The sequence below is a fragment of the Phodopus roborovskii genome, unplaced genomic scaffold (genome assembly GCF_943737965.1).
Source record: "Phodopus roborovskii unplaced genomic scaffold, PHOROB, whole genome shotgun sequence".
NCBI lineage: Eukaryota > Metazoa > Chordata > Mammalia > Rodentia > Cricetidae > Phodopus > Phodopus roborovskii.
This window is the reverse complement of record NW_026126649.1, coordinates 659158-731246: the sequence shown is the minus strand read 5'-3', so window position 1 is coordinate 731246 and position 72089 is coordinate 659158. Positions and strand designations below refer to the sequence as shown.

Here is a 72089-nt window from a genome sequence, read left to right as displayed (position 1 = left end):
CATGTGGAGCAGAGAAAAAGGTATATTCTTTTGTCTTTGGATGTAATGTTCTATAGATGTCTGTTAACCCCAGTTGAGACATTACTTCTGTTAATTCTTTTTTTTCTTCGTTGAGTTTCTGATTTGTGGTCCTGTCTAGTGTTGAGAGTGGTATATTGTAGTCTCCCACTATAAGTGTGTCAGGTTTTATATGAGCTTAGAGTTTTAGTAGTGTTTCTTTTACGAATGTTGGTTACTTTGTATTAGGGGCATAGATGTTCAGAACTGAGACTTTGTGTTGATGGATTTCTCCTGCGATGAATATGAAATGACTATCTTCATCTCTTTTTACTAATTTTGGTTTGATGTTAGATATTAGGATTGCTACTCCTGCTTGCTTCATATTTCCATTTGATTGGAAAATCTTTTGCCAACCCTTAACCCTGAGGTAATGTCTATCTTTGAAGCTTAGATATGTTTCTTGTATGCAGCAGAAGAATGGATTCTCTCTTCGTATCCATTCTGTTAGCCTGTGTCATTTTATAGGTGAATTAAGACCATTAATGTTGATGGTGAGTAAGGACCATTGATTGTTGATGCTTGTTTGATTTAGGTTTGTTGTTGGCAGTGGTATTGTGAATATATTAGTTGTGCTTCACCCTAGGTTTCTGGTGTAGTTGGATTATCTGTTGCCTACAATTTTGTGGGTTGGAGTTTTCCTTCCAATACTTTCTATAGGGCTGGATTTGTAGATAAGTATTGGGAAAATCTGGTTTTGTCATTAAATATCTTGTTCTCTCCATCTATAGTGATTAAGAATTTTGTTGGATATAGAAGCCTAGGCTGCCATCTGTGTTCTCTCAATACTTTTAGAACATCTATCCAGGACCTTCTGTCCTTGAGGGTTTCCATGGAGAAGTCAGGTGTAATTTTGATAGGTCTGCCTTTATATGTTTCCTGTCCTTTTTCCTTTGCTGCTCTTAATATTCTTTCTTTATTCTGTATGCTAGGTGTCTTCATTTTTATATGTCAAGGGGTCTTTTTTCTTTGGTCCAGCCTATTTGGGGTTCGGTATGCCATTATGGGTTGTAAAAAAAAATCTGGCACTAGGGAAATAACCAGGTAGTCACAAGCATGATCCCAACCAAGAATCTCAGCAATAGTGGAGAGGCTACCTTAAATGCTCTTCCCCTAGAGCCTTCATCCAGTAGTTGATAAAAGTAGAAGCAGAGATTCACAGCTAAGCACTGAGCTGCACACTGGGATTCATTTGTAGGGAGGGGGGAGTGATGTACAAAGGGATCAAAACATGTTGGAAAAACCCACAGAAACAACTGGCCTGAGCAAGTGGGAGCTCATGGACCATGATCTATCAGCTGAAGAACCAGCATAAGACCAAAACTAGCCCCTGAACATGGCTGTCAGTTGAGGTACCTGGGTAGTCTGTGGGGCCTCTGGCAGTCGAACTACTATGTATCCCTAATGCACAAATTTGCTTTCTGGAGCCCATTCCATATGGAGGGATACTCTATCAGCCTAGGTACCCTAGAAGAGGGCCAAGGTCCTGACCCATATGATGAAACAGAATTTGATAGCCCCCCATGGATGGTTTCACCCTCCCTGGGGTGCACAAACTGGATGAAATAGGGGTGTGTGGAAAGCAGTTGAGGATGGGAGGGAGTGGAAACTGGGATTGACATGGAAAACAAGCTTGTTTCTAATTTATTTAAAAAGAGAAAACAGTAGGTCTACTCTTGATGCCACTTCCTTCCATAACTAAGGACAATGAGAGACAAGCAGATATCAAAAGGCACAGTCCCATCAGGATGAACTTGCAGGCCACAAGTCCATGAAAAGTGCAAATTATGGATAGTTTTATTCTTATTGAACTAGAGTAAATGTCATAACCTCAAAATGTGTCAAAGTGTATAATCTTTATTTTATGGTATAATAAGGTTTCTTCCCAGATCTGGAATAATAAAAAACACAGAGGCAGATATTGGGGCTCAATCTAAAGATCAGAAAAGCAAAGCTTAGACCAATGAGGGGAGTCTCTTTCCTAAGAGTGACTGCAGATGTCAATGCTCACATGACTTCACCACCATCTTAGATAAAGATGATCACATGGGTTAACCCCACCAAGCTGATATTAGGTCACCAATATATTTTATGTTAGGATTGATTTTTGAATCATAATTCTTGTCCTGTCCTAAAAACAAGGTATATGAAAGGTCAGATTTAAAACAATTCTGGTTTACTGAGGTAAATTGTTTACCATGTGAAAACTTGGTTATGCCTTCCATAGATTATACTTATGTTCTGTGTCTCAGGACCAAAGCTGAACATCAGAGACTGATATATATATATATATATATATATATATATATATATATATATATGTCGTAATGCCTAAACAGTCTGAGAAATGTTTTCTCCTTACCTAAGGGCTAATTAGGCTTACAAAGCCCAATTTAGAATGTTTCTCACATTCTCACTTGCGTTAACATTGGTTACCTGTAGTGAATGTGGTAAATTACTAAGACATACAAATTAACCTTTAATTACCTCATAAATGGTCAATTTCATTCACATGTTCAGATGTAGCATACGTTCAGCCTAAACATTATTCTTCTAATTTAGATATACCTAACAGTTTAGACCTCAGAATATGGCATTTTAATAATAAAAAAAAAATGCTTTTTTGTGATAGAGTCAGGACAGCTCCAGCACCACCCCTACCTCTTCCAACAATGACGGCCACAGAAGAACTTCTATTTAGAGCTATCATAAATGTATCAAAGACCATACCAATTATAAACAGTTTTGCTCTTTATATGTTGCCAAGTTGATTCCCAGTCTTTGATTGGGCACCACGGTGGGGATTGATTAATCTGCTTTGTCAAGAAGAGGTCACTCCCCAAATTCCTACCCCACAGGAATGAATGTCAGATTTTCTTGGCTCAGCAGCTGAAGACTGTGACTTCTTTTTCCAACTGATTGTGGAGGAATCTGAGAGAGTTTCCCTAGGTAGCTGGAAAGCTCTCTCACTTCTTCAAGTATTAAGTCTTCTTAGAATTTGTGGGGTTTCACCACTAGGGTAATGATAATCTTATGAGATCACAGTTTTCTCTGATGCCCACAAGGCTACAACCACCTTGATACCACTTTGGATCATCTGATAAATTTCATGTTAAAGACACAGACATGTCTGCCTTTTTCACAGGCTTCATAATACAGGATTAAGAGGATTCAGATATAATTTCCGAGGTTCAGAATGTTAGTATTGATAAATGCAGTTTAGTTTCAGTAGTCCTTAAATTTAGGTGCATTGTTCTGGTCACTGATGGGAGATGCCATTATGTATATGTTTCTCATACTGGTTAATGACTAAAGCACTATTGCCCTATAGGAAAGGAAGATAGGAGGTACTAGGAGAGAAGGAGGAAAGAGGAAGTGGTTAAGAGTCAGCATGGAGAGACCTGGGAGACCAGATGCCTGCCTCACTCCCTGGTAAGGAGACCACGTGGTAATACATAGAAATGTGTTAATAATTAAGATAGAGCTAGCCTATTAGAAACAAGTAACTGGCCAACAGCATAATATCAAATACAGAGTTTCAGTGCATTAATTGGGGCTGACGCGGCAGCAGGGAAAGACTCAGAGGCTGGCAAAGACTCCGCGGGGGGCAGAAAAATCATACTTCTTACAGGTCACAACTTTTAGAGAGAGGGTAGCAGTACAAAGTGTTTGGAAGCTTACAGGTGTGATCAGTTCTCTTGTTCTTCACTCACTCAACCACTTCAAGTCAGTCGATTTCCTCTGGTTGTTTCAAAAGAAATAGGTAAAGACACTACATACTAATCAAAGTTAAAGGCCACCAAGATAAACAAAATCAGCAACAATAGGTCCTACTTACCAAAATGAAATCTTGGCTAGATATTTATTTTAAACAGATTGATAAACTCTGGGAAAAATGCATAATCATGAAAATTCTACCCACAAAACAAACAAACAAACACAAAACAGGAACAACAAAACCCTTCATGAGATAGTTTTGGCACAAAAATCTACTGGCTATACATAGAAGAGTTCTTCCCTATTATCCTCAAATTATTCCAGAAATTAGAAACAAAGTATTATTGAGTAACTTATTTTATATGCCTAAAATTGCACTGATTCTTAAATCACAGGAAAGGACATTATAAATAGTGGCATAAAATAATCACTAAATGATTGCAAAATGAATCCCAGTATATTCCAAAATATTTTATCATGATGAAATAGGCTTTTGTACCAGACACTTGAAATGGCCTAGTATAAAAAAATCAAACAGTATAATTGACCATATAAATCAAAAATGACCAAAATGCACAAATGCATAAAACTCATGATCCTATGATTAAATGAAGGAAAAGCAATTTTCAATATTCAATTCTCCATCATGAAAAACATCATGGAGAAATGGCCACAAAATTGCACAACTAAATATAATAATGGCATTTTAAATAAGTCAATAATCAACACCTACATAAATGGAGAGGAACTGAAACAATTCCCTAAAATCTTTATCAACACAAGGGTTTTAACTTTCCCTATACCTATTAACAATATTAAATCTAGTATTAACTAAATCAATATGACAACTGACAATAAAAAATGGGACAAATTGAAAAGAGGAATCTTTACTTGTAAAATATATCATAATATACAAAATTTAGCTAACCAAATCAACAGAGAAATTCTTATAGCTAATAAAGACTTTCAGCATATTAACTTGACAAAAATCTAAGGAGTGATAACTCTGAATACAATGTATTACCTGAAAGGAAAAATCCATTTTTAGCAATAAAATAATAATAAAACCTGACTCAAGAATCAGTAGTCCTCCTATATACAAATGAGAGACAGAGTGGAAAAGAAATCAGAAAAAAAAAAAAAAACTTTGACAATAGCCTCAAATAATATAAAATAATTTTGGGTAACTAACAAAACAATTGGACTTGTATGAAAAAAACACTGTCTGCTTTCTCTTTCTGTGGCCTGCCTTTCATGGCACTGTTCAGAGCCTCAGGCCCTGCTCAGAGCCTTCATATGGCTAGGTCCTAGGCTTGCACTGACAAGCGAATCTGAGTGGAGTGTCCTGTCCAGAGTTGGCCAATGTCCTGAACCTGTCTACACTCACAGAAGAAGCCTGATATCTAGTGCCCTGCTTGGAGCTTCCTAAATACTGGGGATTGTTCTTGGTAGACAAATCCATTTAGAGTCTGCCTGAGTACTAGTTTCACCTGAACACATGGAAGGGAGTGAGGGTCTATTTTTGAACCACCTTCCAGGGCCATGGTTGGAGCCTCCTGAGACAGGGAGACTGAACACACACGGGGAATATGTCCTGGGAGACCAGCCCATAGTAGTCTGACAGCATCCTGCTCCTTCCTAACCCAGCTGTAGAAGCCTGTCTTCCAGCCCCCTGGTCCTAGCCTCTAGAGGACTGGGGCTCTGCACAGGATCAGAGTATACAGCACCATGGTCCAAACTACACCCACTGGAAGAGGAGAGCCAAAGGAGTATTGGCCCTGCTCAGACTCACCTGAAGACAACTTTTGTCCCATACACATAAGGAGAGGTAGAGATACCACCATTGTGTGTGTGGGGGGGGGGTAAATATCAGTATAAGAAGACAGTAAGCAAGAGAAAGATGAATGTGATGCTCCCAGAGTCTAGGGACTCCACACCAGAAAGACTGGAACATTCCAACACAGATGAAGGAGAAGAGAATGACCCAAAAACAACTACATGAAGACAACAGAGACCCTAAAAGACAAAATGACAAAGTAGTTTAAAGAAATGGGACACTTCAACACACCACTCTCACCACCAGACAGGACAACCAGTCAGAAACTTAACAAAGAAACAAAAGAACTAACAAAATTTATGACCTAATTGGGTCTAACAGACAACTATAGAATATTCATTCCAAACACAAAAGAATATAACTTTTTCCCTGCTTCACATGGAACCTTCTCTAAAATTGACCACATACTAGGTGGCATAACAAACCTCAACAGATACAAGAGAATTGGAATAGTCACTAGTATCTTATCAGACAACCAGACTTTACAGTTGGAATTCCACAACAAAACAAATCACAGAAACCCTACAAACCCATGGAAACCGAACAATTCGAATTGCAACTTACCTGGGTCAAAGAACAAATAAAGAAATAAATTAAGGACTTCCTAAAATTCAAAGAGAATGAGGACACAGCGTACCCGAACTAATGGGACACCTTGAAATCAGTGTTACCAGGGAAGTTCTTTGCACTAAGTGCCCAAATGAAGAAAACAGAAGATAATCACATTAGAGTATTAACAGTACAACTGAAAGCATTAGAAGAAAAAGAAGCAAACTCACCACGGAGGAATAGAAGGCAGGAAGTAATCAATTTGATGGTTGAAATCAATAAAATAGATCCCAGGATAACAATACAAAAAAATCAGTGCAACAAAGTTGGATTTCTGAGAAAATCAACAAAACAAACCATTATCAAAAGTAAGAAAAAGCAGACAGAGAACATAAATATTAACAAAATCAGAATCAAAAAGGGAGACAAAACAAAAAACACAGAGGAAATCCAGACAATTTCTATGTCATACTTTGAAAATCTACTCCACAAAATTTGAAAATTCAAATGAAATGGTCAAATAAATGGATAATTATCACTTACCCAAATTAAATCAAGAAATGAAAAACAACATAAGTAAACCTATACCCCCTAACAAAATAGAAGAAATCGTCAAAGATTTCAAACCAAAAAAAACTCAGGGCCAGATGGCTTCAGTGCAAAATTCTACCAGAAGTCCAAGGAATAGCTAATACCAATACTCTTCAAATTTTTCTACAGAAGAGAAATAGTTGGTTCATTATCAAACTCTTTTTATGTGGCCACAATCACCTTGATTCCTAAGCCACACAAAGACACAACTAAGACAGTAATCTACAAACCACTATCCCTGATGAAATTGATGCAAAAATACTCAGCAAAATACTGGCAAACAAAATCCAGGAATACATCAGAGAAATCACATACCATGACAAAGTATTCTTCAGTCCTGTGTGGAAGGGATGTTTTAACATAAGAAAATCAATTAATATGATACCACCATATAAAAAAACTGAAAAACAAAAACCGCATGATCATCTCCCTAGATGCTGAAAAAAAGTCACTTTAATAAAACTCAACACCCTTCCATAATAAAGGTTTTGGAGAGCTCAGGGATAACAGCAACATATCCAAACATAATAAGAGCAATATACAGTTAAACAAAAGTCAACATCAAACTGATGGAGAGAAGCTTTAGGTGATTCCTGTAAAATCAGGAACAAGGCAAGGCACCCCTCTGTTACAAGTATGTTTTTCCTGCTGGCCTGGACCCACCATGGCGCTTGCCACAAATAACAAACAAAAACTCTTTATTAGATATAATTCTTTTGGCCTCTTACTTGATTCTTATTGGCTAGCTTGGTCTTAAGTATTTACCCATTTCTAGTAATCTCAGTATTTCCATGTGGTCTCATCTTACCAGAGAATGGGGCTGGCATCTGTTCTTCCTATTCTCTACATGCTGACTCCCTACTGCTTCCTCAAATCCTTCTTGTCTCATAGTCCCACCTATCTTTCTTTCCTATTGGCCAACAGTGCTTTCTTCATTAACCACTATGAGAAACATATTAACAGAATGATATCTCCCATCATCCCTTCTTCTCCATTTTGGTTAATTTTGAAACTTAAGGTGATTGCTCTAAAATCAGGAACAAGACAAGGCTGCCCTCTCTCACCATATCTCTTCAATATCATAATTGAAGTTCTAACTAAAGCTATAAGCAATAAAAGGAGATCATGAGGATCCAAATTGGAAAGGAAGAAGTCAAACTGTCTCTATTTGTAGATGATATGATAGCTTACATAAGCGACCCAATAAACTCTACTAGGGAATTCCTACAGCTGATAAACATGTTGTAGCAAATAACCCTATTAAAAATGGGTACAGAACTGAAGAAAGAATTCTCAATAGAGGAAATCAAAAAGGCTGAAAGACACTTAAGAAAGTGCACAACATTCTTAGCTATCAGGTAAATGCAAATCAAAACAATTTTGAGATTCCATCTTACTTCTGCCAGAATGGCTGAAATTAGAAACACCAATGACGAGTCATGCTGGAGAGGTTGTGGAGAAAGTGGAACACTCCTCCACTGCTGGTGGGAGTGCAAACTCGTACAGCCATATTTTAGATCAGTATGGCGTTTCCTCTGGAATATGGTTATTAGTTTACCACAGGACCCAGCAATCCCCCTCTTAGGCATATACCCAAATTATCCGCATCCATGCAACAAAGACATGTGCTCAAATATGTTCATAGCAGCATTATTTGTAATAGCAAGAACCTGGAAGCAACCTAGTTGCCCCTCAATGGAAGAATGGATAAAGGATATGTGGCACATCTGCACAATGTATTAGTATTCTGTGAGAAAAGAAATAATGGAATCTTGAAACTCGCATGCAAGTGGATGGCACTTGAAGGAACAATCCTGAATGAGGAAACCCAGTCACAGAAAGAGGAACATGGTATGTACTCGCTCATATATGGATTTTAGACCTAGAGCAAAGGATCACCAGATGCTCTCCTGTCTAAGTCCCACCCGCAAGAGGAGCATTCCCCGACTCTTCCTCAAACCTCCTTCCACAGGTCACTTCTGCCATGTCTCCACCCACCAATGCGCATGGTCAGTGCCACAGAATGATACAAAGTGAATATCTCACTACAATTCCCCTTTTAGTCTAAAGAAAAGATTTAGGCTTGATACAAAACTATATACAAAACAGTGAATAACAAGGGTCCCCTAAGAAAAGAAAAATGTAGAACAAATGACCTACATATCTAGTGCTAGGGTGAAGGCATAACGGAGTTTACAATAGAATTGTCCTAAGCTGGAAAACGTATGTGTATTGCCTAATATATCTAACTAGGAAGAGAGAATAATAGTTGTAATGGTTTAATCTTCAACCTCATCAAGACCTGAGAAGGAAAATAACAATACTAGGGTAGACAGGAAGTGCGAATGGGCAACTTCCAAAAGGTGCAACAAGGAAAGAAATAGCAAGCTACCTGGACCGTTATTCTGGGTCTCACAGCAACGTTGGTACACACAGTTTTAGCTAAGGACAAGAGAATGTGACAGACCGCAAAAACAGCAGGGAGGTAGAATGGCTGTATTACCATGACTTGGCAAAATCCAGCAGTCTTCTATATTTGTCTCCTGCAAGCACATAGGACTGCATGTCCAAATCAGTGGTCGGTCAGGCAGGGGGAGTTCTTTGTCCAGCAGGCCTTTAGCTGAGGGGAGAATGAACTCCAGCAGCAGGAACAAGAGTTCCCAACATATTTTAGGGAAATTGCACTATGCTGTCAGGAGCAACAGTGTCTCATGTCAACGGAGTACTAATATTAAAACATTTAAATGCCATGTTCTTCATGTCTGTGAAGTGATTGAAGATTAAACATCTATACCTGACTAATCTGATAGGTACAAAAAATTGAGTGAAGATAATCTGTAACACTCAGGAACATAGTTGAAAAACTGATTGAAACTTCCCTGAGTAGAGCAGGAACAATACCTAAACAATATACCTATGTACATATACATAAATATAAATCCCTAAAATAGAGGTAAATTAGAAATATCAAGGGCAGCATGATAAATATCCCAAATTGTATCAATATACAAAGTGTCTTGAATACAAGAAAGGTATACATACATAAAATATGGCAAGAATAAATTAGAATAAATTGTATCAATATATGAAATGTCTTGAACATAAGTAAAAGTATGCATACATAGACTATGGTAAAAATAACGTGCATAAAACATCATAAGTGGAAATATTTCACACAATATAACAAAATATAAACTTAGTTTTACATATCTTACCATATATAAGAATATATAACAACGTAAGCTATAAAATACTATTACCCCACTCTTACTCATATTCACAAGAAAATAGGCTAATCTACCTATATCCCATCTAAACCATACCTTTCCCAAACATACACTATTCCTGTCTAAAAGATAAACCCGAGTGTAAGCATCACCTTCCATACCCAACACTAAATAACTAAAACCAACACAAAGAAGTTGACTATTATCCCACAATTCCAAAGGTAGAGAAAGGGGGTGTTGTTATCTTAAGGTTACTTCCTGCTGAAATGGGATGATGATTGACCCATGGGATCCTTTAGGAAGAAAATTTTTAGCAACCAAATTTCTCAACAGATCTGGCTGTGACATATGTAGCTAGTCACTGTGTGGCAGAAAAGGCTGGACTGTAGTTCTATTTGAAATTCTGGCCAGGGTGTTATAAGAAGGTGCACAATTACAGCTAACTATTCATGAGTTGTCTCAAGCAAAACACTCTCAAACTGGTTTTAGGTTGATGTCTGTAGTCCAAATGCATCAGGTTGAGTTAAGCGGAAACAATTATTTGGGGAACGTTCTTTTTTCCAGAGAGTTCAAAGACTGCTGTTAGGAATTGTTATTATTCCTTGTGGAAAACTTAAACATCAATATTAAAGTAAAATTTTCAAGTTTTAAGGTATGCATAAGGGAAAGGCAAAAATAAGCATTAAAATGTATGCGAGAAAATTAGGATTTCAGAGAGAAAATTTGCGTTTATACTTATGGAATGAGTCCCCAGATTTATTTTATTCTGCCTTATACCCACTGGCATCTTGATTTAAGGCAGAAACCATGAATTCAATCTTAACAACATGCTTGAATTTAGAGAAGGAAAGCCAAACACAAGTACAAAGCCAGCATTGGTTTACATGAATTGGGACCTCAGGAATACTAGATAGTTAAGAGAATTATATTTCTGTATAGAAGTAGTTTACTAGAATTAAATATTTTTACCATATATCAGATTCTGCTTCATTAAGTGATTGTTTCTGCAGAGCTGTCTTCACTTCATTTTCAGTATTTTTTTTTTCTGTTTGAAGATAGGTTTTCTCTATTTTCCTTTAAGAACAACAGGACACTTGCCCTACCTTTGAAAGTTCTCTGCACAGCTTCTGGGACCTAATTTGTTGGATGAGTTGTCATTTCTCTTCACTAGGATGTTTCTCTTGTTCAACTCTGATCTTCATTAACTTAGATGGTATCCAAAGATTTTCTTCTCCTGTAGATACAAATGCAAAACCCCTACCAAAATGTAACACATATCCTGTTTCCATTCTGACGTCAATACATCTTTGAAGTACATTGATTTAGTTCAGAAGTTTTTCCTATTGTCCAATGTCTTTATGCAGATGTTTTTCCTTTTTCATCATCATTAAAAAAGTTCAATATTAATAAAGCATATGTAATCTTTGTTTGGGTGTCACAGCTCCTCTGGCCTGTTTATGGAGCATTTCTTTTAAACTACAATTGGATTTCTCAACCACTACTTGTCTTATAGGATTGTGTGGTATACCGGTTATGTGCTTTATGTTATAATACTCAAAAAACTGTTTCAATTTGCTGGAGACATATGCTGGAGCATTGTCAGGTTTTATTTGCGCAGGTATGCCCATAATGGGCATTACCTCCAATAGGTGTGTGATATCAGAATCGGCCTTTTCAGAGCTCAGAGCAGTGGACCATTGAAATCCTGAAAATGAATCTATAGTGTGATGTACATATTTTAATTTTCCAAATTATGCAAAATGAAACACATCCATTTGCCATATTTCATTCCTATTTATACTTTTAGGGTTACTGCCTGGTGGTAAAGGCGTTTGGTTATAGAATGAGCAAGTAGGACATTTCCTTACTGTTTCATTGGCTTGTTGCCAAGTGATAGAAAAATCCTTTTTTAAACCTTTGCTGTTCACGTGGTGTTTCTTATGAAACTCTGAGGCTTCTAGCACACTTCCTATCAATAACCGATCAATTTCATCATTGCCTTGTGCTAGAGGACCTGGGAGAGCTGTACGGGATCTGATGTGATGAGAGAGAGAGAGAGAGAGAGAGAGAGAGAGTCCTTTCTCATAGTATCTTGTAACTGTATAATCAATGAAGTTAATTCTGTATTGTCAGGAATAAATTATGTAGTCTCAATGTCTAAAACGACTCTTTCTGCGTATTGATGGTCAGTATCTATATTTCGGGGTTCTGTAAAATCCATATGTACCATGATAATATCATACAATTCTTCCTTTTGTACAGAATTGTAAGGGCATTGAACCACTTTGCTAATTTTTCCTGATTTATATCCTGCCTTCTCTGATTTGTTTGCATCAGTGTAGAATTATGAACTCTAGAATAGGTGTTTTTCTTACAATGTGTGGAAGGATCCAAATCGATTTCTTTATGAATTTGATTCTCCCACTTTTGGGATAATTGTTGCTAATCATTCCCAAAAAGTTAGTGCAAGTTCTCTGCAAATATTCATTATCTTTCCATAAGGAGGAAATGTTCTCATTAGTTAAACGTACTATAATTTCTGCTGGGCCCCCTCCTGTTAGCTGACAAAGTCTTAATTTACCATTTATAATCAAGTCAGAGATCTTTTCTATATATGTTTTAGTTTTTTTTTTCTGTTAAGTAGTAGGAATATCCATTCTAATATGATATCTTCTCTCTGCATCAAAATCCCTGAAGTATACTCTCTAGATGGTAATATAACCAGAATACAGACTAGGTTTGGATCCACACGGTTCACATGTGCTTCTAGTATCCTCTTTTCTACCCATTCTAATTCCTTTTTAGCTTCAGCTGATAGTATTTGTGGAGTACTCAAGTCCTTGTCTCCTTTTCAGGCCATTTTCAAGTTTTTCAAATCATGCCCTTTCATTCCAATAATGGTTTGCAGTTGAGACATCTCTCCTAGTAATTTTTGAAGATCATTAAAAGTCTGGTAGCGATCTCTTCTGATCCTGATCTGTACTTTTGTGGTCTAATTTCCTGTAGACCTATTTTACGTCTAAGTAGTTGATGGACTCTCTGTTTTGTATATTTTTCAGGTGCAATTTGTAATCCCTAGCGAGGTAAAACTTCCTTTACTTACTCAAACATTTTTTCTAATAATTCTCCTTTAGAGTCAGCTAATAATATATCATTCATGTAATGATAGATTATGGATTGTGGAAACTGTTTACGAATAATTTCTGGCGGTTTTTGTACAAAATATTGGCACAAGGTGAGGCTATTTGGCATTCCCTGTGGCAAAACCTTCCATTGATATCTCTTCACCGGTTCAGAATTATTGTAGTTATGTACCATGAAGGGAAATTTCTCTTTATCTTGTTCTTGTAAAGGAACAGTGAAGAATCAATTCTTGAAATCAATAACTATAATAGGCCATTATTTAGGTATTAAAGAAGGCAAAGGCATTCCAGGCTAGAGATACCATGGCTAGCTTGCCATTATCTTCATTATCCTCAGATATGGTACAGATTCTATCTTTTAGTTTTTCCATCTGATGTTCAATTTTTTTTAACCTTATTAGTAGATTCATCAAACCAGGAATGAGCTGTTTCTTCTAGTAGGTTAATGCATTGCTTTGTTTCCATTTGGTTATTGAGGCATCAGGCAAGAAACAAATTCTGTTTTCTACTTGGTCATTTTCTATTCCATGTTTTGCACTCTACCATTCAGTTCTCTATTGCCATCTTCAATATTCTGAACCTATTCCTCTAAGCATTTTTGTTTTGCATTCTAATTTTAAGCTCTCCATTGTCATTTTCAATATTCTGAACCATTCCTCCTAAGGATTCTATGATTTGTGTTCCAATTTCCTTTGTCATTTTCAGTATTCTGAACTTTTTTTCTAAACATTTTATGTTTTGTGTTCTATTTCCATCTTTCCATTATCATTTTCTATATTCTGAACCTTTTTGTCTAAACATTCTATGTTTTGCAATCTAATTTTAACTTTTCCATAGTCATTTTCATTATACTGTGTTCTGTTTTCTTATCTATTGTCATTTTTCATATTTTGAAACCTTGTTACTAAGTCTCTTATTGTTTGTACAAGATCCTCTTTCTTTGGTCTAATCTCAAACCATTTCTTTAAAAATATCATAACAATGATGAAACCCATTGCTTTACAAAAAATGTATATATTGGTTAAGTCATGATTTTCTTCTGTTAAAATTCCTTCTACATAAGAAGTAAAAGAATTCCTAAAGTCCTGCATTGTAAGTTCTTCTGCCATGGGTATGGAACAATTGATTTCAAATATTATATCAACTTAAAATGTGCAGTATTTTGCAATTACCCTAGGTGTAATTCTGCTGTCCTGGAACTTGATGGTTTTATTTGTAGATCTCAAATTGTGGTTATTATGCCTGGAGGTGTCCCACCATATAGCATCTGGTAGCAGACGATCCCGATCCTTCTGAACTTACTCCTTGTAGAATAGCTCCTAACAAAGTATGAGAAATGAAATTTATGTAAACGAATGAGTGAAAGAAGCCTTGTGAAAATTGCTGGGATAGCAGGTCTAAGAATTGTGGCTGGTGCTGCTGTGCTGTGGGAGCCAGGCGGCTCTGCATGAAAGCAAAGTATTAAAAAGGGCAAAAGACAAGCAGCAGTGAGTGCCTAATCAGGGCCACTTTGGAGGTAAAGGAGTTGTAGGGCAGAGGCAAACTGTACAAGTGCTTGGTAAAGTGAGGGGTGTCTGCCACATGGGTGAAAACCAGTTCCGGTGAAAATCTGGATCCTTCTTCTGACACCAGATATTGATGTTTAATAAGGATCAGGAGAAACAAATAGTCCTAATAGATGCTTATTCAGGGAGAAATAACTCACAAATAGACAGATGAACACCAGCAGGTTCTTGGTCCCAAGGATGCCTCCAGATGTTCTCCTGTCCTTGTGTTGCAAGCAAGAGGGCTCTTGAGCTCCCTCTTGAGTCTTAGTTCTGCCAGGTCAAGTCTGGCCCTGTCTCCCCCCCTTAATGGGAGTGGTCTATGTCACAGGTGCAGTCAAGGTGAATATCTCACTACTTGGGGGACATTATTGTACTTGCAAAAAGAGGAAGATTGGGGTAAATATGTTAGCTCTTATCTGTGAAGTCAAATGCATGAAGGTTTCATGCCCTAACCTAGCTAGATTTTTTAACACTTGGCCCTGGGAAAATACTGAGCCATAGTTCTCTTGGCAATCTCTGTTCCTCTATTCTCTTTTCTCATATTATCCAAATGCTTCCGAAAGCCTATGCTGACGTTTTAAATAAAAAAAATACAAATGAGAAACTATCCCTTGAGATGTGGTCACCAACCATGAGCTAATCTCCAGGTAAACCAGCACTTTTCAAGTCATTCATGTCATTCACAGAAGAACAAATAGAATCGATGAAAACTTTCCCAACAAATCATCATATGGCTGTAAATGTGTAATTGAGAATAGGTTTAAAACTTTCATAAAGAAAGTCTTTTGATAAGAAAAAGTCAAAATGTTCAATATTTCAAAGATTCTGAGAGCTAGGCAACAAATATTAAACACTATCTGATCATAAAGATTTATTAATCTGTTCATAGAAAATAGGTGGTGAGCGATGGTTAGCCTCGAATGATTTTCTTATTTACTGTTAGCTTTGAATAAGTTGTAGGGTACTGTACCTCACAACGTTGATGTCATTTGTTCTATCTGAATTCGATTCAATGAACACAAACTCTGAGAAACTTTTCTTTATCCTGGATAAAAAGCCTTGCCTGAAAGCCGCAAAATACACTCTGATTCAAATTGCCTCTCTGTTTGTTTCTGTTTGTCTCCATTGAATTCTTACCCACCTTGTATTCTAGACCCCTTGTTCCAGGGAACCCCATATCCTGCTGGAAAAAGTATATCTTCAGTCAGGAATGTTGCTACCTTCTCTGGGACTATTTTAATGTTCTGGAGAGTTTGAACTATCTGCGGCTGCTGTAGAATAATATTTTAGTGTGTATTACATTTGTTTATGTTGCATATGTTTAATTGTATCAGGGTGTGATTTTTTTTTCTGTCTAAAACATCTTGTGTTCTAAAAAAAGAGCTGTACTTTATATAATTGCAAATGAAGTTGAGAATGGTCTTTAAAAGATATTAAAAGAATTATGTTGAAATTTTGAAGCACAATGCTTTTAATCTGTAGGTTGCTTTGAGAAAAAATGTCTATTTTTAGATGTTAATGCTAGTGATCAATGAGCATGGAAAATCTGCCGTTTTCTAATTTCTCCTAAATTTCCTCAGCAAAGACTTGACATTTTTAACAAAGAAGCCTTCCACTCATTTTGATAGTTAGCCCGTGATATTTTATTTTATATTATTTGAGGCAATTTTCAAAGTTATTTTCAATGATATTTTTCCCTGTCTGCCTCTCATTTCCCACAGGAGACCATTGATTCTTGAGTAAGGTTTTTATCATTATCTTATTACAGAAAAATAAGTACTTTTCTCAGGTAATGAATCTTAGCCAGAGTATCCACTCCTTAGATTTTTTAAAGCTAATTTGGTGAATGTGTTTATTAGCTATAGCAATTTCCCCATGGAATTGTTTACCTAACTTCTACAGATAAAGATTCTTTTTACATGATGGGGTATTGGATTTTGAAGAACTCTTTTCTTGAATTTATCATGGCATCATGTGATTTATAACTTTTGTTGTTTGGCCATTTGGAATTTACTTGGTCCATTACATATTTTTTTTTTTAATTTTTTTATGTTAGGTCATCCCAAGGTTTCTGGTTCAAAGCCTAGTTCTTCATGATAAAATATCTTTGAATATCCTGTGATTTAGTTTGCAATCTTCCTCCCTCCTTCCCTCCCTCTCATCCACCCTCACTCCTTCTTTCCCTTTGTCTTTTCCTCTCTCCCACCATCACAAGCACTGCAAACACACTCCCTTCCCATGCCCCCTCACCCCACATGTAGGGTGAAGCCCTCCAAGAGGTTTCATCTACATCTGTCAAGTCATATAGAGTAGGGACTAGGACTTCTCTCCTGCCTCAAGGTTAAGGGAATATCCCTCAATGGGTGATGTGCCCCCAAAGTCCTTTTTCGCACCAGGATTACATCCTTGTTCCACTGTCTGAGGTCCATTAGACTTTTCAGTGCTTCTACCTGAGACCCGTGTTCAAGTGGTCTGAAACCGTCCCATGCTGGATTCAGAGCTATCAGTCTAGGAGCCCATTAGCTCCTCCCTATTCAGGTCAGCTGTGTTTGTGTTTCTGCAGCATGGTCTTGTCTTCCTCTTTGCATATGTATTCTAGTTCGGCTCAGTGCTTACTGTGGGTGTTTGCTTCTGATTCCATCACATACTTGATGAGTGTTCCAAGATGGTGAATGAGTTAGCTGTCGATCTCATTATCAAGAAATGACATTTATGATGGGAGATGTCATTCTGTATATGTTTCTCATAGTGGTTAATGAATAAAGCACTGTTGGCCAATAGGAAAGGAAGACAGGAGGGACTAGGAGACAAGGAGGAAGTAGGAAGGAGGATTCAGGATGGAGAATCTGGAGAGAATAGAACCGCCAGCTGCCTCTTGCTGGTATGACCACGTGGGAATATATAGAAATGGGTGAATAATTAAGACAGGGCTAGCCGATAAGAAACAAGTACCTGACCAACAAATTTATATTCAATACAGAGTCTCAATGTGTTATTTGGGGTTGACGCTGTGGCAGGACATAACCAGGCGGCGGGCAGAAAAACCTTACTCATTACACATTTATGGCAGACTTTCAATTGTTGCTTAAATTGTTAGTCTTGTAAGGCTCTAGACATTTTTCTATGTCCAGTGATCTCTCCAAACCAATAATGCATCCCAATTTAATCTTCTCTCTGTTTCTCTCTGTGTTTCTCTCTCTCTCTCTCTCTCTCTCTCTCTCTCTCTCTCTCTCTCTTTGTGTGTGTGTGTGTGTGTCACTTTTCACTTGTCTATTCCTTCCCTTACTCAGTCTTCCTATTCCCATGTCCTTTCCTCTTTTTCCCTTCTCTTTGTCCTAGTTCCCTTTCAGCTCACTGCCACGCCCTCTCCCCATGTGCTCTTAAGATCATGTCCCTTTCTCCTCCTGTGAGGGACATTACATGAATCTCTTAGATTCCTCCTTGTATACTTGTTTCTCTGGCAGTATGAGTTAAAGGATGTAGATAATTTGCTGTATGTCTAAAATCCACATATGAGAGAGTACATACCATGGTCCACTTTTAGTGACTGGGTTACTTCATTCATTATTCTTTCTTCAAGTGAAATTCACTTGCTTGCAAATTTCAAGATTCTATTGTTTTTTCTGCAGAGCAGTATTCCATTGTGTAAATTTGGCACATCTTCATTCATTCTTCAGTTGAGGGTTTTCTAGATTGCTTCCAGGTTCTTGATGTTATAAATAATGCTGCTATGAACGTAGTTGAGCACATGTTTATGTGGCATGGATATGGATCATTTGGATATATGTCTAAGAAGGGGTTTCTAGGTCCTGTGGTAGAATGATTTTCATTTTCCACTGTGGAAGTCTGGATAAGCATTTCTCAGGAAAGTGGAAATGGGTCTACCTAAAGGAATAGCAGGAGTACTCCTGGGCATAGACCCACAGGATGCACAGACATTTGAGACAGCATCAACATTTGCAAATGCCAGAACCCGAAAACAACCTAGTTGCCCCTCAAGTGAAGAATGGATTGGGAAAATGTGGTACATGTAAGCAATGGAGTAAGCCTCAGTGTAAAAATTTAAGTGCAATACAAGGGGAATGGAGACTATAGGGCTTGGGGATGCCCTGAGGATGCCGCCCAAACTGCCACTGCCTAGCAGAGTTAGATGGACTAAAATGTCCTTCTTTTAACAGAAAAAAAGCTTGGGAATAACATACTGATTGTACAATTTTTATTCACAAAGTATATTGCTTTGGTGAACAGAGATGCCTGCACTCACACATATAGAAAGAGGGCTTGAATCCTCTGGTTCTCCAGGTGGAGCCCATTGAGAAGTCAGCCATATATACTGAGAGCTGAACTTGTCCTCTGCCGGAGCAACAATTGCTTGGCCAACCAAGTCAACCATCTAGTCCCATTACTGGAATTTAAATAAGAAAAAAAACAAAATGTCTTCTTGCTCGTCCAAGTCTATTGTAAGCAAACACTCACGTTTGTATCCTGCTTTACTCTACATCCTTGATTGTATGTTCTGCTCACTGTAGGACAAACAGGTGTATTCCAACAACACTGACTGGGATGGGCATGGGGTCATGAACTAAACAAAACCCCAGTATCCAAATGTTGGAGAAAAAGCAAAGCAGTACTGCAAGTGGGTAGAGTATGCCAGAATACAGTGCTCCCCCTTACCCAACCTGCCATTTGACACATGTAGTGCCATAATGAAGGCCTGAGCCCCCATGCTTTCTTTCACGAGATCCTCAGTAAATGCTCCAAATGGCCCACAGTCTACCTGATTGCCCTAGGTACCAATGCTGGCTGCTGCTTCTGGAATGCACTAGTAGGTCAGAGCTGAGAGGATCCTATGTTTGCTTGAGGCATACCAAACAGGGCTCCAGTGAAGAGGAGTGAGCAGAAGCCAGGGAGCTGTATGATTCAGCAAACAAATGGGGAAATGTGCCCAACATTGTCTTCCATCTTGAGATCTCAGAACCCTCAGAAGCATGAGCTGTAAAGAAATCCAGTGCCTGGGTTTTCAACTGCCAAGCAGTGTGAAGGTCAGCCATGTTGAGAGTGTGGGCAGCATGCTCCATGCAGAGGTCCCTGCACAAAGCATCCTCACACATGACCTATACACGCTCCAGGCCGTACTTGTCAGCAGCTGGCAGCACAGCATCTGCCATGCTGTGGAGGGTTGGTGTCTTTCCGTTGTAAATGAAGCCCATCATTGCCTCGAAAACTTGGGGCTCCAGATCATGGATCTCAAAACGGTTTGTTCTACTCTCCTCTAAGTCATGTTGAATCATGGCTCTGATAACCACAGAGCAAGATGCTAAGATGGTCTTCTGAGCCCAAAACTCCTGGCCAGCTAGCACCAGGCAGCAGTCTGTGAATAGATAATTCTCCCACAGCTCTCCTAGCTCATCTCCCAACGTGCACCTTGGCATCTAGAACTCTGGTTTCGTGCCCTTGCCAGGGATGTAGAAAGAGTCTTGGACCACAGTCACCCAGCACCAGAGGCTCAGCTCATTGTCTTCCAGTAACCAAGGCTAACTCGAAAGAAGGAAATCTCGACGGACGATCTTTTTGAATCCCCAGTGTTGATGTTGCTGGAACATATAGAATCTTAGGCTCGTCATACCTTGGGTTTGCTCTCCTTCGGAATTGATGATCCAAAAGTGGAATTTTGCCCATACTGGGCTCTTTGGGCAGCTGAGCAACGATAGGTAAACCGACAAGTAATCCTGGCTTCCTTCATCGACCCCGTTAGGGTGTATTTTCAGACACCACTGGTCTTTATCACTGGCTCCCGATGAGAGGGTTGGGCGTTTAATGGCTTTGCTGCTTCCAGCAAGAAGAAACAGAACTTGCTTATGGTCCAACTGCAGCAGAATTCCAGGAAGCTGATTTCTGTGTAGCCCCAGCTCTGGCAATCTGCTGCCATGTCCATGGACTTTTTTGCTTGTGATCCTTTGAAGATTAACCTAGATACGAAATGAAAAGTACGACTTTTCGTCTTCAAACTGGGTGGTGGGAAGTCATGATTACAGATATGTACAACACACACACACACACACACACACACACACACACACAAATACACACACACACAATGAGCTAGACACTGATATTGGGGTTTGAGTATTCGAGCTGAAAACAGGAGAGACAAAGCCACCAAGCCAGTATCCCTTGCCTACCTCAGACTCAGTGAGCTCTCCCCAAGCATCAGAATGCTTCCTCTCCCCAGACCCTGGAGATAATCCTGAGACTGAGACTGCAACTCAGACCGACAACACTAGATACCTCTCCTATCTTTTCTACAACTCTAGTTTTGTGATGAAGCAAAATAGCTCTCCTACACTTTTAGACATGTTCCATCTCAGGTATAGCAGTGTTTGCACTTGAACAAAGACAGAACCATCTATCTGCCTGTGTCTCCCCAGTGCTCTGATGAAAGTTGTCTGCTTGGCTTCCATGCCTCACTAGTATGGCTGCTTTGCCATTTTGAATGCTCTAGGCAATCCTAAACTACTTACATGGCTTTAATAAAGCCTCAAATATGTATCGCCACAGATAGCTTTCAGACTTCTGTTTTCTGCTTCCCTCTCTGTTCCCACCACCTTGGGGCTGGAGACTCGGGGATGTCTGAAATTTTCTGCCTGGATCTCAATGTTTGTTTCAGAGAAGACACTTTAAGCTACTTGGGAGTGTCACATCTCCCCAATTTCTTGTCTACATGTAATCTAAGTTCATACTCACCTGTTGAATGGTTCCTAGCATTTGATAAATCAAATGTGTTGTACAGAGCTTCTCTAGAGCAGGAGAATATATATATATATATATATATATATATATATATATATATATATGGAACCTCTGTCCGCCTGAAGGAAAGGGATTCATGACATGAGAAGGACTCCAGGATACTAGTCTAAAATGCAGTAATTACTCAGTATGGTAGACCTACTTGTCTGCTGGTCTTCAAATGGGGAATCAGCATCATAAGTGACATCACTTGTGACCAGATAAAGAACTTCCCTCCTGTACCTAGGCTTAGCAAGGGATCTATCCACAGGGAATGGGCTCTGTTTCTGCTGGTTATGCTCCCCAAAACTGCCCAAGCCACCCAACTGTCATCCATAGTCCCTGATTTCTAGTTCTGTCTTAATTAGCTCTCTAGCTGTCAGCATTTGGGCAGTGACCTCCCAATCGAATCTTCTTTGGGTCTGCTGTTTCTGTGTGTATGCCCACCAAGGTGTTTATGCCCTTGCTCAATTTCTCACTCCTCCTCTGTCTGTAAGACTAGAATGCAGGTGATTGGCCAGTGCATAGCTGTTCATCTATCTCTTCATCAGATTCCATCAGTAGTTAGGGATGAAGATTCAACAGTGACAATGAAGCTGATTGCAACAACCTGATTACAAGGTATGTGCAGTTAATACACACCCCCTCCCCTGAGGCTTAGTTTGTGAGCAGGGCTCTCCATTGTGTATTCATTGGAATTTACCTACAGCCTGGGCTCGGTTTATCCCCCCAAACAAGTCCCTCTATCAAGGTATCCCTTCCCTTGATCAGTTCCTCTCTCCCCTTCCCCCAAGTTGAACTTCCTGGAAACCTCCTGGTCTACACTCAGGTTCCCCTTTACCCTGTGCACTCCAATAACACCCTCAGGCCTAATTCACTCAGGGGATCTTGTCCATTTCTGCATTCTGTGCAGGGAGTATCCAGGTAAGGCTGTCTTAAGGCCCTCTTACTTTGCTGTCTTCTCTTGTGTTTGTGGAGTATAGGCTGCTTGGCCTTGGCTTGTGCTCTTGTGAGTGAATTCACGAGATACAGAGCTAAGCAGAGAATTCCAACACAAGAACCTCAGAGGACCAAAGGCCAATAAGGAAGCAATTAGGATCCAAGATCCTGAGCCATCAGAGAAATTCAAATCAAACGTCCTCTCAGATATCATCTTATACTTATGGTGGCTAGGTTGTGCAGTAAGGTGAGCACGGCTCCAGTGCTGGTGGGAGCACAAACTTTTACTGCAACTGTAGAAGTCTGGACAAGCATTTCTGGAGAAGTGGAAATGGATCTAACTCAAGGCATAGCAGTAGTGCTCTTGGGCATATGCCCACAGGATGCACAGACATACCATACAGCATCAGCATTTGTAAAACCAGACCCCAAAAACAACCTAGCTGCCCCTCATGGGAAGAAAGGATAGGGAAAATGTGGTACATGTAAACAATGGAGTAAGCCTCAGTAGGAAACTTGAAGTGCAATGGAAGGGGAATGGAGTCTATGGGACCTTGGGTGGCCCTTAGGATGCTGCTCAAACCTCCACTGCCTAGCAGAGTTGGATGGACTAAAATGGCCTTCTTCTAATAAAAACAGCATGGGATCCACATACTGATTGTACAATTTTTATTCACAAAGTCTATTGCCTTTGGTGAACTGAGATGCCTGCACCCACACAGATAGAAAGAGGGCTTGAATCCTCTGGGTCTTCAAGTAGAGACCATTGAGAAGTCACCCATGTATACTGAGAGCTGAACTCATGAACTGGTCCTCTACAGGAGCAACAATTGCTTGGCCAATCGAGTCAACCCTCTAGCTCCATCACCTGAATTTAAATAAGAAAAAAATCAAAAGGTCTTTTTGCTCGTCCAGGTCTATTGTAAGCAAACATTCACATTTGCTTGTTACTTTTCTCTAAATCCTTGATCTTATGTTCCTCTCAGAGTAGGCCCCACAGGTGTATTCCAAGAACACTGATTGGGATGGGCATGGGGTCAGGAACTAAACAAATTTACAGACGAAGGGACTACTGACTTCCGGAGGATGGGAGATGAAAACCAAAACAGAAATCTTGGATATGCTACAAGCCCTATCCCAGGCTAAGTGACTGAGTATTATGCATTGTTCGGGCAATCAAAAAGGTGATGATCCCATTGCCACAGGGAACTGACTAGGGAATGAGACTGCTAATTAAACTGTTCTCAGACCTCAGATACTGCCTTTGCAGATGAGGGACCTGAATGACCTGGCAAACAGCCTCGGTTCAAGTACTCAGCTGAAGACCTAGCTGTCCTGAACAAGATAGGTGAAAACTATGACTCAAACACCCAGGAATGGAGATTCCAAGGGATACGAGTCCTCCCTCGGAGGGAGGCAGAGATTTGGGGACTGACTTTCACAATTTGACTCATTTGGGTAAGAAAAAACTGACCACCTTGTTGGCCAGAGAGGAACCCTTTTTCCATATCCCCATGTAGACTATCTCATACAGCAGTTAGTCAGCAATTGTGTCCCCTGTAGCAAGGTCAACACAGGGAGACTAACACTACCAGAGTGTGGGTGTCAGAGCCAGAGGCCATCACCCTTGCACTTATTGGAAAGTTGACCTTATAGATATCATGCCTGGAATGTATGGTAACAGATATTTGCTAGTCTTTATAGACACACTTTCAGTATGGGTTGAAGCTTTCCCCACCAAGAAAGAAGCGGCTCAAGTAGTAGTCAAGAAGTGTTGGAAGAAATTTTTCCCTGGTTCAGCCTGCCTAAGATTATAGGGCCAGAAAATGGGCCCGAATTGTTCTCCTATGTGAGTCAGCTTGTGGCCAAATTACTGGGGCTTGATAGCAAATTACATTGTGCCTATAGCCCCCTGCATTCAGGAAAAGTAGAGAGAATGGACAGAGCAATCAAAGAGACTCTAACAAAATTAGCGTTGGCGACTGGCACTAGAGACTGGATTCAACTCCTACCAAGTATCTCTATAAAGCAAGGAGAACCCCTGGCCCCCATGGACTCACACCATTTGAAATTCTATATGGGGAACTACCTCCAGCCATTACATTTTATGATTGTGATATATCTGCTTATGTCAATTCCCCAACCATACAGGCTCACTTGCTAGTGCTGCAAGCAGTTCAGGAGTAGATTTGGAGGCACTTGGCTGCAGTCTATCAAGAAAAAGGACCATCTGCCAATTTTCATCCCTTCCAGATAGGGGATAGGGTCTATGTGCAGAGACACCAATCCCAGATTTTGTAGCCCCTCTAAAAGCGACCTTACCCCGTACTCCTGACCACTCCAACGGCCCTAAAACTCGACGAGATTGCTTCCTGGGAACTTGGCTCACATATTAAGCCAGCCCCACCTGCGGACCAAGAAGCAGCAGAATCATGGCACCTTCAAATACCCAAAACCCACTCAAGATAAGACTCTCAAAGAAAACTTTTTAATGATTTTCATGTTCTTAAACCTAATATCCCTATGTTTCTGTGCAGCTCATAACCCCCATGCTCCTTTTATTAATACCTGGCAGGTTAGGAATCCTGAGACAGGAGAAATTATAAACCAGACCTCCTCCTGGAGATGAGGGAATTCTAACCGACTTAAAAGGGAACAAGGCTGGTTTGAAGGACGATTTATGTAATCCTTTTTACTCACTACTACCCTATTTTCCACAATCCTGGGGCCCCTGTTTATCCATAACCGAAACCCTAATTCTTACCCACCAATATCAGTCCCTCAATCACTGAGAAAGACCTTACATTTTATGATTAAATCCTCACCTAAAGAAATGGAGGAGTGAGAGACTTTAGTTTGTAAAGAAAAAAAGCGGTAAGAAGTTTCTCACAGGGCTTGGCCCACAAGAAAATAGACCCCAACTCTAGAGCAAATGGTTCTAGATGAGTGGTCCTGTCTTGGTCACTCCTGGCCAATAAACAGTCTTGTGACTTTCCAATCATTCTGTGGTTTTCCCTTTGAAGAACAGGTCACACCTGGGTGATCTCTCAAACATGAGATCATACTTTTCAATCAGTCTCCTTGTGCCCCATGCATGCATGCTAATTCGCAGTCTTTCTCCATAAAAAGTGCCTGAACCCTTTTAAGGGTGTGCAGCTTTCCCCAAGATTGCTGACATGGGAGTGTGCACAACAATATGATAATTTACATAAGTGACCAAAAAACTCTACCAGGGAATTTCTACACCTGATCAACAACTTCAGCAAAATGGCAGGATACAAGATTAACTCAAAAAACTTAGTAGCCCAAGTATATACAATTAAGGGGTTGAGAAACAAATCAGAAAAACATCACCCTTTACAAAAGCCACTAACGTCATAAAATATCTTGTGGTGATGCACACCAAACAAGTGAAAAATCTATATAGCAAGAACTTTGTGTCTTTAAAGAAAGAACTTAAAGGCGGTACCACAAAATGGAAAGAAAATAGTGCTATGGGGATGATTGATCTAGATAACTAAGAGAAAATTGGAATGCTGTTCCACAGTGAAAGTACCAATGATGATTGCTGTTTGGCAGGAAAACATTTAGGACTACCATTGATGCCAACATGTTCTATAATCAATGAAAATGGGGGACTGCGATATCCTAATACAGACAGATAACAAAAGGCACAGATCTACCAGGATAAAAATATATGTCTCATCTCCATGAAAATACCAAGAAAAGGTTGTGTCATTTCCAAAGAAGATGAGTAAAGACCACCAGCCTTAAATATAGTCAAATTATGTTAGCTGTAATTTCTGTAGTGGTGTATATTCTTCCTAAACACAGGTTTCAGAGAATATTCAGGATCATAGGTGAATTGGGATTATTATAAATCCCAAAAATTTAATGTTTCCAAAGGTTGGGGGTGTCTTTCTTTGAAATTCTGATGATGTAGTTATTTGGAAAAACATCTTACATTCTCAGGGTATAAGTTTATGTAGTGGGTGTAGAACATGTGAAAATCCAGAAATTTTAGTTTTGTGATGAACACAAATAAATTTCTTTTGTCCTTCTGAAAAGGTGGATTCTGATCTTCAGACAGACAGAGGCTGTGCCATAAGTAGAGGAAGGTAATTACAAATACTAGGTAGAGCCATGCGAATAATTATAGAAAAGAGATTAGAGTTGACATGAATGATTCTGTTGTGTGTTTTGGGAATGTGTTCATACAGATATTTGTGTTCTCTTTCATTTTCTTTATCATGCAATGTAACATTAAATAAAAGAATACCAATGCTTATCATATTATGTTTGAAATAAAAAAAGAATTTCCTTCAATGAATATTGTAATCTCTTTTAAGTTGATAATGCATTTGTGGTTGTTTGGAGGGGCATTTGTATTAAGTACATGAAATCATAACTTTTAAATATATATATATTGCATTTTCACTTTTCTATGAAATAATTCAATTAGGTATGGTGGAATTATGAGCTTGTTGTTATTTTCATTTGGAAATTGATCAGGGCATAAGGTGACATGATTGTGTATCATGTTGACAAAGGATTGACTTGTAATGGCTATTCTAATTTGTCAATTTGAATACATCTACAATTAGTGAAAATCTGGAAACAAAAGTCAGAGTTATTTGATTAATTTGAAGTAGGAAGAACATCTTCTTATCTGTATATTGAGGTAGTGAGAATCTTTCCTTTATTCTGGGTCTTGATGCAGGAAGACATACTTTTAATTGGACTCCACCTTCTGGTGGAAGCCTATGGAAAGCATGGACGATAAAGTTTTTGTGTTTTTTCTGCTTGCACATGTCTTGTAAGTTTGCCGACTTTCTTGCAACCTCGGGGAAGGTGATGGGGCCTAGTCAATATTCAAATGACTTGACAGATTTTGTTGATCCCTCCTGGAAGGCATCACCCTCCCTGTGGAGTGGGGAAAATATGGGATGGAAGGGCAGGTGGGTACATGGGGGGAGTGAGAGAGCGAGGGATAGAAGAATGTATAGAGGGAGACAGGGATGGAAGTATGGAGAGTGAACTGGATTCAATGTGTAAAATAAGAAAATAAATAAATATAAAAAAAGAAAAAAGAAAAGCATGGAAGATAAAATTTTCCTGCTTGCTGATGTCTTGTTAGTAAATTTGCAGGCACGCTTGCCTTCACTGGAACTATACCCTTCTCCTTTGGGATTCCAGTATTTACTCAAGACCACCTGAGACAACCCAAATCATAGACTGTGCAATATTAGGGTTATGGAATTTCTTTATACAACCAGCATTTGTTGGATTAGCTGGAGCACATGGTGTAAGTCACTCTAATAATGAGCCACAAGCATTTATATTGATTTAAATTCTTTTGTCTATTCGGGTATATGAATATGTGGTGTTGGCCAATTCTGATGGTCCTTATACTGTCTAATTATCTCTGTCTCTCAGTCTCTGTCTCCCTCTGATTCTTTGTAATTCTCTCACTTTCTCTCTCCATCTATCTTTGTCAATGCCTATGTGCCTGTCTTTCTGTCTCTCGTTCTCTGTCCTTTCTTTTCCATTGTTCTTTGTCTGTCTCTTTCTAGGTAATTACCTAAGTTGTTCCACATATTTGTAAGTATTTGTTTGCCTTCACCTATTCTTATGTGATCTTGTCCATTTGTTTTCCTGTGATGACCAGTAGCGTTCTCTATTATGAGGACACTTTTGCTAACAAAATCCTGTAGCAACTGGTTTTGTGGACTTGAATACCTTCGGTAATCTGTCAGATTATCCACAGAAATATCTACCCCAAATGAAGGCTCTAGCTCTTATATTTCTACAATGGCGAATTGTATGGAAAAAAATAAAAACAGTGATTCCTGCTAATGGGAATATCAGTTCTCTTGTGAGACACTGAGTACAGTCTCTAGGAATATGGTCATGTTTTATTCCCATGTGAGAGAGAAGCACCACAAGAGAGAATCTTTCTGGAGAAGTAGGCTTGGAATTGCTCAGTTGATTGAATCATGTCCTCTATGCTTAGTGGCCACCTTCAGGCATGATGAACAGGAGAGAGTTGAAAGATTACGACATTTTACGGGACATATTTTGAAGAAGAAACATCTAAAACTGCCCCTTCAATAACTGTTCATTAATTCTGCTGGAAGAAAAAAACTCCATCAATTTTATAGAATGCAACATATGACTTCAAGTTCAAAATTTGGAGATCACAGAAGTAATCTGAAAGACTTTAGTTTGCAGAGCAAGGATGTAGGAAAGGGGCAGGAGAATAGTTCTTGCAAGCAGAATATAGAAATTCACAAAGAATGTACATTGACATGTGTGGAAAGATCAGGAATTATGAAAACAAGAACTATTACTATGGTGATGGGGCTAGTGGTTATATGGTAGGCAGATCTTGTTAAATGGGGCTGATTACTGAATCATCACACCTTCGTGGAATAACTGAGGTCTCTAAATGTAGAGCCGAGAGAAAGCCAGAATATAGAAGACTTTAGCTTGCAAAGAAAAAAGGGATAAGAAGTTTCTCACAGGTCTTGTCCCACTACAAGGAAATAGGCCCCAACCTTTGAACAAATGGTTCCAGATAAACAGCACTTTCTGGGTCACACCTGGCCAACTGACAGTCTGGAGACTTTCCAAGGTACATTCTATGTTATTCCTTTGAAGAACAGGACACACCTGGGTGATATCTCAAACATGATATCATACTTTGTACTCAATCACCTTGTACCCCATGCATGTATGCTGATTTGCAGTCTTTCTCTATAAAAAGAGCCTGAACCCTTTGAGGGGTGTGCAGCTTTCCCCAATATTGCTGACACCAAAGTGCACACTCGTTCAATAAACACCTCTTGCTTGTTGCATCTCCTGGTTTTTGTGTTTGTGTCACGGGGCACTCCCATTGGCCCAACAGGACCCTGGAATTAGGGTATTACATGGTGAATTAAATTGAAGAATTTTCTTATGTTGATCCATCTCTGCACCCCTGGGATGAAGCCTAATTTGTCATGAGGGATGATTTATCGGCTGTGACCTTGGATTCAATTTGCCAAATACTTTTGTGGAGTATTTTAGCATGAATATTCATGAGAGATATTGGTCTGTAGTTCTCCTCCTTAGTTGTGTCTTTCTGTAACTTGGGAACCAATGTAATTGCATCTTTGTAAAAAGAGCAAAAAAATTAAGTCCAAATTGATCATAGATATCAACAAAAATCCAGCCACATTAAACCTCTAAGAAGAGAAAGTGGGAGAAAAATTTTATAGGAGACCACTTCCTGAACATTACACCAGTAGCAGAGAATTTGAGATCATTGGTTCATCCTTAAGTTCCCTGTTCCCTGTTAATGACACAGAAAAGTATGCTTTGTTCACAGGCTTCATAGTACCGGATAAACATGTTTAAGATGTTACTTCAGAGATTCAGAATTTTAGCATTAATGAATGCACTTTTAATGAACTGTGAAGAGTTTTCTGTCTGTGAAGAGTTTTCAAGAGCCTTTAAAATTCTGTGGAATTCACTGGTCCCAGCATTTTGGGACAGGTTACCATTATGAAGAGGGTAGAAGGCTGCAGGTGTGTTCAGTACTCACCTCCAACTTCACTCACTCAACCTCTTCTATTCAGTCAATTTCCTCCGGTTTTCTTCTAAGCATAGATTTAAAGTTGTGTTTCATTAAAATAAACCCTGTACTTGAGAAATATATCCATGCCTTTTAACCTAAAGCCATAGCCTTTTGTTATGATACCTAAGTAAAAATTTACTCCAACAATCTTACATAACCTGAATTTTTCTGGGATGAGGGTGTCAAGCTGAACCTGCAAAAGACCCTCCAGATATGCTAGCCCCTGCTCTAGCTTCAAGAAATCAACTGAGTAAGAATTGGCAGGTTGACTTTACTCAAGCACATATTCTATCATCTCTTATTACTTGTGGACACTTTTACAGTTTAGAAAGAGTGGCATTTCCCATCTCCAGAGAAAGAGCAGTTGTCATGTATCCTGTATTCCTGAAACACATCATCCCTCCATTTCATGTCCCATCCACACAAGCTATAGGCTCAAGTGGGCAACTATACTGCAACTGTGTCATGCTTTTCAATATGTCCCAATGAAGGGCACATCTGTCCTCAAATCTTCCTAATTCACCTTGTCTATTTGAGTATCCAGTGCACATCCCCTTTTCCTTCTTTCTGGCAGCCATTACTCTCCCCAAGGTTAGACCTGTTCATAAGTGAATAATCTAGGGCTTTTTGTTTGTTTTGTTTTTTGTCTTGGCATCTTTTCTTCTCTACTCCCTCAATGAATAGATGTCTAAGGTCTCCAGGAAAGCAGCTAACCAACTGCTTCTTCACCCATACCGCCCTCTGAGCATGAGCCCAATGACTCATGATTCCTGAATACCCATTGCCACCTCATCCCACACCCACAGCAATAGCCAGAATTGAATATGTTCCTATAAATATATGAAGTTTGGAATGTTTAGTTTGAAGCCAGAAATCTGCTCCATTTATCTATCCCTTTCCAGATCCTACCACTGGGAAAGCCCATCAAGCAGAAACTCTTCTCCCAGAGGGTAATCAAGGATACCTCCTGAAAATCAGGCTCATGACTTCCTCTCCGTCCTGAGATTACACCAAAATGCTTTACTCAAATTAAAACCTGTACTTCGATTAGGCTTGATTGGCTTAATTTATCACCAGAGTTGTTCTCTACAAGAGGATCTTTTTACTTATCAAATAATCAATGAGATTCCTCATTCAGAGGTGACAGACCAGGTGGAGGTATCAAATTACTCCAAAGCATTATGCAGAAACTGAGCAGAGTTTGTCTTATGGACCTGGAACTCAGGTGGTGCCATTCCTAAAGTTCACTAAAGAAAATCTCTCTCTCTCTCTCTCTCTCTCTCTCTCTCTCTCTCTCTCTCTCTCTCTCTCTTTTTTTTTTTTGAAATGCACTGAGAACACTGGTGTCTCAAGGTCTTCTCTCTGCAATCTTACTAATAACTACAAAACTATTTTCAGGCAGCCTGATGTCGTCTAGTGTAGAGGATACTTTAAAAGTCAAAAGAGCCTATGCAGATGTGCAGTAGACTCTAAGCGACCACCGATGCATACCTAGACTACTATGCCCATCAATATTTTCAATATTGATATTGACGATATTCCACAATAAAGGCAAATATAAACATTATTTATGTATTTCTCCAGCTCCTCAGCAAATGTTAAAAGGAAAACTCCATACCAAGGAGATTCAGCACAACCATAAATAATGCAGGGAATAAATAATCTCAGAGCAATAAATGAAAAAGTAGGGGAACACATACACACACAAACATAACAACATCTAAAGAAGGACATTTTCTAAAAGCAACCTGCTTTAAAAGCATTCTGCTTAGATTTTTAAACATTTTTTTTTACATATCTTTTAAAGTCCATCCTCAGCTTCATTTGCAATTAAATAATCATGTTATTTTCATTCATTCTTTTAGGAGCTTCTGGCAATCTGCTCCCAAATGAATCATACCGAGTGTACTTTTTTTACAACTGTCCAGCCTTAGCTTGGGTTGTTCCTAGACAAACATTCTTGACATAATTTTCACATCTAATTTTAGTCTCTAGACTTTGATATTTCTCTTACTTCTGTGTATCTTACTTTCCCTGGTACTCTGTGCATGGCAGTTTAATTGGGTGGCTGTATAGAAGGGTAGCTGGCCCCTTGCAACCACCTTTCCTTGTTCTCTTGTTCCTACCCTCTTGCAGATTTCTTCTTCCGTTATTCATATTCTCTGCCTAACAACACAACCTATCTCTGTCTCCTGTCTCACTATTGGCTGTTCAACTCTTTGTTAGAAGACCAGGTGTTTAGACAGAAAAAAAAACTTCACAAAGTTAAGCATATGCAACTTAAACAATAGTAATACACACAATACACACTAAAATATTATTCTACAGCAGCCAGCAGCCCTGGATGGACACAACACTCCTGAACAATAAAATGAACTCTGTAGGTCACACCATTTCCCACTAAAATTGTAGTTCAAAGATATGATAAACGTAATAAAATATCATGGTGTTGGCATGAATCAAATGGGAAGACTCAAATCTACATACAGGAGCCATGCCATTCTAAGAGGCCTGTGCTACCCCCTGGAAACAGCGTGACATCTTGTTTCTTAATGCTGTGAGGGTTGTGTCTGGCTGATTGGCACTACTGTAGCCAGAGTCTTTCCCCAAATGTAACTCTTTGGAGTTCTGATCAATATTAATGTACTGACAGGTAATCTTTGCTTTCTCAATCTGCTCAGTCTGGCACCTGTAAAAAGACTTACTGTTTTTCAGTGGCTCCTGGTCTGAAAGTTTAGCCAAGTTCTTACATTAACAAATCACCCCTAGAATAACCACAATCCTTGGTAAACACTTAGCTTTGTATTTTGGGGGATATTAAAACCCCAAGGTTCCCATTACCGGGCTCAGTCTTACTGGTTGCACGGTTTTCCTTTCCTCCCCCTTGTTTTCTCCTACTTCTCTCTCCATTTGCTGCCCCCAACTTCTACTATGTCTGGGGGTGTTGTCCCTTTCCCCCTTATGTGAGGGTCTTTATATGAGTCTCTTAGACTATTACTTGTAGCCTAATTACTCTGGTGGTGTGAATTATAGGCTGGTGATCCTTTGCTCTAGGTCTAAAATCCATATATGTATGATTAAATTCTATGTTCCTTTTTTGTGACTGGGTTACCTCATTCAGGAGGGTTTCCTCAAGTGCCATTCACTTGCCTGCGACTTTCAAGTTACCTTTATTTTTGTCTGCAGAGTAGTATCCCATTGTGTAGATGTGCCACATCTTCATTATCCATTCTTCAATTGTGGGGCATCTAGGTGGCTTCCAGGTTCTTGATATTACAAAGAGTGCTGCTATGGACATAGTTGAACAGATGTCTTTTTTGCCTGGGTGTGGATCATTGGGGTATATGCCAAAGAGGGGGATTTCCGGGTCCTGTGGTAAACTAATTCCTAGTTTCCTGAGGAACCACCATAATGATGTACAAAATGGCTGTACTAGTTTGCATTCCCACAAGCAGTGGAGGAGTGTTCCCCTTTCTCTACATCCTTTCCAACATGAGTCATCACTGGTGTTTCTAATTTTAGCCATTCTGGCAGGAGTAAGATGGTATTTCAGTGTTGTTTTGATTTGCATTTCCCTGATAGCTAAGGATATGGAGCACTTTCATATGTGTTTTTCAGGCTTTTTCATTTCCTCTATTGAGAATTCATTCTTCAATTCTGTACCCCATTTTTTAATAGTGTTATTTGGTATTTTGTTGAATAGTTTCTTGAGTTCTCTGTATATTTTGGAGATCAGCCCTTTGTTGGATATAGGATTGTTGAAAATCTTTTGCATGTCTGTGGGCTGCCTTTGGTCTTGTCCACTGTGTCCTTTGCCTTACAGAAGCTTCTAAGATTGAAGAGGTCCCATTTATTAGTTGTTGCTCTCAGTGTTTGTGCCCCTGTTATTATGTTTAGGAAGCAGTCTCCTATAGCAATTTGTTCAAGGGTACCTCCTACTTTCTCTTCTAAGAAGTTCAATGTAGCTTGATTGATGTTGAGGTATTTGATCAATGTGGACTTGGGTTTTGTGCATGGCGACAGACATGGGTCTATCTACAGTCTTCTGTACACCTCCATCAAATTGTGCCAGCACCGTTGGTTGAAGATGCTATCTTTGCTCCACTGTATATTTTTAGCTGTTTCGTCGAAAATCAGATGTTCATAGTTGTGTGGGTTAATATCAGAATTTTCAATTTGACTCCATTACTCTACCTGTCTATTTTTATGCCAATACCAGGCTGCTTTAAGAACTATAGCTCTGTAGTAGAGCTTAAAGTCAGGAATGGTGATGCCTCCTGAAGTTCTTTTATTGTATAGGGTTGTTTAGGCTATTCTGGGTCTTTTTTCTTCAATATAAAGGTGAATATTTTCCTTTCAAGGTCAGTGAAGAATTGTGGTGAGATTTTAATGGGGATTGCATTGCGTCTGTAGACTGCTTTTGACAAGATTGCCATTTTTACCATGTTTATCCTACCTATCCCAGAGCATGGAATATCTTTCCATTTTCTGGTATCTTAATTTCTTTCTTTAGAGCCACAAAGTTCTTATTATATAGGTCCTTTACTTGATTGGTAAGCATTACACCAAGACATTTTATGTTGTTTGTGGCTATTGTAAAGGGTGATGTTTCTCAGATTTCTTTCTCTGTCTAATTGTCTTCTGAAAAAAAGTAGAGCTATTGATTTTTTTTGAGTTTATCTTGTATCCTGCTAGGTTGCTGAAGGTGTTTATTAGCTGTAGGAGATCTCTGGTAGAGTTCTTTGGGTAGCTTATGTAAACTATCATATCATCTGCAAATAGAAACAGTTTGATTTCATCCTCTCCAATTTGGATCCCCTTGATCTCCTTTTGTTGTCTTATAGCAACGTAGTTAGAACTTCCAGTATGATATTGAAGATGTATGGAGATAGAGAGGGCAGCCTTGTCTTTTTCCTGATTTTGGAGGAATTAGCTTAACTTTCTCTCCATTCAGTTTTATGTTGGCAGTTGGTTTGCTGTATATTGCCATTATTATGTTTACATACGTTCCTGTAATCTCTGAACTCCCTAAGACCTTTATCATGAAATGGTGTTGAATTTTGTAGAAGGCTTTTTCAGCATCTAGGGAGAGAATCATATGGTTTTTCTTTTTCCGTTTGTTTATATGGTGGATCACGTTGATAGATTTTCTTATGTTAAACCACTCCTTTTCCAGCGATGAAGCCTACTTGGTCATGGTGGATGATTTCTCTGATGTATTCTTGAATTCGGTTTGTCAGTATTTTACTGAGTATTTTTGCACAGATGTTTATCAGGTATATTGGTCTGTAGTTTCCTTTCTGAGTTGTGTCTTTGTGAGGTTTGGGTACCAAGGTTATTGTGGCCTCATAAAAAGAGTTTGGCAATGAACCTTCCGTTTCTATTTAGTGGAAGAGTTTGAGGAGAAGTGGTATTAGTTCTTCCTTGAATGTCTGGTAGAATTGGGCACTGAATCCATATGGCACTGGACTTTTTTTGGTTGGAAGGCTTTTGGGGACTTCTATTTCATTGCAGGATATAGGTCTATTTAAGTTGTTTGTCTGTTCTTGATTTGTTTTTGGTAAGTGATAGTTATGCAGGAATTTGTACATTTCCTTTGAATTTTAAATTTTTGTGCAACTCAGGTTTTCAAAGTATGACCTGAAATTTGTCTATATTTCTCTATGTCCCTTGTTATGTTCCCCTTTTCATATCTGATTTTGTAATTTGCATGTTCTCTCTCTGCTTTTTCATTAATTTGGATAAAGGTTTGTCTGTCTTGTTGATTTTCTCAAAAAACCAACCCTTTGTTGCATTGATATTTTTGTATTGTTTTCCTGTTTTCTATTTTGTTGACTTCAGCCCTAAAGTTGACCTATTTCTTGGCGTCTACTCCTACGGGATGAGTTCGTTTCTCTATGTTCTAAGGTTTTCAATTATGCTATTAATTCTCTTATGTGACTATCCTCTGTTTTCTTCATACAGGCATTTAGTGTAATGAACTTCCCTCTAGCACTGCTTTCCAGGTGTCACATAAGTTCAGGTATGTTGGGTCCACCTTCTCGTTGTATATTAGAAAGCCCTTAATTTCATTCTTTATTACTTCTTTGACCCAGGTGTGGTGCAATTGCACATTGTTCAGTTTCCATGAGTTTGCAGGTTTTCTGCTATATTTGTTGTTGTTGAATTCCAATTTTAAAGCATGGTGGTCTGATGAGATACAGGAGACTATTCCTATTCTCTTGGATCTGTTGAGGTTTGTTATGCCTCCTAGTATGTGGTCGATTTTAGAGAACGTTCCATGTGTAGCAGAGAAGAAGGTATATTATTTTGTGTTTGGAAAGAATGTTCTATAGATGTCTGTTAAGCCCAGTTGAGACATAATTTCTGTTAGTTCTTTTGTTTCTTTGTTGTGTTTCTGATTCGTGGTCCTGTCTAGTGTTTAGAGTGGTGTTTTGAAGTTCCCCACTATAAGTGTGTGAGGTTTTATGTGAGCTTTGAAGTTTAGTAGGATTTCTTTTACGAATGTGGGTGCCTTTGTATTTGGGGTGTAGATGTTCAGAACTGAGACTTTGTGTTGGTGGATTTCTCCCGCAATGAATACGAAATGACTGTCTTCATCTCTTTTGATTAATTTTGGTTTGAAGTCTAACTTGTTAGCTATTAGGATAGCCATGCCTGCTTGCTTCTTGGTTCCATTTGATTGGAAATTCTTTTCCCAACCCTTTACCCTTAGGTAATGTCTATCTTTGAAGCTTAGATATGTTTCGTGTATGCAGCAGAAGGATCGATTCTATCTTCGTATTCATTCTGTTAGCCTGTGTCTTTTTATAGGTGAGTTAAGACCATTAATGTTGAGGGTGAGTAAGTACCATTGATTGTTGATGGTTGTTTGTATTAGGTTTGTTGTTGGCAGTGGTATTGTGAATATATTTGGTCTGCTTTACCCTTGGTTTCTGATGTAGTGGAATTATCTCTTGCCTACATTTTTGTGGGCATAGTTACCTTACTTGGGTTGTACTTTTCCTTCCAATACTTTCTGTAGGGCTGGATTTGTAGGTAAGTATTGGGAAAATCTGGTTTTGTCATTAAATATCTTGTTTTTTTCCGTCTATATTTATTGAGAGTTTTTCTGGATATAGTTGCCTAGGGAAGTATCCATGTTCTCTTAATACATGTAGAACATCTATCCAGGACCTTCTGGCCTTGAGTGTTTCCATGTAGAAGTCAGGTGTAATTTTGATAGTCTGCCTTTTATGTTACCTGTCCTTTTTCCTTCACTACTCTTAACATTCTTTATTTTGTATGCTACATGTTTTGATTATTATATGTTGAGGAGGTCTTTTTTCTTTGTTCCAGCCTATTTGGGGTTCTTTCTGCTTCTTGTACGTTCAGGAGCATACTCTTCTTCAGATTGAAAAAGTTTTCCTGGATGATTTTGTTGAATATGTTTTCGACACCTTTGAGCTGGGCTTCCTCACCTTCCTCTATGCCTATTATTCTTACGTTTGACCTTTTCACGGTGTCCCACATTTCCTGAATGTTTTTTGTTCAGGATTTGTTGGATTTATAATTTCCTTCGGTTGATGAATCTATTTCTTCTAGTTTATCTTCTGCACCTGATATTCTCTCTTCAATCTCTTGAATTCTGTTGGTTATGCTTGTGTCTGTAGTTCCTGATCATTTGCCCAGTTTTTCTGTTTCCAGTATTTCTTCAGTTTGTGTTGCCTTTATTTTCTCTATTTCAGTTTTCAAGTCTTGAACCATTTCCTTCATCTGCTTAATTGATTTTTCTTGGCTTTCTCTACTTTGTTTACTTTCCTTAAGGAATTTTTTAATTTCTTCCACTTTTTTGTGTGTTTTTTCTTCCATTTCTTCAAGGGATTTCCTCACATCTTCTTTGAGGGCCTCTATCATTTTTATGATGATAATTTTTAAGTAATTCCATTGTATGTCCTCTCCTTTGTTGTTGTGTTCTGTTCTAGTTGGTGTAGATTCCCTAGATTCTGGTTGTGTCATGCTTGTCATTCTGTTTTTAGGTGATTTCTTGTATTGCAGTCTTCTTATAGCTTCTTCCAGTAGGTGTTGGTGGGGTCTCCCCCTCTCTCTATGGTACTTCCCCGGTGGTATTATGTGGGTCAGAGATTCAATATCTGTAGCTCTGTATGGTCCAAGCTCTATAGGAGGTCTCTCTCCAAACAGAACCCAGGGATGGAGTCAGGGCTGAGAATCCAGTAGAAGATGCCACTAGCTGGTGGAAGAGGACAAAGGCTGAGCTGAAAGTTGGGAAGTTTCTGCATGATAGTATGATCTCTCTGGAAAATGGCACTCTCCAGCTGAGGTCTCTTTCTTTAGCATAGGCCCTGCTTTGGGGGTCAAGGATCTTGCCGGCAGGAACTTAGAGTAGACCCGCAGAGATAGACAGATACCTGTGAGGGTCCTAACTCCAGCAGAAGACTGCAGGTGGGGTCAGAGACGAAACAGGTTGTAATTACGGGTTGTCCAATGTAGATAGGCAGGTCTCCTTTGTTCAGATTTGGTCCAAGTAGTCTCAAAGTAGAGTGGACTGTTGGCTCTACCCTCTGTCCCAGTGCTCAACCAGAGCAGAGGGACAATGGTCAGGGTAGGGCACAGAATATGGGGACAGGTTCACAGTGGGGATGGGTGGGGGTATATCAGGGCTCCAAGGGTGCTCTGGATGGGGACAGAACACAGGAGCAGTGGGATCAGGGGCCAATCCAGGGAGTTCGGGGCTGGGAGAGATTGTCTAGGAGCAGCCACCCCGATTGGGCCCAGACTCACCTCTCCTGGAAAAGATTTTCACCAATCCTGTTACTGACAAAGGGCTGATCTTCAAAATATACAAAAAAAAATTCTAGAAAGTAGTCAGCAGAAAACCAAATAACCTTGTTAAAAAATGGGGTATGGAACTGAAGAATAACTTCTCAATAGAGGAAATCAAAGAGGCTGAAAAACACTTAAGAAAGTGTTCAACATCCTTAGCGATCAGGTAAATGGAAATAAAAACTACTTTGAGATACCATCCTACTCCTGCCAGAATGACTAAAAATTAGAAACACCAATGACAATTTATGCTGAATACTTAGTTGAGAAAGGGGAACACTCCTTCACTGCTGGTGGGAGTGCAAACTTGTACAGCCATTTTGGAGGTCAGTATGGTGGTTCCCCAGGAAAATGGGAATTAATTTACCACAGGAACCAGCACTCCCCGTCTTCACCATATACTCTAAGGATTCATATCCATGCAACAAAGACACCTTTTCAATATGTTCATAGCAACATTATTTGTAATAGCAAGAACCTGACAGCAACTTAGATTCCCCTCATCTGAAGAATGGATAAAGATTTGGTACACCTACACAATGGAATAATACTGTGCAGAAAAAAAAAAAACAATGGAATCTTGAAATTCCCAGGCAATTGGAAAGGCTACCATAAATGCCATTCCCAGATAGTGAGGTCAACAACTTACTTATCCACCATCATGGAGCCCTCATCTAGTACTTGTTGGAAACAGAAGCAAACACACATATCTAAACACTGAGTCAAACTAGAATCCAGATGCATAGGGAGAGGACATACTAGGTTGCAGAAACACAGAGACAGGTGACATAAACAAGGAGGAGCTAATGGGCCGCCAGACTGATAGGTGGGAATCTGGCATGGGACTTAATCAGTCCTCTCTGAATATGGGTCTCAGCCTTTAACTGAGCTGTCTAAGGGACTTCAGACAGGAGAACCAGGATGTATTCCTGGTGCACAAAAGGATACTGCAGACACATCTCCTCACCTGCTTTACTATTGCCCTAATGACTTCCTTCCCTTACGGGAGGAAAGGGACTGCTATCCCCTCCCTAGGCAGTGCAGAGAGCCTATTTCTGCCCTCATCATCTCCCTTCTCCTCACCCTAGGTGACATTGGAGCTAGGACAGACATTTATTCCCTTGTTTTATCCAGCAAAAGGTATTCTGAACTATGCTTCTCTATCAACGAAGATGTCCAGCGATTTCAAGAGGGTATAGATTACCTTGCAGTCTCCCTTGATTCCCTTCCCGAAGTTATCCTCCAAAATAGGAAGGGACTTGATCTCTTGTTGTTGCTGCAGGGAGTTGTCTGTGCTGCCCTTAAGGAGGAATGCTGATTTTATACCAGAAAGACAGGAGAAGTAAAGGACAGTATGAGAAAATTAGAGAAGGTTTAGAAAAAAAGAAAAAGAGAGAGCAAGCAACAAGAAAGCTGTTACAAAAATGGTTTCTCTACCTCCTCTTGGTTATCCACTTCATTGCCTAGTATTCTGGTCCCCTTTGTGGGTCATATATTGCTTTTTTTTTCTTTTGTCGCATGGGCTGTTAGGCATTGGACAGATATTATCTAGCAACAGATAGATAGCCTTGCCACAAATCCAATTCAAATTCACTATCAGAGGCTTGCCATGAGTGAAGGTGACTATGGGGAAGGTTACATTCGCCTGACGCTCCCAGTTAACCCTTAGCTTAAACAAGCATTATTCTTCCCCTGAATCAAAATGGCCTTCAGACCAAGACCCTTGAGCAGCCCCAGCTGGGGACTTAGGAAGGAACCTTCTCACATAAAAATGAAGATCTTTGTCCCAGGGGCAGCTCGCAAAACATGGGTACATTTCTCAGCCTCCACACAATTAAGACAGGAACTTTGAAGGCTGTCAAAGATATCCAGAGACAGTTGTATGGGTGAGAGCCTCTCAGAATGATCCTAAGGCAGGCAACCATCAGCCCTAAGTTACTCTTAGAGAAACATCTTGGATGCTCATCTCTATTATTATACTAGAGTGGGGAGATTTTGGGACCATCACCATCCTCAATACCTCACTTCTCTGAAATAGACAATTTTTGCCTCTTAAGAAGTAAGCCAGTAGAATGTTTAGCAGAGCATTCCTCGATACAGGCTTGCGGTTTTACAACCAGTTAAAGAATAGCTTAGGATAATTTTCTTGTTGCAGCTTTACAGACAGTTAAAAAATAGCTCAGGATATTACTCCTGCTACAGTTTTACCATCAGTTAAAGATTAGTTTAGGGCATTCCTTCTACTCACACTTTCAGTATGCCCAATTGCAAATCCCTGTCCACAATCTGCCCATGATCCTATATAAGCCTCCCTGGAGAAAATGAAGTTTTACAGCTTGATCAGAATATGGACTTGTTGTTGTGCTTCTCATTCATTACCCTTAGGTGTCTCCCAGTTCATCGTTGACTGCCCCACAGGTCAGGGCACCTTACGTTGATCTTTAATGAGGTCACACCCTCTTGGGGGGGGGAAGCCCATAAAGGGACACTAACAGAGGAAGACTGTCATGTTTGCCTACTGGCACTCACCTTGAAGCAAGTGTGTTCCTTCACTGGCATTAACAAGTAATATTCTGAATTCCTGCATATAAAAAAGACAAGCAGACAGGGGAGACATTCCGGACTGCGTAAGTACTGGATTTTAGACTGGTAGCCCAGAGTATTTCTAATGAATCCCTTTTCTTCATGCAGAAAGAGGTTCCTTCTATATATTCTGTTGCTCTAGAGAAGCCCTGTACATCTCTTTTTGACCTATAAAATGTTAGAAACCATTCAACAGTTAGTATGATTGTCTTAAAGTATGTATCCTTTGTCCTCAGATTCAATCTAGACAAGAAAATGGAGGGAAGTAATGCTACCAAGTACTTTAAACTGTCTTCTCTGAAACTGATATTGAGGTCTGTACAGAAAATTTCAGAGACACCAGAGACTCTAGCCTCATAGTTTTGGGAACAGTGAAGAAAGCAGAAAATAGAAGTTTGAAAGCTATCTGTGGTGGTATATAGGTTAGGTATATTTATTAATGTGATCAATATAGCAAAAGACCCTTACCAGTGAGGCTAGGAAACCAGGCAGTCATTTTTCATCTCAGTACCCAGGAGACAAAGACAGATGAGTTTCTCTATGTTCAAGTACACCCAGGACTACAACCAAGAGAGAAAGAATCTAAATCAGTAAGAAAGTTCAAGCCCTTGAAATCAGAACTAGAGTGGTAGAAAACATAGGAGTGGGGTCATGTGTAGTCAGTATCAGGATTATATCTAGGAGATGAGGATAGGCAGATTTCTGAAGCTAGGTAGAGCTCCTAGAGACTGAGGTAGGCAAGAGATAGTGGCTTGGCAGCATTGCCTCTCTGGTTTTCAGCTTGGAGCTTGTACACCAATATCAGTCTCTGGCTCTTTTATTTTCTTTGTGTTGTAGATATGTATATTTGTGCCCCCCAGGTTGAAGACAAAAAAGTCCTACTTCTTCATTTTGGATCTAGGTTAACCTTCAAATGACCAAAAGCAGATAAGTCAGGGCGAGATTTGGGCTACACAGAAATCAGCTTCCAGAAATTCTGCTTCAGTTAGACCATAAGCTCCTTCTGTTTTGTCCTCTGGGAAAGCAGGGAAGCCATTACAAGCCTAACCTCATCAGGAGTCAGTGACAAAGACCAATGATGTTTGAAAGTACATGCAAATGGGGTCGAGGAAGAAAGTTAAGATTACTTGTCAGTTTATTAACATTGTTCAGGTCCCCAAAGAGCCCAGTATGGGCAAAATTCCAATTTTGGATCATCAGATCCGAAGGATAGAAAATCGAAGGCATGAAAAGCCCAAGCTCCTTAAGGTTCCTGAAATATCACCACTGGGGATTCAAAAAATTCATCCTTCGAGATTTCCTTTTGTCCTAGGTCCTTGCTTCCTTAAAGGCAATGAGCTGAGCCTTTGAAGTCAACTTACTGTTGTCCAACACTCCTTCGACATCCCTGACCAGAGCACAAAGCCAGAGATCTAGATGCCAAGGATTACAACGGCAGATGAGCTACTATATCTGTGAGAGAATTCCCTCTTCACAGGTTAATGCCTGGTTCCCGGATCACAAGGCCATCTTAGCAGCTCACTCTCTGGTTTTCAGTGCCATGTGTCAACATGACATGGAGGACAGCAGAGCACAACGCGTTGAGATCCATGTTCTGGAGCTTCTCGTCTTCAAAAGCTATCATGGGATTCACTCAAACCAGAAAGGCACCAGACCTCGACAGCATGGCAGATACTGTGCTTGCACCTGCTGACAAGTATGGCCTGGAGCATATGAATGTCATGTGAGGGGATGCCCTGTGCAGGAAACTCTCCAAGGAGAATGCTGCCCACACTTTCATCCTGGCTGACATGCACAGTACAGGGAACCTGAATACCCAGGCACACTGGATTCGATTAGAGCTCATGCCTCATAAGTCTCTGAGACCTCAAGATGGAATACAATGTTTTTCTCATATCCCCATTTGGTGACTAATGCATACAACTCCCTGGCTCTGCCCACAGCTCTTTACTAGTGCCCCCTCTCAAACTCCTGAATCATACTTTGGATCCTCCCAGCTGTAACCTACAGGTGCATTCCAGAAGCAGCAGCCAGCTTCACTACCAAGGACAACTTGGTAGACTACAGGACATGTGTAGCATTTACAGAGAATCTGGAGAAAGACAGTATGGGGGCTCGAGCCTTTAATACTGCTGTAAATGAGTTTAATGGCAGCTTCGGTAAGGGGGAGCACTGTATCCTAGCATATTCTACCCACTTGCTGTACTGCATTGTTTTGTTCAACATTTGTATACTGGGATTTTGTTTACTTCCTGACCCCCTGCCCATTCCAATCAGTGTTCTTGTGTTTCTCTCTCATCATGCATGTGTGACTTTTCAATCATCTCCATCTGGAGATCCAGATGATTGAAGTACACCTCTTATCTGTAAGGGTGCATGTGTAAGGATGGAAAAATATAGCTTAACTCGCCAATGACCACAGGAAGCTAAAAGTTTAGAAATATTATCTAAAAAGCCCTAAAATATTCAAATTCCAGACCCTGTCCTCTGCCAGGAAATAGGCAAGTTCACGCTCCTTGCTGTTTACACAGACAAGCCCTTGAGTACATAATCATATCCTAGTAAGATAACAGAAGATCAGCTACCTAACTGCTTACCTGAATGCATGAACTGCTTGTGAAACCCCTACCCGAGGGACCTATGTGTGGGATTTGTTGTAAACTTATGAAAACTGTATCAATTCTGCCCTGGAGGTCCTCAGTCTTATGACTGTGCACTCCAGTGCACTTGGAATAAAAATTCCTCATGCTATTTGCATCAAGACCACTTCTAGTGAGTGATTTCTGGTATTGCCTTTCCTGAGTGTGACATTCAAGGTACATGCTCTGTGTGTCTTTCAGATGTATCTCTGTTAATCTACGATGATATGCAGTGTGTAAAATTTTAACAGTTATTTTATTAATTCAATGGTGTTTTTCTTTGATGAAGCCTTTTGTACTCCATCCACCTCTGCTCTGCTTTGGGGGTTTAGGCAACATCCTCAGTGCCTCACCGGTCTACAGAGCCATTACTCCTCTGTCATTGCAGTTACAGTTTGCATAGCAGATGACATTCACCCCACATGCTCATGTGGAAAAGGAGATGTGGATGTCAACGGGGAAGAAGGTACTTGCATCTGACTGTGTCATTTATAATCTGTACTTTGGAAAAGATTTTGTAAAAGAGAAGCAAAGTGATTAATTGGGAATCATTATTTTATCCCCCTGAACTGTGGGTCTGACTTTATATATTGGAAAAATTATTCTTTCCTCCACCCCACCATGGTCATAACAGATTCAATGGCTTGGTCTTCGTCTCTCTTCACGTATCCTCCTCTCTGACTCTTTTGGTTCTCCTTTGACAACTCCTTACATTTTACAGTGGAGTCATAGATGTAGATGTTATTCTCAACCAAGATTCCCAGTTGATTTAGGCCCAAAAGATTGATCTCCATGTGTGTGCTATAAATATTATAAATATTATAGTGGTTGGGTAATAAGTCCTTTAGGCCTACTCCAGGTGCTACATTGTCAAATTATTAGAGATGATTGGAGGTTACCACAGTGTAATCTATGTATATGAGAAAGACACAATTAGACCAGGAATGAGGCACATAACACAACTGGAGTAAGAGAGCCAAAATGGGTGGGAAACTTAGTGAAGGAGAGTAAGGCCTCCACCCCTATAATTTGAATCAAATTATGAAAAGTAATTTTCCACCACATTTGTGGTTTGAGGGAAATCAAGAATATGGGAATCTTGGGGTTTTAATAACCCCCAAAATATAAAGCTAAGTGTTTACCAAGGATTGTGGTTATTCTAGGGGTGATTTGTTAATGTAAGAACTTGGCTGAACTTTCTGACCAGGAGCCAATGAAAACCAGTAATTCTGTTTTACAGGTGCCTGACTGAGCAGATTGAGAAAGCAAAGATTACCTGTCAGTTCATTAATGTTGATCAGAACTCCAAAGACTTACATTTGGGGAAAGACTCTGGCTACAGGAGTGTCATGTAGCCAGACACAATACTCACAGCAGTCAGAAACCATATGTCACGCTGTTCCCAGGGGCAGCACAGGCCTCTTAGAATGGCATGGATCCTGTATGTAGATTTGAGTCTTCCCATTTGATTCATGCCAACACCATGATATTTTATTATGTTTATCATATCTTTGAACTACAATTTTAGTGGGGAATGATGTGACCTACAGAGTTCCTTTTATTGTTGAGGAGTGTTGTATCCATCCAGGGCTGCTGGAAGCTGTAGAATAATATTTTAGTGTGTATTACTATTGTTTAAGTTGCATATGTTTAACTTTGTGAAGGTTTTTTTTTCTGTCTAAACACCTGGTCTTCTAACAAAGAGTTGAACAGCCAATAGTGAGACAGGAGACAGAGATAGGTTGTGTTGGTAGGCAGAGAGTATAAATAACAGAAGAAGAAATCTGCAAGAGGGTAGGAACAAGAAAAAAAGGAAAGGTGGTAGGCAGGGGCTAGCTACCCTTCTATACAGCCACCCAATTAAACTACAATGTATAGCGTACCAGGGAAAGTAAGATACACAGAAGTAAGAGAAATATCAAAGTCTAGAGACTAAAATTAGATGTGAAAATTATGTCAAGAATGTTTGTCTAGGAACAACCCAAGCTAAGGCTGGACAGTTGTAAAAAAAAATTACACTCTGTATGATTTATTTGGGAGCAGATTGCCAGATGTTCCTAAAAGAATGAATGAAAATAACATGATTATTTAATTGCAAATGAAGCTGAGGATGGACTTTAAAAGATATGTAAAAAATTATGTTTAACAATCTAAGCAGAATGCTTTTAAAGCAGGTTGCTTTTAGAAAATGTCCTTTTTTAGATGTTGTTATGTTTGTGTGTTTATGTGTTCCCCTACTTTTTCATTTATTGCTCTGAGATTATTTATTCCCTGCATTATTTATGGTTGTACTGAATCCCCTTAGTATGGAGTTTTCCTTCTAACATTTGCTGTAGATCTGGAGTAATACTTATATTTGCCTTTATTGTGGAATGTCGTCAATATCAATATTGAAAATATTGATGGGCATAGTAGTCTAGGTATGCATCCTTGGACGCTTATAGTCTACTGCACATCAGCATAGGCTCTTTTGACTTTTAAAGTATCCTCTACACCAGACGACATCAGGCTGCCTGAAAATAGTTTTGTAGTTTTTAGTAAGATTGCAGAGAGAAGACCTTGAGACACCAGTGTTCTCAGTGCATTTCAAAAAAAAAAATGAGATTTTCTTTAGTGAACTTTAGGAATGGCACCACCTGAGTTTCAGGTCCATAAGACAAACTCTGCTCAGTTTCTGCATGATGCTTTGGAGTAATTTGATACCTCCACCTGGTCTGTCACCTCTGAATGAGGAATCTCATTGACTATTTGAGAAGTAAAAAGATCCTCTTGTAGAGAGCAACTCTGGTGATATAATAAGCCAATCAAGCCTAATGGAAGCACAGGTTTCAATTTGAGTAAAGCATTTTGGTGTAGTCTCAGGAAGGAGAGGAAGTCATGAGCCTGATTTTCAGGAGGTACCCTTGATTGCCCTCTGGGAGAAGAGTTCCTACTTGATGGGCTTTCCCAGTGGTAGGATCTGGAAAGAGACAGAGAAATGGAGCAGATTTCAGGCTTCGAACTAAACATTACTTACTTCATATATTTATAGGAACATGTTCAAAGTATGGATAGTACTGTGGGTGTAGGATGTGGTGGCAATGGGGATTCACGAATCATGAGTCATTGGGCTCATGCTCAGAGGGCGGTATGGGTGAAGGAGCAGTTGGTTAGCTGCTGTTCTGGAGACATCAGATATCTATTCATTGAGGGAATAGAGAAGACAAGTTGCCAAGACCAAAAATGTAACAAACAAACAAACAAAAAAACAAAAAGCCCCAGATTATTCACCTATGAGCAGGTCTAACCTTGGGGAGAGTAATGGGTGCCAGAAAGAAGGAAAAGGGGATGTGCACTGGATACTCAAAGAGACAAGGGTGAATTAGGAAGATTTGAGAGCAGATGTGCCCTTCATTGGGACATATTGAAAAGCATGACTCAGTTGCTGTATAGGTGCCCACTTGAGCCTATAGCTTGTGTGGATGGGACAGCAAATGGAGGGATGATATGTTTTAGGAGTACAGGATACATGACAGCTGTTCTTTTTCTGGAGATGGGAAATGTCACTCTTTCTAAACTGTAAAAGTGTCCACAAGTAATAAGAGTTGATGGAATATATGCTTGAGTAAAGTCAACCTTCCAATTCTTACGCAGTTGATTTCCTTGAAGCTAGAGCAGGGGCTAGCATATCTGGAGGGTCTTTTGCAGGTTCAGCTTGACACCCTCATCCCAGAAAAATTCAGGTAATTTTAAGTTGTTGACATAAATTTTTACTTAGGTATCATAACAAAAGGCTATGGCTTTAGTTTAAAAGGCATGGGCATATTTCCCAAGTCCAGGGTTTATTTTAATGAAACACAACTTTAAATCTATGCTTAGAAGAAAACCTGGGGAAATTGACCGAATTGAAGAGGTTGAGTGAGTGAAGGCAGAGGTGAGAACTGAACACACCTGCAGCCTTCTATCCTCTTCATAATGGTTTCCTGTCTCATAAAGCTGGGACCAGTGAATTCCGCAGAATTTTAAAGGCTCTTGAAAACTATTCACAGACAGACATATATCAGTTCATTAAAAGTGCATTCATTAATGCTAAAATTCTGAATCTCTGAAGTAACATCTTAAACATGTTTATCTGGTACTATGATGATTGTGAACAAAGCATAATTTTCCGTGTCATTAACAGGGAATTTAAGGATTAACCAATTATCTCAAAGTCTGTGTTACTGGTGTTATGTTCAGGAAGTGGTCTCCTATAAAATTTTTCTCCCACTTTCTCTTCTTAGAGGTGTAATGTGGCTGGATTTTTGTTGATGTCTATGATCAATTTGGACTTAGTTTTGTGCTCTTTTTACAAGGCTGCAATTACATTGGTTCACAAGTTACAGAAAGACATAACTAAGAAGGAGAACTACAGACCAATATCCCTCATGAATATTGATGCTAAAATACTCCACAAAATACTGGCAAATTGAATCCAAGGTCACATCCAATAAATCATCCCTCATGACAAATTAGGCTTCATTCCAGAGGTGCAGAGATGGATCAACATAAGAAAATTCATCAATTTAATTCACCAGGTAATATCCTAATTCCGGGGTCCTGTTGGGTCAATGGGAGTGCCCCGTGACACAAACACAAAAACCAGGAGATGCAACAAGCAAGAGGTGTTTATTGAACGAGTGTGCACTTTGGTGTCAGCAATCTTGGGGAAAGCTGCACACCCCTCAAAGGGTTCAGGCTCTTTTTATAGAGAAAGACTGCAAATCAGCATACATGCATGGAGTACAAGGTGATTGAGTACAAAGTATGATATTATGTTTGAGATATCACCCAGGTGTGTCATGTTCTTCAAAGGAATAACATAGAATGTACCTTGGAAAGTCTCCAGACTGTCAGTTGGCCAGGTGTTACCCAGAAAGTGCTGTTTATCTGGAACCATTTGTTCCAAGGTTGGGGCCTATTTCCTTGTAGTGGGACAAGACCTGTGAGAAACTTCTTATCCCTTTTTTCTTTGCAAGCTAAAGTCTTTTATATTCTGTCTTTCTCTCGGCTCTACATTTAGAGACCTCAGCTATTCCACGAAGGTGTGATGATTCAGTAATCAGCCCCATTTAACAAGATCAGCCTACCATATAACCACTAGCCCCATCACCATAGTAATAGTTCTTGTTCTCATAATTCCTGATCTTTCCACACATGTCAACGTACATTCTTTGTGAATTTCTATATTCTGCTTGCAAGAACTATTCTCCTGCCCCTTTCCTACATCCTTGCTCTGCAAACTAAAGTCTTTCAGATTACTTCTGTGATCTCCAAATTTTGAACTTGAAGTCATATGTTGCATTCTATAAAATTGATGGAGTTTTTTTTCTTCCAGCAGAATTAATGAACAGTTATTAAAGGGGCAGTTTTAGATGTTTCTTCTTCAAAATATGTCCTGTAAAATGTCGTAATCTTTCAACTCTCTCCTGTTCATCATGCCTGAAGGTGGCCACTAAGCATAGAGGACATGATTCAATCAACTGAGCAATTCCAAGCCTACTTCTCCAGAAAGATTCTCTCTTGTGGTGCTTCTCTCACACATGGGAATAAAACAAGACCATATTCCTAGAGACTGTACTCAGTGTCTCACAAGAGACATGAGATTCCCAATAGCAAGATCACTGTTTTTTTTTTTTTCATACAATTCTCATTTTAGAAATAATAGAGTTAGAGCCTTCATTTGGGGTAGGTAATTCTGTGGTTAATCTAACAGATTATCGAAGGTATTCAAGTACCCAACACCAGTTGCTACAGGATTTTGTTAGCAAAAGTGTCCTCATAATAGAGAACGCTACTGGTCATCACAGGAAAACAAATGGACAAGATCACATAAGAACAGGTGAAGGCAAACAAGTACATACAAATATGTGGAGCAACTTAGGGAATTATATAGAAAGAGACAGTCAAAGAACAATGTAAAAAAAGGACAGATTACGAGAGACAGAAAGACAGGCACATAGGCCAAGAAAAAGATAGATGGAGAAAGTGAGAGAATTACAAAGAATCAGAGGGAGACAGAGACTGAGAGACAGAGATAATTAGACAGTATAAGACCGTCAGAATTTGCCACCACCACATATTCATATACCCGAATAGACAAAAGAATTTAAATCTCTCAATATAAATGCTTGTGGCTCATTATTAGAGTGACTTACACCATGTGATCCAGCTAATCCAACAATTACTGGTTGTACAAAGAAATTCCATAACCCTAATATTGCACAGTCTATAATTTGTGTAGCCTCAGGTGTTCTTGAGTAAATACTGTATTCCTAAAGGACAAGCCTATAGTTCCAATGATGGCAAGCATGCCTGCAAATTTAATAACAAGACATAAGCAAGTAGGAAAAATTTATCTTCCATGCTTTTCTTTTTTCTTTTTTTATATTTATTTATATTCTTATTTTGCACATCGTATCCAGTTCCCTCTCCATACTTCCATCCCGCTCTCCCTCTATACATTCTTCCATCCTTCCCTCTCTCACTACCCCATGTACCCACTTGCCCTTTCATCCCGTATTGTCCCCACTCCACAGGGAGGGTGATGCCTTCCAGGAGGGGTCAACAAAATCTGTCAAGTCATTTGAATATTGACTAGGCCCCATCACCTTCCTTGAGGTTGCAAGAAAGTCGGCAAACATACTAGACATGTGCAAGCAGGAAAAACACAAAAACTTTTTCGTCCATGCTTTCCATAGGCTTCCACCAGAAGGTGGAGTCCAATTAAAAGTATGTCTTCCAGCATCAAGACCCAGAATAAAGGAAAGATTCTCACTACCTCAATATACAGATAAGAAGATGTTCTTCCTACTTCAAATTAATCAAATTACTCTGACTTGTGTGCCATTCGTTTCCAGATTTTCACTAGTTATAGATGTATTCAGATTGAAAAATTAGAATAGCCATTACAAGTCAATCCTTTGTCAACATGATATACTATCATGTTACCTTATATCCTGATCAATTTTGAAAAGAAAATAACAACAAGCTCATAATTCCACCATACCTAATTAAATTATTTCACATAGAAAAGTGAAAATGCAATATATATATTTAAAAGTTTCAATTTCTTCTACTTAATACAAATGCCCCTGCAAACAACCACAAATTCATTATCAACTTAAAAGAGATTGCAAAGTACATTGAGGGAAATTCTTTTATTATTACCAAACATAATATGATAAGCATTGGTATTCTTTTACTTAATGTTACATTGCATGATAGAGAAATTGAAAGAGAACACAAATATCTGTATGAAAACATTCCCAAAACACACAACAGAATCATTCATGTAAACTCTAATATCTTTTCTATAATTATTTGCATGGATACCTGGTATTTGTAATTATCTTACTCTACTTATGTCCATCTAAAGATCAAAATCCACATTTCAGAAGGTCAAAACAAATTTATTTGTGTTTATCAAAAAACAAAATTTTCTTGATTTTCACATGTTCTACACCCACTACGTAAACTTATACCCTTATAATCCGTGGACATGGCAGCCTAGTGACAGAGATGAGGCTACACAAAAATCAGCTTCCTGCAATTCTCCTACAGTTGGACCATAAGCAACTTCCGTTTCTTCCTGCAGAAAAGCAGGGATGCCAGTAAAATCCCAACCATCTGATCCGGAGCCAGTGACAAAAACCAGTGGTGTCTGAAAATACACCCGAACGGGGTCGATGAAGAGAGCCAGGATTACTTGTCGGTTTACCTATCGTTGCTCAGCTGCCCAAAGAGCCCAGTATGTGCAAAATTCCACTTTTGGATCATCAATTCCGAAGGAGAGCAAACCCAAGGTATGACGAGCCTAAGATTCTATATGTTCCAGCAACATCAACACTGGGGATTCAAAAAGTTCGTCCGTCGAGATTTCCTTCTTTCCAGGGAGCCTTGGTTCCTGGAAGACAATGAGCTGAGCCTCCGGTGCCGGGTGACTGTGGTCAAAGACACCTTCGACATCCCTGATGAGGGCACGAAACCAGAGTTCCAGACGCCAAGGTGCACGTTGGCAGATGAGTTAGGAGAGCTGTGGGAGAAATCCCTCTTCACAGACTGCTGCCTGGTGGTAGCTGGCCAGGAGTTCCAGGCTCACAAGGCCATCTTAGCAGCTCGCTCTGCGGTTTTCAGAGCCATGTTTCAACATGACTTGGAGGAGAGGAGAACAAACCGCGTTGAGATCCACGATCTGGAGCCCCAAGTCTTCGAGGCAATGATGGGCTTCATGTACACCGGAAAGGCACCAGCCCTCCAAGGCATGGCAGAAGCTGTGCTGGCAGCTGCAGACAAGTACGGCCTGGATCGGTTGAAGGTCATGTGCGAGGATGCCTTGGGCAGGGACCTCTGCGTGGAGAATGCTGCCCAGACTCTCATCCTGGCTGACCAGCACACTGCAGGGCAGCTGAAAACCCAGGCACTGCATTTCATTACAGCTCATGCTTCCGAGGTCTCTGAGACCTCAAGCTGGAAGACAATGGTGGGCTCATTTCCCCATTTAGTGGCTGAAGCATACAGCTCCCTGGCTTCAGCTCACTGCTCCTCACTGGAGCCCCCTCTCAAACGCCTCAAGCAATCTTAGGATCCACTCCGCAGTGACCTACAGGTGCATTGGAGAAGCAGCAGCCAGAGTTGGTACCAAGGACACCCGGGTAGAGCTCGGGACATCTGTAGCATTCACTGACAATCTTGGGAAAGACAGCATGTGGGCTCAGGACTTTAATACCGCACTACATGATTTGAAAGGCAGGTTGTGTAAGGGGGAGCACCGTATTCTTGCATACTCTACCCACTTGCTGTACTGCTTTGCTTTGTCTTCAACATTTCCATACTGGGGTTTTGCTAAGTTCCTGACCCCATCCCCCTCCCAATCAGTGTCCTGGGAATACACCTGTGTGGGCTACAGTTTACAGAACATGTGATCTAGGATTTAGAGGAAAGGAGGAAGCAAATGTGAACATTTGCTCATAAAAGACATGGATGAGCAAGAAGACACTTTTTCTTTTTCTTTTTCTTTTCTTTTCATTTCATTTCTTTTCTTTTCTTTTCTTCTTCTTCTTGATCTCTCTCTCTCTCTTTTTTTCTTATTTAAATTCAGGCGATCAGACCAGAGGTTTTAGTAGGTTGCCCAAGCAATTGACTCCGCTGCAGAGGAGCAGTTCATGAGTTCAGCTCTCGATATACATGGTTGACTTCTCAGTGATCTCCAACTGGGGACCCAGAGGATTGAAGCCCTCTCTCTATCTGTGTGGTTGTATGCATCACTGTTCACCAAAGGCAATATATATTGTGAATAAAAATTGTACAATCAGTATGTGGATCCCATGCTGTTTCTGTTAGCTAACGGCCGCTTTAGTCCATTCAACTGTGCTAGGTAGTGGCAGTTTGGGAAGCATCCTAAGAGTCACACCAGGCTCCAAAGTGCCCATTCCCCTTCCATTGCACTTAAAGTTTCCCACTGAGGGTCACTCCATTGTTTACATGTACCACATTTTCCCAGTCCATTCTTCCCTTGAGGGGCAATTAGGTTGTTTTCGGGGTCTGGCTTTTACACATGCTGATGCTGTATGGTATGTCTGTGCATCCTGTGGGCATATGCCCAAGAGCACTACTGCTATGCCTTGAGTTAGATCCATTTCCCCTTCTCCAGAAATGCTTATCCAGACTTCCACAGTGGCAGTACAAGTTTGTGCTCCCACCAGCAGTGGAGCAGTGCTCACCTTACTGCACAACCTCTCCAGCGTAAGTGTAAGATGATATCTGAGAGGACGTTTGATTTGGATTTCTCTGATGGCTCAGGATCTTGGATCCTGATCGCTTCCTTATTGGCCTTTTGGTCCTCTGAGGTTCTTGAGTTGGAATTCTCTGCTTAGCTCTGTATCTCGTGAATTCACTCACAAGAGGACAAGCCAAGGCCAAGCAGCCTATACTCCACAAACACAGAGAAGCCAGGAATGTAGGAGGGCCTTAAGACAGCCCTACTTGTACACTCCCTGCCCAGAATGTGGAAATGGACAAGATCTCCTGAGTGAAATAGGCCCAAGGGTGTTAGGGGAGTGCACAGGGGAAAGGGGGAGCAGAGTATAGATCAGGAGGGTCTGGGGATTTCAACTTGGGGCAAGCAAGAGAGGAACTGAGCAAGAGAAGGGATACCTCGATAGAAGGTGGGAGATGTTTTGGGGGTGAAACCGAGCCCAGGCTCTCGGGAAATTCCAATGAATCCACAATGCAGAGCCCTGCTTAGAACCTAAGCCTCAGGGGATAGGGAGTCTTAACTGCCCTTGCCTTGTAATCAGCTTGATGACTCCCTTCTTTGTCAATGTCGAAACTTCATCCAGTACCTGATGGGATCTGATGAAGAGAAGCACAGCTAAGCACAGGCCAATCTCCTGCAGTCCAGTCTTACAGAAGGAGGAGGAGAGATAAAGTGAGCAAGGCGGGTAAAGAAAGGCCTTGGCCTGGATACACAAAGAAACAGCAGACCCAAGCAAGATTCGAGTGGGAGGTCACTGCCTAAGGGCTGCCAGCTGGAGAGCTTCCTAAAACTGAAGACTGAACTTGGCCTCGGGAGTCTGTATGACATTTGGGTGTCTTGGGCAGTTTTGGGCACCACAGCTGGCAGGAAACAGAGCCAATTCCCTGTGGAGAGATCCCTTCCTAAACCTAGGTATAGGAGGGAAATTCTTTATCTGGTCTCAAGTGATGTCAATTACTATGCTGATTCCCCATGTGGGAATTCCCCATCCAGATGAGTGAATTGGGCTTGGGGTTGGGAGAATGTGGGCATTCCTGCGGGATTGAGAGGGAACTGGGATTGGGATGTAAAATGACGTAGGTGTAAGAAAAATTTAAAGATAATATGAAAACAATAACTTAGAGGAAAACAAGTGAAATGCCCAGTATTTAGCGAGTAATTGAGAAACGGGAATCTACTCTGTCAGCATGAACGGATCGAGAAGAGTTTCAGATCTTCGTTTCTTCACTTGACACAATAAGCACAAGATACTCCCGGTTCCTCACCTGACTTCATGTGCAATAAACTAACATCTTGACATTGAGATCATTGCACTGGGAAATACTCCGCTGCAGGTGAATTAGGTAGCTAAACTTGCAGCAGGAACATTGGAGTCCCAGGGACAGACCCACCCTAACCCTCATCTTGAGGCCAGAAGACCGATAATCCTCTAATCCTCTCCTTGGGCTTTAATGAGGCCATGCCCTCTGGGAGGAGCCCATAAAGGGACTTACACAGAGGAAGGTCTTCCTCTTTGCCCACTGTTCTGCGCCTTGAAGGAAGTCTTTTCCCTCACTGGCATTAGCTAACAATTTTCTGATTTTCTGAATTCCTGCAAATACTGAAGACCAGCAGACAAGGTAGGTCTACCCCAGCCTTACAGAGTAAGGACTGCATTTTAGACTTACAGCCCGGGGCCTCTTAATGAATCCCTTTTCTTCATGCAGGCAGAGATCCCTTCTATATATAACCTCCTGCCCTAGAGAAGCTCTGTACAACACATTTGATTTATGAAATGCTAGGAGCCATTCAACAGCTGAGTATGACCCAAGATTCAATATAGACAAGAAAATGGAGAGATGTGACTCTCCCAAGTAGCTTAAAGTGTCTTCTCTGAAACAAACTTTGGGGTCCGGGCAGAAAATTTCAGACATCCCCGAGTCTCCAGCCCCAAGGTGGTGGGAACAGAGAGGGAAGCAGAAAACAGAAATGTGAAAGCTATCTGTGGCGATAAGTGGTGGAGGATTTATTAAAGCCATGTAAGCAGTTTACGGATTCCTAGAGCGATGAAAATGGCAAAGCAGCTGGACTAGTGAGGCATGGAAGCCAAGCAGACCACTTTCCTCTGAACACTCGGGAGACAAAGCAGATAGATGGTTCTCTCTTTGTTCAAGTACAAGCAGGGCTACACCCGAGATGGAACGTGTCTAAAAGGTTAGGAGAGCTCTTGTGCTTCATCACTGAACTAGAGTCGTAGAAAACATAGGAGCGGTGTCTTGTTTTTTTCAGTCTCAGTCTCAGGATTATCTCCAGGGTCTGAGGAGAGGAAGCATTCTGATGCTTGGGGAGAGCTCAGGGAGACTGAGGTAGGCAAGGGATAGTGGCTTGGTGGCTTTGTCTCCCCTGCTTTACGCTCGAAGCTCAAAACCCAATATCAGTGTCTAGCTCTTTTATTTATTTATTTTGTTTGTGTGTGTGTGTGTGTGTGTGTGTGTGTTTGTGTGTGTGTGTGTGTGTGTGTTGTAGATATGTGTATTTGTGACTTCCCACACCACAGCTTGAAGACGAAAAGTCGTACTTCTTCATTTCGTATCTAGGTTAACCTTCAAAGGACCACAAGCAAATAAGTCCGCGGACATGGCAGCCGAGTGCCAGAGCTGGGGCTACACAGAAATCAGCTTCCTGGAATTCTGCTACAGTTGGACCATAAGCAACTTCCATTTCTTCCTGTGGGAAAGCAGCGAAGCCATTAAAAGCCCAACCTTCTCCTCGGGAGCCAGTGACAAAGACCAGTGGTGTCTGAAAATACACCCGAACGGGGTCGATGAAGAGAGCCAGGATTACTCGTCGGTTTACCTATCGTTGCTCAGCTGCCCAAAGAGCCCAGTATGGGCAAAATTCCACTTTTGGATCATCAATTCCGAAGGAGAGCAAACCCAAGGTATGACGAGCCTAAGATTCTATATGTTCCAGCAACATCAACACTGGGGATTCAAAAAGTTCGTCCGTCGAGATTTCCTTCTTTCCAGGGAGCCTTGGCTCCTGGAAGACAATGAGCTGAGCCTCCGGTGCTGGGTGACTGTGGTCAAAGACACCTTCGACATCCCTGATGAGGGCACGAAGCCAGAGTTCCAGACGCCAAGGTGCACGTTGGCAGATGAGTTAGGAGAGCTGTGGGAGAAATCCCTCTTCACAGACTGCTGCCTGGTGGTAGCTGGCCAGGAGTTCCAGGCTCACAAGGCCATCTTAGCAGCTCGCTCTGCGGTTTTCAGAGCCATGTTTCAACATGACTTGGAGGAGAGGAGAACAAACCGCGTTGAGATCCACGATCTGGAGCCCCAAGTCTTCGAGGCAATGATGGGCTTCATGTACACCGGAAAGGCACCAGCCCTCCAAGGCATGGCAGAAGCTGTGCTGGCAGCTGCAGACAAGTACGGCCTGGATCGGTTGAAGGTCATGTGCGAGGATGCCTTGGGCAGGGACCTCTGCGTGGAGAATGCTGCCCAGACTCTCATCCTGGCTGACCAGCACACTGCAGGGCAGCTGAAAACCCAGGCACTGCATTTCATTACAGCTCATGCTTCCGAGGTCTCTGAGACCTCAAGCTGGAAGACAATGGTGGGCTCATTTCCCCATTTAGTGGCTGAAGCATACAGCTCCCTGGCTTCAGCTCACTGCTCCTCACTGGAGCCCCCTCTCAAACGCCTCAAGCAATCTTAGGATCCACTCCGCAGTGACCTACAGGTGCATTGGAGAAACAGCAGCCAGAGTTGGTACCAAGGACACCCGGGTAGAGCTCGGGACATCTGTAGCATTCACTGACAATCTTGGGAAAGACAGCATGTGGGCTCAGGACTTTAATACCGCACTACATGATTTGAAAGGCAGGTTGTGTAAGGGGGAGCACCGTATTCTTGCATACTCTACCCACTTGCTGTACTGCTTTGCTTTGTCTTCAACATTTCCATACTGGGGTTTTGCTAAGTTCCTGACCCCATCCCCCTCCCAATTAGTGTCCTGGGAATACACCTGTGTGGGCTACAGTTTACAGAACATGTGATCTAGGATTTAGAGGAAAGGAGGAAGCAAATGTGAACATTTGCTCATAAGAGACATGGATGAGCAAGAAGACACTTTTTCTTTTTCTTTTTCTTTTCTTTTCATTTCATTTCTTTTCTTTTCTTTTCTTCTTCTTCTTGTTCTCTCTCTCTCTTTTTTTTTTCTTATTTAAATTCAGGCGATCAGACCAGAGGTTTTAGTAGGTTGCCCAAGCAATTGACTCCGCTGCAGAGGAGCAGTTCATGAGTTCAGCTCTCGATATACATGGTTGACTTCTCAGTGATCTCCAACTGGGGACCCAGAGGATTGAAGCCCTCTCTCTATCTGTGTGGTTGTATGCATCACTGTTCACCAAAGGCAATATATATTGTGAATAAAAATTGTACAATCAGTATGTGGATCCCATGCTGTTTCTGTTAGCTAACGGCCGCTTTAGTCCATTCAACTGTGCTAGGTAGTGGCAGTTTGGGAAGCATCCTAAGAGTCACACCAGGCTCCAAAGTGCCCATTCCCCTTCCATTGCACTTAAAGTTTCCCACTGAGGGTCACTCCATTGTTTACATGTACCACATTTTCCCAGTCCATTCTTCCCTTGAGGGGCAATTAGGTTGTTTTCGGGGGTCTGGCTTTTACACATGCTGATGCTGTATGGTATGTCTGTGCATCCTGTGGGCATATGCCCAAGAGCACTACTGCTATGCCTTGAGTTAGATCCTTTCCCATTCTCCAGAAATGCTTATCCAGACTTCCACAGTGGCAGTACAAGTTTGTGCTCCCACCAGCAGTGGAGCAGTGCTCACCTTACTGCACAACCTCTCCAGCGTAAGTGTAAGATGATATCTGGCGATAAATGGTGGAGGATTTATTAAACCATGTAAGGAGTTTAGGGATTCTCTGCTTGGAGAATGCTGCTTAGTGTTGCCAAGGATTGTGATTATTCTAGGGGTTATTTGCTAACAGTAATTCTGTTTTACAGGTGCCTGACTGAGCAGATTGAGCATTCATCTAATAACTGTAGGAATCGTGGTCAAACACCCATCCATAAACACTGAGTCAAAGTAGAGCCCATATGCAGATGGAGAGTACAAGACCAGGCAGCAGAAACATATACAGACAGTTTACCTGAACATGGTGGAGCTAACGGGCCACCAGACTGATAATAGCTGGGACCCAGCATGGGACAGACTCAGGCCCCTCTGAATGTGGGTCTTAGCCAGAAGGACTGAGCAGTCTAAGGGGCCTCAGGTAGTGTAGCCAGGATGTATATGTGGTGCACAAAAGGCCATGCTAAAACATTCTCATGGAGGGATAACTGCCTTAATCTAGAGACAGGAGAGAAGCCCTAGTCCCTACTTCACATGACCTGTCAGATCTACATGACCTGAACTGGATATCATTCCCCTACATATGGAAATGGGAAGGGGGATGGGAGGGGAGGGTGGTTAGGGTGCATGTGAGAGGGCAGAGAGTTTATACGGGAGGTAGGGAAGGAGGGAGAATGAACAGGGATCAACATGTAAATTAATAAATTAAATAAAAAGAAAAAATGCTTTGACTCCAAAATTTAATTTGAAGGGCAACTTACTGGGGAAAAGGATTTCTATTTTTGTTTCCACAGAAAATGAAAAGCTGTGCATTCCTTCCAGACTAATGTGGTTTGATCAAGCCACATCACCTGAAACAGACTAGCAGGTGACCATACATTCAAAACAGGTGGCCATGCAGCCTTACAGATTGCAGCCAGAATTTTTGCGCCATAACATTGCTCCTTACCAGCTGGTGGTAGTTTGGAAAGAATGTCACCCATATTCCCAAATATTGTCTATAAAAGTTTGTTTTCATTTAAATGGACTTGGTTATATAAAATAAATTAAAAAAGAAGTAAATATAAAATGTTTTCCCAGTATGTGGGCTGCATTTGTCTTGTCCACTGTGTCCTTTTCCTTACAGAAGCTTCTAAGTTTGAAGAAATTGTTCATCTCATTTCCTCGTGTATTTTTGTTCAGGAAGTGGTCTCCTATTCCACTTTTTTCAAGGGTACATCCTAATTTCTCTTCTAAGAGATTCAGTGTGACTGGATTGATGTTGAGGTCTTTGACCCATTTGGACGTTAGTTTTGTGCATGCAAACAGACATGGGTCTATCTGCAGTCTTCTATACACCAAAATCCAATTGTGCCAGCACCATTTGTTGAAAATGGTTTCCTCGCCCCATTGTATTTTGTAAGCTGTTTTTTCGAAAATCAGTTGTTCATAGGTGTGTGGGTTTATATATCTGGACTTTCAATTTGATTCCTTTGGTCTAGCTATCTATTTTGAGGTCAATACCAAGCTGTTTTCAGAAGTATAGCTCTGTAGTAGAGTTTAAGTCAGGGATGGTCATGCCACCTTGTAAAGAGTAGGTTTTTCCTCCATCACTGGTCTTGTCTCCCTGGCACACCATCCCCAACTAACACACCCAGACTCTTTATTTGATAGAATTCTTTGGCCAGTTACTTGTTCCTTATTGGGTAAGTATGTCTTAATTATTAGCTCATATGTTTTAATCTATGTAATTCCACGTGTTCTCATATTACCTGAGAGCTGGCTGGTATCCTGCTCTTTCCAGACATTACATCTTGACTCCTCCTTACTACTTCCTCTTTTCTCATTGTCTCCAGGTCCATCCTGTCTTGCTTTCCTATTGGCCAATAGTGCTTTAATCATTAACAATTATGAGAAACATATTTACAGAATGAAATCTCCCATCATCACCTCTTTTCTGTCAAAAAAGAAGTGTTTTAAATTCAATATAGTGAAATATATAACACAACACTTATCAAGTAAGAATCACAGTTAACAATACTTAGTCCATTAACATTTAGCAAGATTTGAAGAAAATATTCCATTATCTATCCTATCTTTATGTGTCTTAATTCTAAGTAACTTATCTTTAATCCTAACTAAGGAAAATTATAACTATAACTATCTGTCTTATCTCCATCACAGACCACAGAAGGACAATATATAAGCTCTAGAAAAGACAGAGACAACTCACTGCCTGGTCATTCACCCTTCTTTTTTATTTAGACAGAAAAGAGGAGATGATGGGAGATGCCATTATGTATATATGTTTCTCATACTGGTTAATGAATAAAGCACTGTTGGTAAATAGGAAAGGAAGATAGGAGGGACTAGGAGACAAGGAGGAAATAGAAAGTAGGAAGGAGGAGTCAAGATGGAGGGTCGGGAGAGAGCTGGATGCCAGCCACCTCCCCAGTAAGAGAAGGCCATGTGAAAATACATAGATCAGCAAAAATGGGTTCATAATTAAAGACAGAGCTAGCCGATAAGAAACAAGTAACCGAGCCAACAGTATTGTATCAAATACAGAGTCTCTGTGTGTTATTTGGGGCTGGCGCGGCTGTAGGACAAGACCAGCGGTGGTGGGAGGAAAAAACCATACTCGTTACACTCTGTCTTATTTATTAACGCATTTCTATTGACATATGTATTTCCATATTGTCTTGAATTAGCAGAGAAAGCCCATACCTGTCACTTCTTTCTGATCTACATGGCATCTATTTGTCTTGCCTATCTCCCTTTTCTCCTTCTTTTGTAGCTCAAATGAAGGATGGATTCATGAAACTTTGAGTTTTATTCCCAATGCGGCAAACAATCCCCAGGGAGAGGATCCTCCAGTCTCTGCAGCATTAACAAGATGGAGTTTTCCAGGAAGCAGCGACAACTGGGCAGGAAAGGAGAACACATGTTTACGGGAGATTCCTACCCCCATCTACTTAGCTCTCTGTTGTAACATCTCATTTCTGTGTACTTGTCCCTTTTCATTTAATGATGTTAACCTCGGTTCAGCTAGATGGCTGTCCATTGGTACCCACACAGCAGGCATCTGAGGATAGGGGCATAGGGGACAGATCTGGTCTGTCATCTGCCACTTGCCACTTCTCTAAGCAGTGAGCAGTAGACCCCTAGTGCATGAGAACTTCCACTCCTGCAGTAGGACAGTGCTGGACATGCTTATCTTGCATTAATTCCAGAGAGTAATAATATAATCACATTCTGAATTGATTTGAGGCACTCATGTGGACCGAATTCATCCCTACACCCTAGGAGTAGCTTGATGAAGTGGCAGCCAGGCCCTATCTAGCCTTATTGCTTAATTAAAAACAAACTCCCAAGTAATTATTTATTTATATATGTATATAATTTTACTTTGCCATAAAACAAGACTCTCTCATGTGCACAGTCTAGGTATAAAAGATAATAGCTATGAGAAATGGATGAGGAAGAGAGTCTATTTCTGAAGAGGAAGGGGACTGGTGGGGTGGATGTGAGGGGCAAGTAAGGGTAATGGGTGAATATAATCAGAGGACATGAAGCACATTCATGAAAACATTATACTGGGTCCCACTCTTTGATGAAATCTTCCAACCTGCTTTGTCCTGGAGTAGGTCATAAAGCCCTCTCATTCTGCAGCATCCTGCCTTACCCACAAAGAAAGATCATGAAGGATGCAGAAGCCCACAAAACTTTCCCTTGCTTTTTCCCAAGGATATACGTGAAAGGCTTCTATATCATTCAAATTCCTTCTAGGCCCTGGCAATGTTTCTATTTTTCATTTCAGCCACAAGGTTTCCTCAATGATTAACACCACTGATTATTATCTATTTGAACCATTTTTCCATTTTTCTATTGTCTTGTCTGTTTTTTTTTCCCTTACTGATTGTGAAAATTTAAAAAGTACACCTGGATATGATATGATATGATATGATATATATATATATATATATATATATATATATATATATATATATACATTAGATATAATACCTGTCTGGTTCTGTGAACTCTTTAATTTAGTACATCAAGAGTCTTGTCTGGGTCTTGCTTTAATTAATATTTTTTAAAAGATTTATTTATTTAATGTGTGTGAGTGTGTTTTTCCTGTATATGCACCATATGCATACCTGGTGCATGCAGAAGCCAGAGAGGGTATTGCGACCCCTGGATTTGGAATCATGGATGGTAGTGATCTGCCTGTGTGTCCTGGGAACTGACCCCAAGTCCTCTGCAAGAGCAACAAGTGCTGTTAATGCTCAGCCACTCTGTAGCCTCTTTCTTTAATTTATTAATAGGCAATAGACTAATTAAGTAATCTAGGCTGACTGAACCCGTGATCCTCCTGCCACACTCTTCCAAGTAGATTGGGTTATGTCCCAGTATCACAGCCTAGCAAGGAAGTTCTTGTTATTTACTAGTTGTTATTTCTAGTTATTACTTGGCTCACCATTTATCTCAGGCTGGCCTTGAGCTCATGGTCATCCTGCTTCACTCTCCTGAATGCTGGGGTTACAGATGTGTGTTACCATACCTGGATAACAAGATGAACAAAATTTCTTAATTTTATTGTTTGGTCCTGTGTTTTTAAGTCAAACTAAAACTACAAAGTCAAGTGGCTACAATGTATGTTTTTTTTATTTCCACATTGTTTCATTCCCCGAACAGTCCTTTAAAAATTTCGCATAATGGGCAGGAGAGATGGCTCAGAGTTTAATAGCACTGGCACGGGCAGCTTTTGCAGAGGACCAGGGTTAAATTCACAGCATCCACATCATGGTGTGTTAAAACATCATTAACTCCAATTACAGGGAATCTGACACTCCGTTCTTGCCTCATCAAGCACCAGAATAGTAACTGTTAGCATCCAGACACACCATGTTCCCTGGTGGACCGGGCAGAGTGCATCACCCTGTGCACATGACAAGCAGTGTCCTGGCTCTGGACACAGCTACAAAAGGTCCCTTTAAGAGAGAAGCTCCACTTAGTTCCTCTCTTTCCTGCTGTCCCTCTGAAGAGGCAAACAGGTCTCTGTGTATTTCTCTTTCTCTCTCTAGCTTTCTGTTTCTCTCTTGTCTTCCCTCTCTGCCTTTCCTTCCCACAGTAAATTTCCAACTTAAGTTCTGCCTACATGGTTTTACGTCTCACCTGCTTTGGGATCTCCCAAGGTCCCCCTCATGACACATATGAACATGTCTCAGGTCCCCCAAATATTGTCAATGCCCCCCTCAGGTCCGCAGGAAGCAGACTTGAATACTCTATGACCTTATTCCCCTAATCTGCCATGCCTGGCTGCTCACATTTCAATACATAAAGGAGGGGGGAATGTTAGCATCCAGTCACAGCTTGACCCTGTCCCTTGGAGACCTGGTACAGTGCATCTCCCTTCCACCCATGGGAAGCAATATACTGGCTGTATGCATGCACAGGAGCTCCCTAAAAGAGACTGGCTCTGCCTATTCCCTCTCTCTTACCTTCTGTTCCTCTGAAGAAGCAGACAAGTCTTTGCTACCCCACTCTTTAATTCTCACATCTCTTTCTTCCCCTTCCTCATGCTCTTCCCTCCTCCCAATAACCTTACTACATAAGTTCTGCCTTTTGTCCTATGATATCTCACACTCCATGGGATCTGCTAAGGTTCCCCTCCCACTGCATATCACAAAACATGTAACTTAATGTAAAATGAAATAAACGGACGGCATGGCTATTAAAGTATGGAGAAGCATTTTATTGTAGATATAATGGAGAAATCAGACAGAGGGAAGGCTCCAAGTTGGACACACTGGCAGACTAAACCAGACCATAATAGGAAAGAGGAAGAGAGAGCAAGTGAGGAGCTGTCAACCAAGGCTTCCCAGGCCAATAGACCGAGAGACTGACACAGCCAAAATGGTTGAATTATAGAAGGACCAAGCAGCAGGAAGGGAAAAAGAAGTCCAGCCCCTGGGAGGGTTTGGTTTAGGGTAGGGTTGGGGTGAGAAGTGCTGTTTTTGTGACCTAATATTGTAGGCTTTTTTAATGAAAAGGGGTGGTGTAATATTTTTTATAACTACTTCCTGCTGCAATTTGGGCATTGATGTCAGGGCCCAGGTAGGCTAGAATAATGGTCAAAGGATGGGGAAACAGTAGAGTGTAGGTTGTTTGGCTCCCTGTCTGGGTCCTGCAGGATCACCTGAGGCGAAGGAAGTGCAGGCTTCCTTGGAGCAGTCTGTTTTGCAGAGGTTCAGGGTAGTCAGAAATCCAGTGAGATGCTCCTAGTGCTGGCATATTTGTAGCACTTTGCTGTCTTCAGTTGGATGGAAATCTGTTGGGACAGAAACACATTATCTTGGGTGTACTTTTCAAATGTCCAGGCCAATGTTCTGGTAGTTGAGGGCAGAATGTCTCAAGATCAGGAGTAAATAAAAAACAAACCTTCTCCAAAAAAAAAATCATATATAATATAACTTCTACTCAAGTCACATTTTCCCAGTTCATGAACTGGAGATGAGGCTTCTGGAAATTATTCCTTTCCAGTGAAGAACTAAAGTCATAGAGGAAAAGTGGCATATCTTTACAAGACAAGACCCTGTTACAAAGAAAGGGGGGTTGCTTATGTGGGAGTGAAAGACAAAAAAGTAAAATTAAAGAAACCCCTCACTTGAAATGAAGGTCTAACCTGGAAACCAATATCTGTTCCTTGGAATTTGCTAACTTACCCTTACAAGGCCCTGAGATAAAAAGATACCAAGAATTCACACTGCCCCTCCTTTCTTGTGACTAGGGTGCTTAAGAAACAAAGAGATAACTGCACCTCTGGTTTGCCCAGACAAGATTAATTATCACAAACTGAGGCACTAAGGTCTGTTGCTCCTAATAGGGAAACCATCTGGCCTCAAATGGTCAAGTACACAACGGACATAAAGTCCAACAACCTCCCTAAGTTTGTGTTTTTGCCTTTAAAAACACCTGTGCCTATGCCCTGTGGGGGCTGCTTCTCTCTAGCCTGCATGCTGGAGGCGCCCGTTTGTGCAAAGGTTTCATGTTCATTAAAGACTTTTGAGTGTTGCAGCAACAGGACTAGACATTGAGTTCTTGGGGATACTGCCCGACACTTGGAGACCCCTAATTCTGAGGGTCTTACAGGAGTACCTAAGGATTACTTGTCCGTAGCACTACATGGAAAAGAGTTGTCGTCTTCCTTATTTCAATTCTGAGTATCTCATATCTTACCTCCTGGGATTTCAGTTTCTGTAACAGGGCTGAGGACACATGATTCCCTTCCTAGCTGCATGTTCATTCCCATTCTAATTAGCACAGCAGAAGTAAGAGCCAATTGGCCTAAATCAGCTCTCTAAGGATTGGAATCAAAAAATTCTGAAGTTATTTCAGAAAGAGGCTGAGCCTGGCTCAGGATGGTAAGGGTCGTTCATTGGTATTTTAAGAGAAGAGAACGATGTGATCATTTAAGGAAGGCATGGACTGCAGGATGCTTTGGACACCCTTGGGGTGGCAGTACAAATTCTCAGGGTGTGGCCATCAGCCTTGATATCTGATCTAATGTGGCCACTTGACACATTTCTTATTTATTAATTGATGTAAAACTCCCATGCTAATGTGTGACTAGTGGGGTTTTGGGGAAAGAAATGGCCTCAGCACTCAAAATTTGGCCTCAAATCCCTGTGTTTCCATCTTGCCTGCTGAATGCTAGTCCCTGAGATTCATATGCAAACTTGGATGTTGGTAACTCTTAAAGTTCAAAGGGGTTCCTGAAAAGTACTCAGTGCCAGCCCACTTCCTACAAATTGAAGTCTAACAACCATCTTTGTATTTGCTTACCTGATGTCATCCTCTTGAACACCAGAATATCTCTGTCCAATTGTGTGGACAGGGAGCCAGCAACTTCTAGGTCAACCACCCGTTGACCCTAGTAGATATACTGCCTCTTACCTTCTGGTGAGTTGTGGCGCAATATTTGTACAATGTTTGAAAGGTGTATTGGTGTGATTGGTATAATAAAATGCTGGACATGCAGTAGTTAGGCAGGAGGTATACTCAGGACTCCCAGAGACTGTCAGGACTCTAAGAAGAAGAAAGGCGGAGTGGCCTGCTAGATACACAGAGGACACAGAAGAGCAATATGGAAAAGAGATAAAACCATGTAATAGAACATAGATTACTATAAATATGTTAATAGGACCTAGCTGTATGGAAATGGGTTATGTTCTAAGAGCTCCTGAACTGAACCTAAGCTATAGTCCAAGCTTTCATAATTAATAAGAAGTCTCTGTGTCATTATTTGGGAGCTGGCTGTGGGGACAAAGTGCTCACTTGGAGTGATCAGTGCTGTGGGTATATCATGCAACTTCCCAGAATACTTCCTGGGAATCCAGTTTCTGTGGCCCGCAGTAACCAGTTTTACACCACCCTTTCCTGTCTCACCTCCCCTCATTCAACTGATATAATAAGACAGTATCATCAAAGCAACTTAAAGAAGAAAGGGTCTGTGTGTCTTATCCTTCCAGATCACAGTCAGGAGGGTCAGGGCAGGGACTCTACCAGGGGCTTGAAGGAGAAACAACGGAAGAATGCTGCTTGATGTATCACTTACAGGCTCACCCTTCCCTAGCTAGCTTTCCCATACAATTCAGGGCCACCTACTTATGGATGGTGATGCCCACAGTAATCTGGGACCTCCTGCCTTAATTAGCAGTAAAAACAATTCCCTACAGATATGACCAGACCAAAGTGATCTAGGCAATTTCTCAATTGGAGCTTTCTTTCAGATGCCTCAAGTGTGTGTCAAATTGACAATTAAACTAACTAGGATCATCCCCGATGTCATTCTATGGAAATAATGAAAAGGAGGATCCCAACTCTACACACACACCACCTAGCCTGCCTTTCCCTCACCCTTTGTCCTGCTGTACCTATTGCTTCAGGTAAACATTGGGCCAGAGTGCAGGTCCAACAGCCCCTTCACCTCAGTGGAACTTTCTGAGCACACTGGGCCCACCTGTCCATGTGGGGTCACCTTGAGCCTGCACTGGCATGATCTTTGGACCCTAAGGCCTGCCCTCTGCTGGAGGTGAGTCTGGGACCAATTCATGCAGGATCCCCCATCCCCATATCCTTCCCTGGGAACTCACTGAGTTAGCTCTGCATCTCACTCCCCCATATATTCTGGCTCTGGATAGTACAGTCCTGGTACTCTGCTCCATACACCCACCCAGATCCTGCCTTCCCCTCACCCTTTGTCCTGCTGGCCCCACTGTTTCAGGTGAGCATTGGGTCAGAGTGTGGGTTCAGCTACCCCTCCAACCCCGTAGAACTTCCTGGGTCTGCTTTGAGCACACTGGTCCCACATATCCATGCCCCATTCACCTGATCTTTGGACCCCAAGGCCTGCCATCTGCTGGATGAGAGATCTCCATGAGAGCTTGGATCATCCAGAGCTGCAGATATCAAACTCCTGACCCACCTACACCCACCGAGAGAGCAGGGGAGAGAGAGAGACAGAGAAACAAAGAGACAGAGAGAGAGACTCCCCCTGCATTCACTGGAAGAAGTGTTGGGAATACGGCAATACAAGAAAACACCCAACAATAGAAAGACCATTATGATACCAACAGAATCTAGGGACTTTACACAAACTAGACCAGAACACACCAAAGCAGATGAAGCAGAAATGAACGACTTAAAAAATAACTTCAAATAAATGATAGAGGTCCTGAAAGATGGTATGACAAAATCCCTTAAAGAAATGGAAGAAAAACAAACAAAAAAATTGGAAGAAATAGAGGAAATGACTAAGCAAAAAAAAAAAAAAAAAAAAAAAAAATGCCAGAAATGAACAAATCTCTTAAAGAAAGTAAAGAAAACCAAGAAAAAATACAAACAGATGAAGGAAACAATTCAAACAGTTCAAGATCTGAAAACTGAAATAGACACAATAAAGAAAACACAAACATAGGGAATGCTGGAAATAGAAGAACTGGATAAATGACCAGGCACTACAAATGCAAGCATAACTAACAGAATACAAGAGATCGAAGAGGGAATCTCAGACGCTGAAGATAAACTAGATGAAATAGATTCATCGACCAAAGAAAATCTTAAATCCAGCAAATCCTTACCACAAATCATCCTGGAAATATGTGACACCATGAAATGGCCAAGGCTAAGAATCATAGGCATAGAAGAAGGTGAAGAAGCCCAGCTCAAAGGTGCAGAATACAAAATTACACCTGGTTTCTCCATGGAAACTCTCAAGGCTATAATATCTTGCATAGATGTTCTACAAATACTAAGACTCCACGGATGCCAGCCTAGACTACTATACTCCGAAAAACTCTCAATCACTATAGACAGAGAAACAAGATGTTCAATGATAAAGCCAGATTTTCACAATACAAATCCACAAATCCAGCACTACAGAAAGTTCTGGAAGGAAAATTCCAACACAAGGAAGTTAACTATGCTCACAAAGACATAGGCAATATATAATCCCACTGTACCAGAATCCAAAAGAAAAAGCAGGGCAAATATACTTACAGTACCACCGATAACAACAAATCCAAAACAAACAAAAATTAACAACCAATAGTCCTTATTTTCCCTCAACATTAATGGTCTTAATTCGCCTATAAAAAGCACAGGTTCACAGAATTGCTACAAAGACAGAATGCATCCTACTGCTGCATAAAAGAAATACATCTAAGCTTCAAAGACAGACATTACCTCAGGGTAAAGTGTTGGGAAAAGTTCTTCCAATCAAATGGACTCAAGAAGCAAGCAGGTGTAGCTATCCTAATATCTAACAAGTCACACTTCAAACCAAAATCAATCAAAAGTGATGAACAACGTCATTTCATATTCATCACAGGAGAAATCCATCACTACAAAGTCTCAATTCTGAACATCTATGCGCCAACTACAAAGGCACCCAAATTATTAAAAAAAAAAAAAATGCTACTAAAACCCAAAGCTCACAATAAACCTCACACACTCATATTGGAAGACTTCAATACCCCACTCTCACCACTAGACAGGAACACCAAACAGAAACTTAAGAAAGGAACATAAGAACTAACAGATGGGATGTCCCAATTGGGTTTAACAGACATCTATAGAACATTCCATCCAATCACAAAAGAATATACCTTCTTCTCAGCTCCATATGGAACCTTCTCTAAAATCAACCTCATATTAGGCAACATAACAAACCTCAAAAAAAAAAAAAAAAAATTGGGAACTCCCCATCAGACCACCATGCTTTAAAGGTAGAATTTAACAACAACACAAATTATAGAAACCCTACAAACACATCGAAACTGAACAATGCACAATTGTACCATTCATGAGCCAAATAGAAACAAAGAAAACAATGAAAGAATTCCTAGAATTCAACGAGAATGAAGACACAACATACTGGTACTTATGTGACACTTTGAAAGCAGTGCCACGAGGGAAGTTCATTGCACTAAGTGCCCATATGAAAAAACGGAGGATAGTTACATTAGAGAATTAACAGCCCTAGAACAGAAAAGAGCAAACTTATCCTAGAGGAGACGATGCCAGGAAATAACCAATTTGAGGGTTGAAATCAATAAAGTAGAAACTAAGAAAACAATACAAAGAATTAATGTAACAAAGAGTTGGTTTTTCGAGAATATCAACAAGATAGACAAACCTTTATCCAAACTAACCAAAATGCAGAGAGAGAGCAAATGGAAATCAACAATATCTGAAATGAAAGGGGGACATGAAACCAGACATTGAGGAAGTCCAGACAATTTTTAGGTCATGCTTTGCAAACATGTATTCCACAAAATATGAAAATTCAAAGGAAATGGACAAATTTATGAATAGCTCTCATTTACCAAACTTAAATCAAGAACAGATAAGCAAGTTAAATAGACCTATAACCCATAAGGAAATAGAAGCAGTCATCAAAAGCATCCCAACCAAAAAAAAAAAAAAAAACAAAAACAAAAACAAAACAAAAGACCAGAGCCAGATGGCTTCAGTGCATATTCGAAGCAGAAGTTTAATTACCAAACATTTTTTATGAGTCTTCAATTACTTTGGTACCAGCCACACAAAAACACAACTAAGAAAAAGAACTACAGAACAATATCCCTCAAGAACATTGATGCAAAAATACTCATTATAAAATAATGGCAAATCAAATCTAAGAACACATCAGAGAAATCATCCACCATGATCAAGTAGGCTTCATCCCAGGGATGCAGGAATGGTTCAACATACAAAATCTACCAATGTTATTCACCATATAAACAAACTGAAAATGAAAAATGACATGATCATCTCACTAGATGCTGAAAAGCATTTGAAAAAATCCAACACCATTTCATGATAAAGGTCTTGGAGAGATCAGGGATAACAGGAACATACTTAAACTTAATAAAAGCAATATACATTAAACCAACAATCAACATCAAACTGAATGGAGAGAAGCTTAAGGAGATTCTTCTAAAATCAGGAAAAAGATAAGGCTTTCCACTTTCTCCATATCTCTTCAATATTGTACTTGAAATTCTAGCTAAAACAATAAGACAACAAAATGACATCAAGGGGATACAAATTGCAGATGATATGATAGTTTACACAAGTGACTTGCAAAATTCTACCAGGGAACTCAAATAATCAGTAGCCATACTATATACAGACAATAAAGTGCCTGAGAAAGAAATCAGAGAAACATCACCCTTTTCAATAGTCACAAACAACACAAAGTATCTTGGGTAACACTTACCAAACAAGTGAAAGATCTATATAGCAAGAACTTTGTGTCTTTAAAGAAAGTAAAGAAGATACCGGAAAAGGGAAAGATCTCCCATCCTCTTGGATAGGTAGGTTCAATATAGTAAAAATGGCAATCTTGCCAAAAGCAATCTACAGATTCAATACAATCCCTATCAAAATCCCAGCACAACTGCTTACTGACAGTGAAAGGATAATACTCAAGTTTATATAGGAAAACAAAAGACCCAGAATCGCCAAACCAACCCTGTACAGTAAGGAACTTGAGGAGGTATCATTATCCCAGACTTCAAGCTCTACTATAGCACTATAATCCTGAAAACAACTTGGTATTGGCACAAAAATAGACAGGTAGACCAATGGAATTGAATAGAAAATCCTGATATTAACCCACACACCTATGAACACCTAATTTTTTGACAAAACAGCTAAAAGTATATAATGGAAGGAGGAAAGTATCTTCAACAAATGGTGCTGGCACAACTGAATGATGGTGTTTAGAAGACTGCAGATAGACCCGTATTTATCGCCATGCACAAAACTTGAGTCCAAATGAATCAATGACCTGAACAGAAATCCAGCCACATTGAACCTCTTAGAAGAGAAAGTGGGAGGT

At 40.4% G+C, this 72089-nt stretch overlaps 2 protein-coding genes across 2 annotated transcripts; both read left to right on the top strand.

Annotated features, from left to right (window-relative positions):
- Positions 1-43084: 43084 nt before the first annotated feature.
- LOC127213655 (speckle-type POZ protein-like) lies at positions 43085-52661 on the top strand. The gene is given in 5 exon segments (XM_051174115.1): positions 43085-43143; positions 43431-43579; positions 44349-44525; positions 49737-49933; positions 51597-52661. Coding segments are annotated over 5 exon segments (1647 nt in total).
- A 3789-nt stretch (positions 52662-56450) lies between these two features.
- LOC127213654 (speckle-type POZ protein-like) lies at positions 56451-57533 on the top strand. The gene has a single exon (XM_051174114.1). The coding sequence runs from the start codon at positions 56451-56453 to the stop codon at positions 57531-57533; it is 1083 nt and encodes a 360-aa protein (XP_051030071.1).
- The last annotated feature ends 14556 nt before the right edge of the window (positions 57534-72089 follow it).

Bases quoted from the DNA above. Each gene is read 5' to 3' on its own strand.
- LOC127213654 (XM_051174114.1), top strand. From the start codon at position 56,451: ATGGCAGCCGAGTGCCAGAGCTGGGGCTACACAGAAATCAGCTTCCTG.